General features: G+C 33.7%; 5 protein-coding genes across 8 annotated transcripts in view; 3 read left to right on the top strand and 2 right to left on the bottom strand.

Annotated features, from left to right (window-relative positions):
* LOC125676534 (uncharacterized) overlaps nt 1-6,383 on the top strand; it is a 15,124-nt gene extending 8,741 nt beyond the window's left edge. Inside the window, exons 4-7 of the mRNA XM_048914388.2 lie at nt 1-37; nt 1,085-1,160; nt 3,905-4,052; nt 5,655-6,383. The exon at nt 1-37 is cut by the window's left edge and continues 117 nt beyond it. Of these exons, the coding sequence (XP_048770345.2) occupies nt 1-37; nt 1,085-1,160; nt 3,905-4,052; nt 5,655-6,383 (990 nt within the window). The remainder of the gene's footprint in view (nt 38-1,084; nt 1,161-3,904; nt 4,053-5,654) is intronic.
* Nucleotides 6,384-26,327: 19,944 nt separating this feature from the next.
* On the top strand, nt 26,328-37,833 carry LOC125677429 (probable U3 small nucleolar RNA-associated protein 11). Its single transcript, XM_048915488.2, has 8 exons — nt 26,328-26,484; nt 27,764-27,825; nt 28,705-28,807; nt 29,281-29,397; nt 30,522-30,615; nt 33,581-33,711; nt 35,897-36,007; nt 37,230-37,833. The coding sequence occupies exons 1-8, from the start codon at nt 26,425-26,427 to the stop codon at nt 37,314-37,316; spliced, it is 765 nt and encodes a 254-aa protein (XP_048771445.2). The 5' UTR covers nt 26,328-26,424; the 3' UTR covers nt 37,317-37,833.
* Nucleotides 37,834-39,189: 1,356 nt separating this feature from the next.
* Nucleotides 39,190-51,945, bottom strand: LOC125677150 (28S ribosomal protein S9, mitochondrial-like). Of its 3 annotated transcripts, none has more exons than XM_048915118.2 (14): nt 51,812-51,945; nt 51,355-51,496; nt 49,199-49,302; nt 48,363-48,425; nt 48,105-48,135; nt 47,868-47,947; nt 47,424-47,515; nt 46,473-46,554; nt 45,166-45,297; nt 44,491-44,536; nt 43,354-43,459; nt 42,477-42,646; nt 40,466-40,544; nt 39,190-39,270 (listed from the first exon to the last, which is right to left on the bottom strand). In XM_048915118.2, the coding sequence occupies exons 1-14, from the start codon at nt 51,899-51,901 to the stop codon at nt 39,258-39,260; spliced, it is 1,230 nt and encodes a 409-aa protein (XP_048771075.2). In that variant the 5' UTR covers nt 51,902-51,945; the 3' UTR covers nt 39,190-39,257. The 3 variants fall into 3 exon arrangements, with proteins under 3 accessions (XP_048771075.2, XP_056016490.1, XP_048771076.2); XM_056160515.1 differs by having other exon boundaries at nt 51,355-51,484; nt 51,812-51,928; XM_048915119.2 differs by lacking the exon at nt 39,190-39,270 and having other exon boundaries at nt 40,462-40,544.
* A 3,143-nt stretch (nt 51,946-55,088) lies between these two features.
* LOC125676002 (uncharacterized) lies at nt 55,089-62,698 on the top strand. 2 transcript variants are annotated; one of them, XM_048913872.2, is made up of 4 exons: nt 55,089-55,366; nt 57,920-58,052; nt 60,532-60,665; nt 61,842-62,698. In XM_048913872.2, exons 1-4 carry the CDS (start codon nt 55,321-55,323, stop codon nt 62,105-62,107), a joined length of 579 nt encoding a protein of 192 aa, XP_048769829.2. In that variant the 5' UTR covers nt 55,089-55,320; the 3' UTR covers nt 62,108-62,698. The 2 variants fall into 2 exon arrangements, with proteins under 2 accessions (XP_048769829.2, XP_056016489.1); XM_056160514.1 differs by lacking the exon at nt 55,089-55,366 and adding an exon at nt 57,145-57,816.
* Nucleotides 62,660-66,793, bottom strand: LOC125676001 (uncharacterized). Its single transcript, XM_048913871.2, has 2 exons — nt 66,247-66,793; nt 62,660-63,715 (listed from the first exon to the last, which is right to left on the bottom strand). The coding sequence occupies exons 1-2, from the start codon at nt 66,608-66,610 to the stop codon at nt 63,321-63,323; spliced, it is 759 nt and encodes a 252-aa protein (XP_048769828.2). The 5' UTR covers nt 66,611-66,793; the 3' UTR covers nt 62,660-63,320.
* Between the last annotated feature and the right edge of the window lie 5,296 nt (nt 66,794-72,089).

Raw genomic sequence — 72,089 nt, 5'->3', positions numbered from 1 at the left:
AGAAAAGACAGAAAAAAGAAGGATAATCATAATATTAGTAAGAACCGAATACACTACAACATTACGCACGTAATAGAAGTTAGAAATGAATAAACATGATTATGTACATACTGTAAGTACTCAGTACAATGAAAATAATACGTACAAACCATAACACATGCAAAATTATGTACGTACCTTAAGGTATTCCATGTATAATGAAGGGATAATGAACAATTTTGAAGGATTTAGATCAACATAAAAGTTTATTGTTAAATAATGATGAAAGTGAAGCAGATGAAATTCACATGACTGGTAAATGATTAGAGTTGTCTGCCCTTTGTAAAAATAAGAAAAATCTAATTTTCTAAAAAATGTGTGTGGTCAATGTTTAATTTTATTTCATATTTTCATAAAAAGAAAGTGTATTTAACTTTCTACCAAGAGATTAGTATGAAAATATAATTTGTTTTTAAAATATTGTAATAAAACATGCTTTTTCCCATTTACTTCAATGTTTAAATTCTAGGTGAAATAAATCAAGCAGTAAATAAGATTTTGAAAATTCCTATGGTGGATTATTTTTATTTGATGAACCCTTCAAAATGATACCATGATTACAAATATTCCACCATCCATTTATTAGATATGAAATATGGTCATTATATATTGAATACCTTAAGCAAGAACTGAATATATTACAACATTATGCACATAAAAATGAAAATTTCAAAAGTGTTTTATCTTAAGATATTTGTGAATTGTCAAATTCGAACATAATGTGGACGTATAGTTACTGTAAGGTGTGATATGATTAAGAATGAAAACGATATGTTTTAATGTTTCTTTAGTAATTGTTTCTAATTATCTCCGTGGCCGAGTGGTTAGAGCATCGCGCTCAAAATCACTCTGTCGGCGCGAGTTCGAATCCCGCTCGCGCCGGTAAGTGAGAAAGTTTCCCAGTTACTTTCGGAAGGTCGGTGGTATCTTCCCAGGTACATTGTATCTGGGTTCTTTCTTCCACCAATAAAAACTGGGCGCCACCAGATAACTGAAAAATTGTTGAGTGTGGCGGAAAACATCAATCAATTATTTCATATTTTAGTTGAACGACGGCGACGGTACAACATTAACGATAGAATCAAAGAGTTGGCCAGCCTCCTTCCTTCCAGCGTCCCTACGTAAGGCATTTTCAAAATATTACAACATTTAACATATTAACATTGCTTTTGTAATGAATTTGGTGAAATTGGCGTTTGTTGTTATCTAGATATGGTGAAAAGTGTCTCTGAGACGATATAATTCAAAGGAAGGTATTACAAATGTTTTATTTCATTGACGAGCGATGTATGTTACTAGAAACAAGAGGCCCACAGGCCTTATCGGTCACCTGAATATTAGTGAAAAAGTATAACTTCTCCCAAGGGCTATGAAATCTAGAAAACATTTCCTGTTCTGAATACATGTATCTAAGCTAAATTTTAACATTCAGCAAAAGTAGAAAACAAGATGTGTTCTTACAACTTCAATGCCTCATAAGTTCATACACTGATGATAGGCTTCACATAATATAATACTAGGTGTATTAACATTAAAACATTCAAAGATATGACTAATTTGGACCCATCCTAGAGTCAAAACCCTGGGTTGTAAAATTCACCATTTTTTGTACATCTTTCTCTGCTATTCCTTAGTATGCGTTTAGATTTTATACAGTATCAGCAAACTTACACATAGACACTATATAGTAAGTTTGGCCCCGCCCTGGCGTCAGAATCCCTACCCTGGAGATCATGAAATTTGCAATTTTGGTAGAGGCCTTCCTGCTCTCCATCACCATGCATTTAGCTTTTCTTACACATTCCGGTTCTTGAGAAGATGTTTGAAAATATTTTTAATTTTGCCCCGCCCTTTAGGCCCCAGGGGTGCTGGAGTCCTAAAATTTACAGTTTATGTCCCCCTTGTCCCAAAGATGCTTCAAACCAAATTTGAAAAGAATTGGACTGGTAGTTATCAAGAAGTCAAAAATGTTCAATTGTTAACGGACGACGACGGACGACAACCAATTGCAATAGGTCACCCGAGTTTACTCAGGTGACCTAAAAACGAATTCAGAATGCTACAATTACCGTATTTTGCCGAATATAATGCACACATTTTTCAAGATTTTTTTTTTTTTATTTTTTTTTTTGTTGTCTAGAAGGAAAGGTAAATCTGGTACAGGACCAGTAAACTGGTTCTGAGGACCAGTGAGATAAAATGCTAAGCTGTAATTAAGCATCTAACATTGTACAGAAAGTGACTAAGAACTAAATATATTGCTCCTTAGTTTTGTAGAAGTTAGGTAGATTTAAGATCCTGGAAGTGCTTTAAAAAAAGTCCTGCGGATGAAATATCATTTCCTACATTTTATGTTCAAAAACACGATTTTGGCAAATGCACCGATTTTTTTTTTTTTATTATTATTTTACTTCATGTATTTATTTTTTCCATTTTGAATATACATGTACATGTAAGAATTTTCAAAACAAGGTTGATCCATACCAATTTTGATAGTTATATATCACATCATATATAAATGGTACATGCAAAGAAGTGAAAAAAGATTGTGTTTCCATCTTCAATTTAACATTAAAAAAATAGAAAATAAAGTAAAATCCCTACCTACCTATTTGGCCTAATTTGCAAGCATTCGAAGAGAAGTAGTTCATATAGTGCAGGCGCGGATCCAGAATTTTTTTCCAGGGGGGGGGGGTCGAACCTTTTCTGAATGGTTTTGCTGGTATATAAGGCATTCTTTTTTGCTTTTTGTTATATTGTAATTTTTTTATATTTACAAATTCCAGGGGGGAGGGGTCCGGACCCCCCCCCCCCGACCCCCCCCCCCCTCTAGATCCGCTCATGTAGTGGTCATATACCACGACTGTTTGCTGTCATATTGTTATTTTTTAATCGACTGGATTGTCATTGTGTAATTGTTTTGGTACATGTATTTACACCCACACAGTACATTGAAAAATGGCATTACCGATAAGCAATGGGTACGGACAAAGTGCTTCCGGTACGCTCTGTGTCCCTGGAGTCTCTTGATTAAGTTTTGCATTATTACGCTTATAAATTTTCAACTGAGTGTAAACAAAATTTCATTAACGTACAATGTATTTACTCATAATTAATCTGTTTAGCATAAAATCGATGTCCGTGTAAATTAAATTCTAACAATCCATAATAATTATCAATCGTACCCATTTCTAAGCATAACCTACTATATTCTATTATAACTGATGTAATTGTTTGCAAAATTTACTACTATTATTGTATGACTATCTCTACAAGAAAATTCCCTCTCCAGTTGGATTACGCGGTAAGCATCAAAAGATTGCGCGGGCGCCTCGATCGCCAGTTAAGGTATACACAAAGAACTAAATGTCCGTCAATTTCTAGCATCCAATCTGAAGCTTTATTTCTCCTGATTGACAAGGGTTCGCAGGCCAGGTAAATTTGAAGGCGATGCTTATATTCTAGGTCTTTAAAGGAAGTCTAGTAATGAACCACATATCCTTAGAATTACAAATATTAATTTTATATATTGTGTGTAAGCAATCTTGCTTTTGCAAGAATTGCGTCAAAACATGGTAATATCGCAGAATTGGGTGAACACATTTTGGTATGCATATGTTTTGATGTGTGACCTTTATGTTTGAATTCAGAGTTCATTCATTTATTCATCGCTTCGTCTTAACAGCAATACATGCACGATTAGAGTGTTTTTTTAACCACTCGTGCACGTTACTATACACTGTAGCAGTCACGTGTTGATCTTTGTGAGAGCTGAAGAATAATAATGTGGTTGAGAGTTCCTAATATGACAGAACTGGCTATCCTAAAAATAGAAATTTACAAATACATATTTATATTCCTACAGAGACCTAAAGCAGAACAAGGGATCCATTTTGAAGACGTCGGTGGAATATATGAAGGAGCTCATCAAGAGCAAACAAAAACTCCAAAAGCTAGAGGAACACCAAAAAATGATGGATAGCAAAGTTCAAAAACTGTTCATCAGAATTTTTGTAAGGATCCATTGTAATTTTACGATTGAATAACGAAAAAAAAAAATTCATCGATGTAATTTAACAAAACCCTGATGATAGTGCATACAGTTATTTGTTGACCTGTTTTGATTTGATTAGTTTATGAATACATTTGAATGCGCCACCACAGTAGTATGCAACAAATACAATAGAAAATATACTACTCTCGAATAATACCGGAGACTGGTGATTTCGATAAGGATGAGTCTCAGTTCTATCGAATGAGATCTCATAAACCGAGATCTCGCGTTGATTATGCTAAACGCCCGAACCTTTAGGCCAGCATAGTCTAAACCACCAATCGATCAATTCAAAGAAAATACTATATTAAACATTGCATCTACATATATTTTATGTCCTTTGTTTCTTTTAGCTCTCCTGAGCTGAAAGCTCAAGTGAGCTTTTCTGATCGCCTGTTGTCCTCCGTCTGTCTGTAAACTTTTTACATTTTAGACTTCTCCAGAACCACTGGGCCAATTATAACCAAACTTGGCCAAAAGCATCCTTGGGTAAAGGGCTTTCAAGTTTGTTCATGAAGGGCCATGCCCGCTTCAAAGGAGAGATGATCACAAAAATAGGGTGGGGTCATTTAAAATTTTTCTCAAATATATTGGGAAAATCTTTAAAAATATTTTCAAGAACCACTAAGCCAGAAAAGCTAATATTTATATGAAAGATTCCTGACATAATGCAGATTCAAGTTTGTTACAATCATGTCCCCCGGGGGTAGGATGGGGCCACAATGGGGGATCAAACTTTTACATACAAATATATAGGAAAAATCTTCTTCTCAAAAACTACTGGGGCAGGAAAGCGGAAATTTACATGAAAGCTGCCTGACATAGTGCAGATTCAAGTTTGTTAAACTCATGGCCCCCGGGGGTAAGTTGAGGCAACAATAGGGGATCAAAGTTTTACATACAAATATATAGGGAAAATCTTTAAAAATCTTCCCAAGAACCACAGAACCAAAAAACCTGAGTTTAACATGAAATCTTCCTGACATAGTGCAGATTCAAGTTAAACTCATGACTCTAGGGGCTAGGATGGGCCACAATAGGGGATCAAAGTTTTACATAACTAATAAATAGATAAAAAATATTTAACATTTTTCTCCTGAAGAACCATTGGGCTAAAGAAGTTTACATTTGCACGAAAGCTTCATGACATAGTGTAGATTCAAGGTTGTAAAAATCATGGCCCACAGATGATAAGATTTGGCCAAAGTAGGGGGTCAAAATTTTACATACAAATATATAGGGAAAGTCATTAAAAATCTGATGAAAAATCACTGGGAGAGAAAAGTTTATGTTTACATGAAAGCTTCCTGACATAGTGCAGATTCAAGTTTGTAAAAATCATGGTCCCCGGGAGTAGGTTGGGACCACAATAGGGATCAAAGTTTTACATGTGAATATATAGGGAAAATCTTTAGATATGAGCCAAGGTGACTCAAATGATCGATGTGGCCCATGGGCCTCTTATTTATTTATGTGCGTATTTGCGATGGAGGTAATTTAAAATTGTACTAAGTCTAGTAGTTTATTAAGTATTTGGTTTTATGTATATTTATTTTTACAGCAAATGGAATTAAAATTTAAACTGTATGGGTTGACAGAAGACTTGAAAAACAGTAGAGGCAAGAAAAAGAAGAGGTCCAAGAAAAGTATATCCGAAATAAACGCCATGGTGGAGGCGCTTGTGAAAGAAAGCATGCCAGAGTCTGCCCAACAAAGGAAGAGTAAACCAGTGCTTCCTTCCAAGATGAAAAATGTAGCACCCAACAACAAACAAAATATCAGTCCAGACGCCAAGTCTGGCTTACGACAACATCTTAATAAGAAGATGTCCACAGGGGGGCCTACTCGAAATGACACCTCTTCCATTAAAGGAGTAAATGATCAGAGTCAGCATAGAATTAGAGATCAAAGTCCACCGTTACTTGGTACCACAAGCGATGGCTATTTGGGGAAAAGTAACCCCCGTATGGCAAATTCCCAGCAGTATGTTCTGGACAAGGACGGCAATGTCCAGATTGGTTTAAAAGAGGGGGAGCAAATAATTGAGCTGTCACCAGAGCAGTGCAACATCTTGCTCGAGCTGTTCGAGAGCAATGGAAATGAACCACCGCTAAACACCGATTCTTCACCTCAGCCAGATGTTTCTGCGAAACAAGAGTGCTTGTCGCCAGTAACTTCAACCAGTAACATGTTGGAAAGATTGCTACGAAGGTCGGATACGTCGTCTGATGGGTGTTCGGATTGCAGTGGATTGGAGGAATCCACAGAGAGCGAGATGGAATTGCGTTAGTCCAACTCCAGTTGCGAGGACAACCCCTTAAAACAGAAAACTTGATTTTCGACTCCAATCACAACCATCACAGATAGTGTCGTCTGTGAAACGTCTGAAAAGGGACACCTAATCAATCATTTATGTGTCTACATTCTCTTTATATCTAGCTCTATTCAATGAATAATATATACATTTTGTTTTAATACTTTTTAGCTCACCTGAGCCGAAGGCTCAAGTGAGCTGTTCTGATCGAAATTTGTCCGTTGTTGTCGTAAACTTTTCACATTTTCATCTTCTTCTCCAGAACCACTGGGCCAATTTCAACCACAGTTGTCACAACACATCCTTGGGTGAAGGGGATTCAGGTTTGTTCAAATGAAGGTTCATGCCATTCTCCAAGGGGAGATAATAGCAACATAGTGAAAATACATTAACAACTTTTAAAAGTCTTCTTCTCCAGAACCACTGGGCCAATTTTAACCAAACTTGGCACAAAGTATTCTTGGGTGAAGGGGATTCAGGTTTGTGCAAATAAAGGGTCATGCCCCTTCAAAGGGGAGATAATCACAAAAAAGGGTGGAGTCATTCAAAAATTCAAGAACCACTGGACCAGAAGAGCCGAAATGCACATGAAAGCTTTCTGACATAGTGCAGACTTAAATTTGTAAAAACCGTGGCCCCGGGGGTAGGTTGGGGTCACAATAGGGATAAAAGTTTTACATGTGAATATATAAGGAAAATCTTTTAAGCATGGCCAAAGTAACTCAGGTGAGCAATGTGGCCCATGGGCCTCTTGTAATCCACCTACTACGGAGGTCAGACAAGCCGTTTTGTAGTTGTAGCGGCTACCTCGGATTGAAGAAAGCCACAGGGAGCAGGATTAAGTCATGAAATGTTGAGGGAAATTGTGATGAACAGAGATCATCTCTCGGAATACAAATCGTCAAATGAAATTATTCATATCGGTAAAGTGAACGATGTTGCATATCTATTTTGTTTCTTTTTTATATCACTTACATTAAACTCTAGTTTTATTCAAGAGAATGTACATCACTCAATATTTTGTTTCAATCCACTTTAATGGACAAATATATTCACTTGATAAACAACTGCCATATTTACTCTATGTAAACCACTGCCATATAGGTTAATATTACTCAATGTAAACCACTGCCATATAGCCTAATGAAAGGTGAAGATAAAGAACAGTGATCAATCTCATAACCCCTAATATCATTCAATTTTATTGTTTCTCTTTATATTCACAAGTAGTGTACTTTCAATTTAGGTGATAGCTTGATACAAGTATAATATTTTAAATAAATCTCTGATCTATTAATTACACATAAGCATATACATGTATCACATAATATCAACCTATCATTGGGTCAAATGCTGTCTGACGTGTTTCATATCGATTGATAGGCCGTTCTTGGCAAACTGATTTTAACTACGGATAACTCCTTTTACCTGATCAAGATATAGGGCTCACGGCGGGTGTGACCGGTCGACAGGGGATGCTTACTCCTCCTCCAGGGCACCTGATCCCTCCACTGGTATATCCAGGGGTCCGTGTTTGCCTAGCTCTCTATTTTATATTGCTTATAGGAGTTATGAGATTGATCACTGTTTGTTATCTTCACCTTTCTCTAACCAATATGTCTTAATTATCCCAGTACATGCTTAACGTCATAGGACACCCAAGACTTCGGACGAATCAAATGAAGTAGAATTTTGCTGTGTTTATGTGGGATTTTCTATTATTTGATCGAACAACAATGTGAATCGGTCATCAATACACGAAATACACCAATAAAAAGACGTTTTTCAAAGATTTTAAATTTTTAGTAATGTTTTCCATTGAATTTGCAAGTAAAGATGGGTATCCTTTGTCCTTAATAAGCAGAATACCTTTTCATGGTATTCATCATTCCCGGATTCCGGATTTTTATATTAGATCTTTCTTGAATTGGGGATACATATTTTTTATTCAGTCTTTATCGTACGGTAAAATGTTTCCTTTATTATACATGTAGCATGAGAGAGAGAGAGAGATATTCGCATTTATGTCTTTACATGTACCACTGCCATTAACCCTATTAAGAATCAAAACTCGACCATGTATACCGTAGTTCTCTAATTGTAAACTGTGTATTATTGTAGAACAATATTAGAACGTGTTATATTTTTTATATATATTTACATCTAACGATTGTCTTGAGATTGTTCCTTCGGCATTTCTTTAATAAAAGTGTATACCTTTTCCATGGATTTCATATTCTTATTAAGTGATGTGGATCAGGACAGCGTCCCGCGTGACAGTAACACAAGGCACTGAAACAGACTGAATATAACTGCTTAAGTAACCTGTCTGTCACCAAATGTTAATTGGGTTAAAAATATCGTATAGCGGGTTATTTCAATAGAACAGAACGATAACACGTATTGGCAGTCTTTGTCATGGCTTTACTTAATAAAAACATATTTCCAATTCAACGACAATGTTCATATCAATACAAATCATCAGTATGTATATCATATACACTCTGTAATGAAATGCATGCGCTACAACGACTTTTGGATAGTTATGTTGTAGCATCAATAGTCCATGCATGTTTGAGTCAATCAATCAATAATTCAATCAATATTTTCAATCAATCAATAGTTCAATCCACCAATGTGTCAATCAATATATCAATCAATCATTCAATGTCAATAAGCCCAATTATTGGCCACGGACCTGGACTGAAACAAAATATGTGGCAGGCTTAGCAAAATTCGGCGATTGTCTATTATTGACCACTGACATTTCGTAAATTCGTAGAGCCATGACGCTTCGTGAAGGCGGAGAGTCGAGTCACCTTGACAAAATGGATCTGAAAATACACAAAGAGAGACAGCAAAAACGCAACCAGGATGATATGCATATATGCTTTGAAAAAAGGGGGAGAGGAGGGAGGGTTTGGATTTTCGTTGACATGCAACTCAAAAAGGACTGGCAATTAGCGCTTGCGCACTATATATACCCAGGGATTGGAAAGAGGGAAAGTGTCATAATAGGTATTGGGGAGGGGGGGGGGGGTAGTGTCAAAACTGTGCAATTCAATTCATTGCAAGTGTTATGTTTCTTTGCCTGAACAACAAATACTTGTTCTGTTCATTTCAATAACAGGACTTAACTCATATTGAGTTAAGTTGGATTATTTCCGCGGGTGATAAATTTGGCTTATTTTAGCCGTTAGATAGCTTTCCGCCAAAATTTCACTCGCCAAATATACACCCAATTGAGACTTCAGTATTTGCAAAAGAGATAACTTCCTTGTCCACCAAAATTTATTCCGCTAAAATTATTAGAATAACTTTGAGCCAACAAATTGCCAAATTTTAGACCCGGGGAAAACCCCGCTGTATGGTTCATGGACTTTAAAGGGACTGATTCACGATTTTACCCAAAATTTTGTTTTTCACTTTTAATGATCAAAATCTACTGTCTAATGTGTTTTAACGATTTCACATGAAAATCAAGGTTATACATCTTCACAGAAGCTCATTTTAGAGAGTTTATTGCGGTATGCTATTGTTTACGAATTTTTCAAAAAAATGGATATCGATCTAAGTTTATTATATCTTTAACATTTCAAGCATTTTTGGGGTAAAATGTGTCATCTAAAAGTTAAAATTTGAGACTATGCAAAATTAAGATGCATTATATTACGAAATCAATATTTCACTTGTTTGTTTGTTTACATAAAAAGACTCGAGTCTTTGTTTACATAACACATATTTAGGCTAAAATATTGCTTTCATTCTTGCATTCAGAAGGTCAAAATTTTGGCTGTCAACATTAAATGAGTTATATTTCTAATGTGTAACATCAAAAATGAAAAATATTTTTATCAAAAATCGTGAACCAGTCCCTTGAAAATCATGTTATGAAAATATCTTCCACATGACTGATTACTTTCATATATTACCTTATCTGTAGCAAAAATGGTCAGGAGATACAGACTCTTAGAACAGGGGGCAGTGCATATATTGGTGTATAAACAATTTGTAATTAAAATAGTTTACAAAACGTTTAAGGCGTGACGTGCTTGAATGCTCTGGGAGGTGAGGATTGTCTGTTTTTGGTTGAGGTTGTACATCCCTTAATTTCTGACTTAAATATTTGATTTTTAATCCTGTCCTTTGATATTTACGCAATTTTCAATAACTCACAAAATGCTGTTTCGCCGAAACATGACATCGTGTCATAAAATTTAGAGGAGCTCACTTTTGGTCTCAGTTTCATTTTCATTCTGTATTTTATTATAAAAGTGAGACTTACAGATTAAACAAATCAACTCTGCTAAGTTTTCTATCCCTGCTGTTCATGTCATACCCCAAGCATCACCTTTATAAACGTACTCTTGAACAAACTACATGTACATCTATGACAAAGCCGGTAGAATTTTTTGTGAATGAAAAAACAAAATATTTCATAATATAAACAAGGGCTTATCAAAAATATCGCTTAAGGAATTAGATTCGGTCGAGTGTGTGTTTTATCTGCAGGCTGTACTACATAGAATCACAGCTTAGATTTCCTCCGATTTCCCACAAATGATCACTCTGGTGACTGACAAGATCTGATAACATTGTGTTTGCAGAGTTGCAACTAAAAGAAAAGGTTGTATATCTGAACATTGAAGCTCTTGTTTTTAAAGGTTTGCTTTGTTTCTTTGTTTTACCTTCAAAAAAGTTTCACTCATATTGAGACATCAACAGCTGCAATTGAAATACCATAAATTCAGATCTATACATGGCTCTCTTTGCCGTACTAGTACCAACCTCTGTCGCGACCTCCTTTTGTAAAGTCATATCACAAAAGAAACCTCGACCCTTACGTCTAAATGCCGCGTGTTCGGAATAGGAACAACCACTTACCTATTCTTACGTCTTATGTGTGGTGCGGCCATGGTACGAGCGAAGCTCGAACTCACAACATCCCTTTCACGAATCGAACGCTTTAACCACCGAGCTACCGCAAACGGTAAAATTAAATGTTTATAGGTATAAAGCAGATTTTAAAAGCGTTTGGCACATTATGATCCATAATGATAATATAATAAACAAAATCTTTATAGCGCCTTATATAAAACAAATTACTCTAAGGCGCTTTACAAGGGGAGCGGTGATGATTGCAACAATAAAATCAAAGTACTTAAAGTACTCGTGGGAGTTGAACATTGTGGAAATTCAGTTAGAGAAGATAGTACTGGAAGGGTAGGGGGATAAATGACTGAATATTATCATGATTTTAGATACAAATCAACTGTTGTTGTTTTTGAAAGCGTTACAACAGCAAACATGGATAATGGAAGGCCCATGGGCCACAACGCTCCTCGAGTAACTGAAGTCGTGTTGTTGTTTTCTAGAATTTCACCCCTTTATATTCTCATGAAAAATGTGACCACATATTATGGCCCAAACTTTCAAATCAATATGGTTATCAATGCCTTGCAGTTATGAAGAAGTTTTTCCCCATTATATATACATTCAAGTTTAATCCTAGTTATAGCTAATTCTAAGGATTCATTACTTGAAAAGGTAGTCCAATATGCTAAACTGTCACCTGAGTATACTACAGTCCTGTAGAGGATCAATGGAATGGTAAATAATTGTATAATAACTCAAAATAAATGAAATGCAAAAAAATTAAAAATTGTCGGACATCGGAAATGCACAAGCCAAGTTGCGCAAGGAATGGGCATAGAGGGAACCGGCAGAAACGTTTTCAAGAATTATCAAGCAGGGAGCAAAATTTTGCGTACATATATTTCAGCCGACTTAAATCCTTTGTGACCTTGACCTTTAACCCTTGATCAAAATCAATAGGCTTCTTTTTCTCATCAAGGGCGATAATCCATCTAAGTTTAATTGAGATCCTATAATTTGTTTAAAAAATATAGTGCAGAAAACAAAATTTTCTCCAAATTTGTCTATTTATAGCCACTGTGACTTTGACCTTGTGACCCCGGAATCGATAGGCTTCTTGTCTTACTTAATCGATGTAAGTTTGATTGAGATCCTATAATTCGTTCAAGAGCTATGGTGCGGAAAACAAAATTTTCTCCAAATTTCAGTCTATTTATAGCCAGTGACCTTGACCTTTGACCTAGTGACACCAGAATCGATAGGCTTCCTCATCTTACTGAGGGTGACAATCCATCTAAGTTTGAATGAGATCCTATAATTTGCTCAAGAGCTATGGTGCGGAAATGAAATGTTGATGCGTGCCCGCCTGCCCGCCCAAAGGTACTTCATCAGATCATAAGCCGAGCTCGACTTCATCGCAACTCCGCTAAAAATGAAACACTAGTCAAATAATGTTATTTGTTGCCAAGGTATTTGGGATATTATACTGTGGCTCAAACAGGGGGTGAATGAACCTGACAGTATGGAAAGCATATAGTGGAATCAGACTTGTGATGCTGGAAATCTATAGTGATTAATAAACTATACATGTACAAGATCCATAACTATTTTTTTTTTCAGTTTGTGAGGGAGAATCCTCATGTCTCTTTCATCTGTAGACAAATAAACAATGTGTTTTGACCAGAGCAATTTCCAATCCTTTTTGCAGCATAAATTCAACATTGTGGCAACTGGGTTAAACTTTGATAGTGAAGTAATACATGGCAGCGGTGGGCGGTAAATCTAGTACTGCCGACTCCCGACTCCCGACTGTCCCGGATTGCGATGTTTTATAGATTATATTAAAACCGGCTAACAGAATGACTTCATATTTCTTGGGAACAATCTTTATGTCCAAATTGATTCATACAATTGAAAAAACAACAATATTAATAGGTATAAATACTTAAACTGGAGATGCAGCATACTCAAAAGCGGTAAATCTAGTACTGTGTTTTAAATGCCAAAACCGAAAACGGACATTCTTCATTCTATGCATGATTTTACGAAGAGAATGGTGTTTTTTAAACGATATTAAACAAATCTTTGTATCTAACAAGAAGTATTGTTTTCTTTTTCACAGTTATTATACTTATATATACAGGTATTTATGATCAAAGCATGGCACAATCTAAAATGGCGATCACATGTTCAATTAATACTTTTGATATGTGCAATTATCACCTCATCTGCGTCAGTGATATCGACAAGAAAGATAAAACTTAATCAGGATTATTCTAGTGACTGTACATCTTAATGAAAGTGGACAACAAAAAAACAACAACTCTTCATCTGTGCAAGAACTGCTGTATTGTCAATAAAGTTCCATTAATTCGAGATACCATTAAAATGCAAAGTTTTTTTAATTAATAAAATTTCTCATTATTGGGCATTGTTTTGTCTCTCTAAATTATGGCAGAACTCTTAACCACATAAATTATGTGTTTCCAGGCTCTACGATGTGGACGTGGTTCTACCTCAGAGCCCTTTTTTTTTTTTTTTTCTTTATTATTTTTTTTAAATTTCTGAATTTAATTACACGTGTTACAGAATGTCTATGAAGAAATCCATTTAACATATTACCCGAATTGTTATATTTTTAAAGTCAAAATAAAGTTCTGTTTTTAATTTTCGCAAAAATAATTACAAAATAATTAGATTAACATAAAAGATACGGCAATCAATTTTTTCATCTTTTCTAGTGACTGAAATTCATCTACATGTATATTAAAGCTCTGAAATTGTTAAAAATCACAGATTTTTTTAATTTTCAAGATATCATATGACGTAATAAAAATCAAATATTTTATCATTTTTTAAATTCAGGTTCAAAGTTTCTTGCTTTCCCAACAAAACCATAATATTTTCTGTTATTGTCAAAAATTGATTGCCGTATCTTTTATGTTAATCTAATTATTTTGTAATTATTTTTGCGAAAATTAAAAACAGAACTTTATTTTGACTTTAAAAATATAACAATTCGGGTAATATGTTAAATGGATTTCTTCATAGACATTCTGTAACAAGTGTAATTAAATTCAGAAATTTAAAAAAAATAATAAAGAAAAACAAAAAAAATAAGGGCTCTGAGGTAGAACCACGTCCACATCGTAGAGCCTGGAAACACATAATTTATGTGGTTAAGAGTTCTGCCATAATTTAGAGAGACAAAACAATGCCCAATAATGAGAAATTTTATTAATTAAAAAAACTTTGCATTTTAATGGTATCTCGAATTAATGGAACTTTATTGACAATACAGCAGTTCTTGCACAGATGAAGAGTTGTTGTTTTTTTGTTGTCCACTTTCATTAAGATGTACAGTCACTAGAATAATCCTGATTAAGTTTTATCTTTCTTGTCGATATCACTGACGCAGATGAGGTGATAATTGCACATATCAAAAGTATTAATTGAACATGTGATCGCCATTTTAGATTGTGCCATGCTTTGATCATAAATACCTGTATATATAAGTATAATAACTGTGAAAAAGAAAACAATACTTCTTGTTAGATACAAAGATTTGTTTAATATCGTTTAAAAAACACCATTCTCTTCGTAAAATCATGCATAGAATGAAGAATGTCCGTTTTCGGTTTTGGCATTTAAAACACAGTACTAGATTTACCGCTTTTGAGTATGCTGCATCTCCAGTTTAAGTATTTATACCTATTAATATTGTTGTTTTTTCAATTGTATGAATCAATTTGGACATAAAGATTGTTCCCAAGAAATATGAAGTTATTCTGTTAGCCGGTTTTAATATAATCTATAAAACATCGCAATCCGGGACAGTCGGGAGTCGGCAGTACTAGATTTACCGCCCACCCATGGCAGCACCTTATCCCATGCTCTTGAAATTTCTGTTTGACACACACTCATGACATCCACTCAAAAATTACAGAGTGCAGCAAAATCCCATTGTAATAGGGGATTCAAAATGGATAACTGGTACAAAATATGGTACATACTATTCAAAAAGGATAATGAATTTGACATATTGATGTCTTGGAAAAGGAAATTCTGACATCGGGGCTCTCAGCGTTTTCAAACATTGTCATTTGATAAAAGTGTTCTACATTTTTAAAAATAGAGATTAATATGTCTTTACATACATAGGTGAGAAAGTTTCCATTATTCCTAGCCGAGACATACCATGTATGCGCAAAAAATTCATAAACAAATATCACACTACTCACGTAGAAAATGTGGACCTTACCGTCATCAAGCGCAGCGAAACACGCCATTTCGAGATTATAGTCGACGAAAGCTCGGTAACAGTAATGAATAAGGTACACTCATTTTGTATCTATTTTGTGACTTTCTCTATTAAAAGGAACAGTTCTCTAATGTGTAACGTGCAATTACTACGTAATTCAATAACTTGAAGTATGAAGCAGTTTCACTTTGCCACCGGATATAAGAAATTTTATTTCGTATTCCGATCCCAATCGAAAGTTGTTGACTGGGAATGACGTGTTTTAATTCAATCTACATGTAACATATAAGCATTTTTTATATCACATTAAAAAAAACCCAAATATATACACATACACAATGTTGTAGAGTTATTTCTTGTAAATTTTCTGAGGTTTCGCACCATATTCGATATTTCGCGCCACGGTGTCAATAGGGCTTGTGTGCAGTTGTCGTTCGTTTCCCTATCAATGTTTATAGGTGACGCTGCGCTACAAACGACAATTTTCAACCTTATCTTTTATTTTTCTATGTCTATCAGTATCAATTTGATCGAAATCTTGTATTCAAATTGATTTGAATACAATATCATTGCATTTATTTACATATCAATTATCAAAATTAGATTAATTCAGAAAAGTTACATGGATTATTTAATGGTGGATGTTTGTAAAAGTTTATGTTGATTTACCTAGGAGTAAATCAGCTGACACAGAACCCCCGCTGACGACCACTATACAAATCAATACAAATTACTGCGCAGAAAAGTGCGTGATGACCCAGGGAGATTGAACATAGTTCAACTCCCAAAAAGACACAATTAAATGAAATTAAATGACAGTATGACATAAAATCTTACATCTATAAAATTATCAAAATAAAACATTATTATCAAGATAGATAGCTAAAGTTTTTATTATTATTATTATTATTGGTAGAACACTATGCGAAGAAGTACTCTAAAATGGTAAGTCAAAACACTATTGACATAAATGTTCTAGGGAAAAAGTAATAGATACACATAAAAACAGAATCACAGATCACACATTAAAAGCAAGACGAAATAGGTGGATCAAATTAAATGAGTCTGTGATAAAATTCAGCACAAGATCCCCAGTATTTATTATTTAGGTACAGCAGCCATGACACAGCGCTCGCATGACCTTTAAACAAGCATCATATTTTTTCTCTCCTGATACTGAGCAAAGCTAAATGAACCATGATCGACCTCCAAAGCAATGTACATGTGTACAGACTATACTGAACAAGTCTTTAGCAAATGTAAACTACGTAAAATAAATGTAGTACACCGCTGATGTACAACATACAGTAAAACACACTTATAACGAACACATTTATAACGAATTCACACTTTTTGTGAAGTGACATTTATTCCTCCATCAGAGGAGAATCTAAAAAAATATATTGGGTATCAGAGGCGGATACAGGAATTGCGGTTACGGGGGGGGGGGGGGGCACTTTATGAGGCAGGGGGTCTGGGGGCCCAAGGAGCGAAGCCCCCGGAAGCTCCTTGATGTTACAGATTTTATAGGGCTTGAAATATGTCTCCTATTTAAGTCATTTGTACTATTTTCTATCATTTTTAATAAGTTGAAATTAGTAAATTGACGAAAATTTAAGGATTTTTGGAAAAAATAAAGTAATTCTAGAAATCAAAGGATTTTGTCATTTATTTCTCCGAGAATGGAAGAAATTATTGCTTCTTTTATCGTTTAAGTCATTTTTACCTTAAATTAGGGGGGCATCGCCCCCCTTTAAATCCGCCACTGGGTATAACGAAGTTTAGTTATAACATACTGATTTTCGCTGGCCCCGGAGGTTCGTTATGACCGTGTTTCACAGTACATGTAAATAGTGATACATGTGTACATTTGTACATGTGTACATTTGCATATATCTGTACATACGTATACACATTTGAATATAATATTCAATATGGTCATGCCATTAAGATTTCTACATTCATATGATACACTCATAACATTGTCATTGACATTAAATAAGATTCTTGTTATCAATTATGAATAATTCTCTCTCTCTCTCTCTCTCTCTCTCTCTCTCTCTCTCTCTCTCTCTCTCTCTCTCATACACAGGTACAATGTACATCAATGTCGATAAACTACACATCAACACTCTCAGTATTGTAGTCGCACTGCATCTATTCATCCTGTTAACAATTCCTCATCCAAAAATATATAGACAATTTTCCTATTGAGATAACAAGCTTCAATATATTATTTTATCAATTCATATGCTCCCCGAAAAATTTCGGGGGAGCATAAAGTCACTGTCGTGTCTGTCCGTCTTTCCGTCCGAGCTCATGTTTCCTAAACCTTTCATCAGGAACTGATTTGATTAATCATAAATGTTCCTTGAAACAAGGACTTGTGGACTAAGGTCTCTTAAAGTCATTTTGGAAAGGTCAAGGTCACTCAGAACATGTAAAATGTCCTTATTTCAACTGGGTTTTTTTTATATAAAAGTTTCCATCTCTTACCTTTTGATCAGAAATTAATTATCTTTTATCACAAATATTCCTTGGGACACAGGACTTTCGGACCAAGGTCATTTCGGAAAGTCTAGCTCACTCAGAATATATCCCTATATAAGAAAAATGTTCCTTATTTTAACAGTTTTTACCTTTTAAACATGCATTGATCACATATAGTATCACACAAATAAGCAACAGGCAAATAACTTTCAGTCAAAGGTCACTCAAGATCAATTTGGAAAGGTCAAGATCACCCAGAGCATATACCTTATTAAAGGAAATAATACTGAACAGGTATTGATCATATATCACACAAATAAATAGTAGATAAATGGCTTTTAGACAAAGGCCACTCAAGATCATTTTGTTAAGGTCAAGGTCGCTCAGAACATACACGTTTTATGTCTCGTCGAGAATGTTTCGCTTTTATTGAGACATCACCAGTTGTAGGTGAAGTATCACATTTAAACCTATGCTTAGCGCTTATGGCTTTTAGTTCAGCGATGGTTTCTAATGTACCAACGCCTGCCGCGACACGGGACCTCCATTTTTATGGTTATATCCGAAAGATCCGTTATTCTCACTTCTACATGTATATGCCGAGCGGTTGGAGAAGGAGCAATCACACCACCTACTTTTACCATGGTACGAGCGTGTCTCGAACTCACGACCTCCCGGTTACGAAGCGAAACCTCTACCACTGAGCTAGGTACCGCGACCGGTTGGTATTGTTTGAAACATTTCTTCCTATAATATTTATATCTACATTCAATTTTATTTTTTATCAACTCTGTTGTATAGTGTCGAGTTCATGTCTATGACACGTTAATCAGTTGGCATTACTTAGCGCACTGCCAAACCATGACCCTTTCCTGCCACGTATCGATTGTTAAAACATTGGAAACAAAAGGTGTCGACTTTTTTTTTAAAAAGAATATTAATTTGTTTGTCTCTTCAAAAGAAAACAAAATGTTTTAAGTTAGCAGATTTAGTTTAAATATTTTTCAGAAATCTATCACATGACAACCTGTCTGTAATTCTGTTTAGTGTTGAACATGGTTACAAGTACTGCGTACATGTATAATATAGACCAAACATGTGTGTCCACAGTCATGATGTTAATGGTTATCCATGTCCGGCTGGTTTTTCTTTGATCTTTAGGAAGTTGTATATCACATATCAGGGGCGGATCCAGGAATTGCGGTTAGGGGGCGCAACTTTGTGGGGCAGGGGGTCTCAAGGCGGGCCCCTAATAGTATATTTTGTCGATGTGAACATGTAAATTTAAATTTATGTAATATTTTTTGTTTACCTCAAATCGCAAGCGTCTACTACTTTACTTTTTTTTCTACTCGTTTTATAACTTACTAAAAATTAAATTGCTAGGATAGTATGTTGTACGTTTTGAAACGTACTAATGATTAAATTGCTAGCATATATGGAATTAACATAGCATTTTTTCTCACTTTCAATTTTTTTTTTTTTTTTTTTTTTTTGTAACTTGCTGATAATGAGTCCGAACGCATAGCTATTTCTCCGTATTGAAACTTTTTTGAAATTACCAATACCCCGTGTCGTAACTTTCATTACAAAATAATGAGACCACAAGCATATTTTTATTATTTCTCCGTGTTGTACCTTTCATTACTATTAATGAAACCGCAAGCATGCGTAGTTATTTCTCCGTTGGAAAACCTTAATTACTAATGTGAAAGAGACCGCGAGCATAGTTATTCATCCGATTCGGAACTTTAATCACTGCTAATGAGACCACAAGCGCACCTCGTTCTTCCTGAACATTAACGTACGTCGGGACTAATAGAAACGGTATCGTTTAGGAAAAAACATAATTGCTGTCATTTGCGGAATGGTCCCATCAACATGGACACATACTGGTAGTCCATGGAGTATATATATAGTTAGTCTCTCGGAACAAAGTATGTTTCCAAATTGCTCTACCGGGTCTCGTTCCTTCGTGAAAAGCATGCAATGTTGGTCAAAACAATAGCGTCAGATCCCTATCTATCTGTCTAGCCTGAGTACTTCATGTTCAATACCGACCTCTGTCTGACCCAGACTAATGGACATGAAAGATAATCGTTACAAGTCTCGATAATTTACTACCGCTTCAAATATTTATGTTTGATGTTTGTTTATCAAAAGCCACCTTGTAACAAACACAAATTTTTCTGTTTTGTTTTAGTATCAAATAGACAAGAAACGGATGAGGCAGAAAATAATTTAAGCGGTAAAAGGCGCAGGTGTGTATTCAGACCTTCGCATTCTGATGACAGGAGTGAGATTTCACCTCAAAAGAGTCACCAGTGCGCACAACACACCGACAAATTAAATTTTTTGCAGTTTTTCCACACTTGCTGTGTAGGTCATACCTATAAAAACAGTATGTTGCTCTCTGTAACCCAGAATCACTGCATACATGTAGAGCGAACCAAAACATCTTTTGTTTTTATAGCAGTGGGGGTTTTGTCACGAAACTTTGAAAATTGGAAAAAGCAGGCCAGTAGCAAATTTAAATTGTAAACGTTTTTCTTTTAAATCTAGAAATGAAACAGTATCATCAGCCTATTGTCGCACACAGGTTTTATTCCCCAATTCAGATACCTCTTAAATTTCTATTTTTGTTGTATTGTGTGTCTTATAATTTATGCTCATAAGTTTGATACGTGTGAATGTAGATGATGGATCATCCAGCAAGGAATTAAGAAAATATCTCATTCACGAAATTGAAACTAAACTAAGTTTGCAGACACTAACCAGCTGCCAATACGCCCGTAGAAGCTAGTAGCCAATAAGGAAATCCATCAAAGTACCGAGAGTGCGCAAAACGGAATGAATAAATGATCAAAATTAATCATCTTTAAATCATTTAATATTAGGATTGTTAATCAACACTGTTAAAAACTTATTGAACAATTTAGCTCGCCTGATGAGTTCAACTGGAACACTACAATTATACATTCTAAAGCGTACATAGAGGTTCTTTGAAGACTTCTCGAAACGTGTATGGAGACAAGGGTAGGGGACCCCATTTTCCGCCCTCGGTTGAGATTCGGTTCGGGCTGGATATTTGAACTGATCCTTTCACCGAATCTCAGAGCAGTGCTTCAAAATTTATGTCTGGAAATTCCCATTCAACTGCTACCAGTTCTAGTAATTAATCTGCACTTAAGTGACAACTTTAAAGTCATTCGCTTTCACTAAGTGATTTGACTGTTTAACTCTCTCTCTCTCTCTCTCTCTCTCTCTCTCTCTCTCTCTCTCAAATGACCAACGACACGAACAACCAGATTGTCAAATTTGGGACGACCTGTTCCTTTTTCAGGACAAACGAAAAAAAAAACATAATGTGGCCAATATTAACAGAGAATAATAACAAAACTATATGTAGTTTTTGTTGTTTTGCTACTAGACCTCTCGACCATTTAGGCAAGTCTTAAAACTTGATTTCAATGACAATGGCTTTATTCTTATAAACTAATTTACATCAGTGTAGAGAACATGTAAGATACATAGAGGCATATATACATTACAAATCAGCACATATGAGGGAATTCTCGCCACGCTGCCACACGCTACACGCTCATTGGAAATGGGACACAGTTAATCAACGTACATTTAACACGCCTGCTAATCGATCAATTGCATAACAAGAGGTTATGTATAGAAATCAAAAGAGATCGATTTCCGGTTATGCAATCGATACCCAAATTTCACATGCATAGATGGTAAATTGTCTCAATGCAAGCAATTGCTGAGATTTTAATTAAAATGTAAGAATGTGATTCGATGAGTAATTCTATTTTCTATTGTTTTACACTCTTATAAAAAGCAAGGGTCACCGAGTAGCAACGATTTTTGTTCTGAAGCGAGGGTAGGTGGAGCGAAAATCGTATTTACCGACAGGAATTTGTGTTTATTTCATTTTAAACATAATTGTCAATACTTACCATTAGTTCACAATATTTGCGACCTTTCCAGCAAATTTTGGACTTTGATTTGTGTATTATTTAGCAAATATACGATTAAAATGACGTTGCCTATGCAAGTGATCCAAATGTTGTGAAGGAGAATTTAGATTATGCATGAGAGTAAGAAAAAAAAGTTTTACGCCATATACATAATCATCTCTGAGACTATATAACTCTTGGTAATCACTTTTTTCTAGTATCTCTTCGACAAGGCTAACCTCAAGCCTCGACTCCGCTTCCCTTTAAAGACTCTCATGTCTTCTTTTTTTCTGTTCTGAAAAAAATTAAACTCGAAAATTCATTTTATTTTTTCGGCACGAGTATTTATGTGTTACTATATTAAATTTCCTAAAAAGCAGGTTTCTTTTGTAGCTGTAACACTAGTACTAAGAGGGGGGGGGGGGGGCTAAATCGTACTGCTAAAATTAAGAATTTTAAACTTTATAACAATCTATATTATTATAGAAAGTCTAGATTTCTTTAATTCTAAACTTTTCATGTAACAAAATTTAACAGTACAATTGTTTAGAGTTGATCTGCCCAGCCCAACATTAAGAAACCGCAAAAGGATTTTGTATTGCTTATAAAAAAAAAAATCTACTAGTTTATAAAAAAAAAAAAACAAAAAAAAAAAACAACCCCGATTATCATATAATCGAAGTTTTTTTCACCTTTTATGTGCATCGTAATCGCAATCTTTTTTTCTTTGACATGCTAATACTACCTGGGCCGTTAATGATGATCACAGAGGTTAAAGGCTAAGATTAACTGCATACCATGCCCGAGTCTCCAGAATACACATTAAATTTCATAGGGTTCTTTACCAAAAATACAGTTTATGAAGTAAAAAGTAAATGAATAAAGTATGTTGTTTTCGATGTACACAGTATACTTTGAACCAATGGACCGAACAGGTACACACAATAAAAGCAGAATTACTTCAATAATTGATGAATCTTCTTTTTCTTTCAATTTTTTACAAGTTCAACTCGCATATCAATTTCTTCTACTTTGATTCAAAAAATCTTGAAGGTTAGTTCATAAAAACATTAACAGTTACTTTTAAATAACTTAAATTATGACTTGTGAAACTTTTTTATTTACTCTCATGCATAACCTAAATTCTCCCTCATAACATTTGGATCGCTTGCATGGGCGACGTCATTTTAATCGTATATTTGCTAAATAATACACAAATCAAAGTCCAAATTTTGCTGCAAAGGTCGCAAATGTTATGAACTAATGGTGAAAATTGACAATTATGTTTAAAATGAAATAAATACAAATTCCTGTCGGTAAATACGATTTTCTGACAGCGTTTTCGCTCCACCGACCCTCGCTTCAGAACAAAAATCGTTGCTACTCGGTGACACTTGCATTTCATAAGAGTGTAAAGCAATAAAAATTAGAATTACTCATCGAATCACATTCTTACATTTTAATTAAAATCTCAACAATTGCTTGCATTGAGACAATTTACCATCTATGCATGTATATATATATATATATATATGAAAATCCAAAAACGTTATTTGTTAATTAGATATACGGCTAAAATCTTCTAATTTCGTGCCAATTAGAAACGTATTTTAAAAGGAAATTGAAATGAAATGGCCAAAATTCAGAAATATTGCGATTTTTCAGATTTGAACCAAGCCCGATCGGAATTGTGAAAAAGTAGACATAGAGAACATTGTAATAAGAAAACTACATTCCCTTGATGTAAAATGGTTTACAAATTAAATGAATTTATAAAGGAAACTTATTTCTTAATGATCATGAATATAATCATTTTAGTCATTTCTATCACTTTTGATTGTTCAAATCTAAAAAAAAAAAAAAAATGAAAAAATGAAAAAAAATAAAATAAAAAATACCGATATTTCTGAAATTTGGTCATTTCACATTAAATTCATTTGTTAAATATTTTTGTTCAATGTATATTATATTTCGAAATGACATGTATCTTGAGGATTTTAGTTGTGGATTTACATTTACATGAGTCTTCATCGCAGGTTTTATTGGATATTTATATCATGCATCAAAGCAAACTTAAGTTGGGATTTTAAAATCTCTTATATGCGAACAAAACACCCTTTTCATCATTCCGGAAAAAATAACAAAAAAATCCCCAGAAATAATTGAGCTTGTATCTCTCTTTCGATGGTGAAATCATGCTTCGTACGAGCCATTAAATGAAAGTGTAATTTTGATTAAAAAGAGTCATAAAACCCCTCCCCATCTCTTTATCCTTCGTTGTGGGGGATACCACGACAATTGTCTCTATCAATACTTGGAATTCGCTTGGATAAGCATTTCCAGTGCATTGAAAACATTAATTTTCTATTTCGCCACAATGGTCAATTTGGTAGAAAGTTCGCTTGAAGGTCGATAGTTTAAAAAGTATGTACATGTAGTTCTGTACACGGGAAATCTCGCAATAAATAAGGAACAGGAGTCCATGAACTTTGTCGAATACATTTCATTTAAACAACAACAACAAAGCCATCTAACACCTGCTGCATGTTCTCAGGGCTATGTATATGTTCAATTCTGCAGAAAGAATTATTTTTAGAAATGAACCAATTTTACGGATGTATTTGTTGCACGCGTTTTTGAATTCCTCGTTTGATAAAATGATCAGAATGTCGTTTAATTATATTTTCAACTCAGCATGGATTTATTACCCCCTTTTGAACACAAAATATTAAGAAATGAGAATTTATACTGCATGATTTTATTTCACCACAGGGGAATAGCTTCAAAAGGATCACTTAGTTACATGTACTGAGAATATGATAAATCTTCCACTCCTGGACTCAGTGTGTGTTGTCAGCCTAATGTGTAAAACATTGCAATGTTTATAAACTAAACTTGGTTTATATTCAATAACCTTGATATTTGTATGCGAAACGTTTTATGTATATTCGATAGTCTTGATATTTATATGTGAATTTTTTTTTTATATATTTGATAATCTTTGTATGCGAAACTGTTGATTTATATTCGATAAATTTTGATTTATATTCGACAATCTTGATATTTATGTGCAAAACGTTTTATGTATATTCGATAATCTTGATATCTTTATGTGAAAATTTTGATATATATTTGATAATCTTCATATTCATGTGCGAGAATTTTGATTTATATTCGATATAATTATGACATTGATATAAATACAAAAATTTTGATTTACATGCGACAAATCTTGATTAATATTTAATAATCTTGTAATCTATATTTGATAAATCTAGATTTATAATCTATCATCTTGTTACTTGTATTTATATTCGATAAATTGAACAAGATTATCGAATATAAATAAAAATGTTCGCACTCAAATACCAAGTTATCGAATATAAATCAAGATTTATTGACTATAATTCAAACTTTTCGCATATAGATATCAAAATTATTAAATATACATGAACATTTTCGCATATATAATAATAATTAAGATTATATATTTAAAAAAAGAAAGAATTTTATGTTTTAATGTATTATACCTGAGACATTATATGCGGTGTGAGCGTGTGTGTATTTCATTATCATTATTATTATTTTAATACGCCCTGCAATTGATGTTTATTCTTATATGTATCTAGCATATTTATGGTATCTTGTGTTTTCATGTTTTATATGTACAATCAGGATAGGTACAGCTACAGGTTGTTTACATGTGATTACGCCTTTTATATCATTGATTTTTAATGTTTTATTTATTTTCTATGTACTATGTGTATAATATTCTGTTGTAAGGTATATATGCATTGTAAAGCACCTTTGAGCGTACATAGTGTATGAAAAGGGTGCTATATAAATATGGTATTATTATCATTATCGAATATAAATCAAGATTTTCGCATATAGATATCACGATTATCGAATGTAAATCAAGATTTTGACATATAAATCAAGATGTATCTAATATTGCAACGTTTTACACGCCATACCAGCCTCAAAATTTGTATCGGGAATTACACATATTGTCTAAAATCGATGGTAATTTCACTTTCCTCTCTCAATAGCAATAATTGATTTGATGCGCACATCAATTCAATTATTGTTCTCATTAATTCAATGGATGTGCGTATCAATGTGGTAAAATTATTGCTCACAAAATTTGATAAAAAGTCGATTTTGAAAAGTTAAATACACTTATTAAAAATGCTGATTGGAATTCAATAATATGCCATTCTCAGAAGATAAACCAGGAGATGGACAACTTCTCTACGATGTTTTTAGATTATTCAAAACAATGCATTCCGGAAGGGCAACTGCAGTGATTATGATTCACGAAACAATTTTCGTACGACTGACTAATGCCTGAATCATATTCGAATTTCCTCGGGTAATCGAAACATTGTACACGTGAGATAGTTACAAATAGAAGATCAAGATGGCATCATTGCGGAAAGCGAGTAAAACCAATGCTCGCACTTACAGAGAAAGAAGTCAGGTAACTAATTTCTTAACAAACTTTAACGCCTCGGCCTGTTTAATACAAATTTCATCCGTTATCATGTTAATAAGTTGTGCAATATTGTTAATTTAACAAAATGACTGCGACTACAGTCACTGAGTCAGGTTACAGAACACTTCCATTAATTAATACAACATTGGCATTCTTTATGAATTTCCAATCTAAATTCCACAAGAGGCAACATAAACAAATCCAATACAAAATGGATATTGTTGTGATTGATAAATACAATAGGTTAGATACAAATTTGATTGAGTGAACTCTGTGTGAGGAGTCCAGGGCGTCTAGTTTTAAAATGTTTTGTGTGGTTTGAATAAAATGATAATAGAAAATAAAAACACGCCTTTAAGGGGTCTCTACAAGACGGTGTTTAATTTATAAGAGTAGATCCTGTAAGAATAACATTTGTATTGAAACATATAACATAGCATCCTGCATGTATACTGCTTTACAATTAATATTCATTGTCCTCAAGCTAGGTACATCTTACATTTAGTACATTAAATTTACATGATATATATAGATCTCCAAACTATTTACCTCAAATAGGCCTACATTAATTATATGCTAAAAACTTTATAGTAGTAACTTGATCCTATACCCAAAGACATATAGACCTATACATCTACAGGTATCTATATTGAACCCTGTTAATATGATGAGCTTCTAAAACAGTCATGTCCTTATATATTAAGATTTCTTTAACGAATGCTAATTTTTTAAGTAATTTAAGTATTTGTTTTTAGAATTTTTATTTACTTCTACCTTTTCATTTCCAATCTTCAGCAAAATATCAGACTCCAGTCTCAAATTACTGAAAGAAATCCCTGATGGCAATAAGTTTACTAAAATATCAAACTCCAGTCTCAAATTACTGAAAAAAAGTTTACTAAAACGTACATACTATTTATAAAGATTAGGGAGATAGCATTACAAGTCTCTGAATAAGATACAGGCCAGTGTGTAATTCATCCAAAACTTCATGAGAGTCATTGTCAGAGCAATGAGGAATCACTGCCTTACATCAGCAATAAATGATTTGCTAATAAAGCAATATACATGTATATAAGATTTCCTGATAAACACATTAGAACATGTGTGTAAAACATGCACTCAGCAATGAGTTGTCTTGTTGATCAGCCAAAATTTAAACATTTAACAGAACTGCATCTTGCATATGATTAAAACAAATTGTTTCCATATCATTCATTATTTTGCATTTCAAATTGACCTGTAAACACTGTTAACATTACAGCCGTCCAGCAGATCACACCTGGGCTTCCTCGAGAAGAAGAAGGACTACAAAGAAAGAGCAGAGTATGTATATATTATATTTTTCCAGTGCTTTAGATAACACAAAGCATGTACATCTATATAATGTGTGATATAGGCATAATACAACAACCAATGAGTTGAATATTACTAATACAACATATCAATGACTTGAATAATACTAATACAACAACCAATGAGTTGAATAATACTAATACAAACATATCAATGACTTGAATATTACTAATACAACATATCAATAAGTTGAATGATGCTAATACAACATATCAATGAGTTGAAAATGCTAGATTCGCCACATCAGTGAGTTAAATATTACTAATATATTACATAGATGAGTAGAATAACACTAGTATGCGGGCATGGAGGTTAGAAAACTTTTACTGTACTCATACTTAAACTCAGCCATGTTGGTTTTGAGTACAACTCTTAGCAAGCTTCAAAACATACTCGAAAAATCTTGAGCATGTGAGCATTTTAGTGTGAAAATGATTTTATAAACGTTTAATTACCTCCACTTTTGAGTATGAGTACGATTTAGAGCACGGAGTTTGAGTTTGAAAACGTGCTCAAAAAAGTTTTGTAACCTCCAGGCCAGATCTGTGAGTTAAATAAACATTTATGAATACATGATTTAAGTGATCTGAGTAAAGCAAATACAAAAACACACAGATATGTTCTGTTCAGTTTCTTTTGTTTTGTTAATTATGTCAAGTTTTCAAAATGAGTTCATTTGTGCATTATATTTTTCTATAGCTCTCTCTGATCTCAAAAAAAATGTATTCAAGTTTCTCTGTCAGATCTTGTACACATATTCAATAACTTTCTGATCTCATACACATATTCAAGTAACTCTCTGATCTTGTACACATATTCAAAGAATTTTTTTTAAATATATAATTTTAGGGATTTCCAGAAAAAGCAGAATACTCTGAAAAGACTTAAGAGAAAGGCACTGAGTCGCAATCCAGATGAATTTTATTTCAACATGGTTAAAACACAAAAAGTTGTAAGTGCCACAGTGTGATACAGCAATAACTTGAGCTTATGATAATTTAATTCCTCTTGAAATCAAATTGATTGACTCATTTCGCTTTATCAACATTCTTTGTATCCTATAAACTAAGTTTATTTGAAGTCGTGCCATATGACTTTGTACGAAATATTTCACAATACTCTTGGTTCTTCTGTTGTCATTTTGTTGCTATGGCAATATTGCTCTGTGTCGTATAAAATTAAAATTTTCCTTATCATTACTTGTTAAATTACATTGAATTTGTCTTAAAACTTGAATTACATGTATAAGCTTTTTTATGGTATGAGGTTTATCGAGTGTTAACTGCCCCAATTTACTTTCTTTACATTGTATGAAATGAGTAGAAATTACTTTCCTTCCTTACATAAAACAGTGTGTATCAAATTATATACCGTGTAGAACTAGTATATAAAGCAGGGCTTTAAAGTAGATACTTTTGTTTTAAGGATGGAGTGCATCAGGAAAGGGAGGAGACCGAGCCATCTCACACGGAGGCGGAATTAAAACTCATGTTCTCACAGGATCAGAAATATGTCACAATGAAAAGAACCTCGGAACTGAATGTAAGTATAACACAGGATCAGAAATATGTCACAATGAAAAGAACCTCGGAACTGAATGTAAGTATAACACAGGGTCAGAAATATGTCACAATGAAAAGAACCTCGGAACTGAATGTAAGTATAACATAGGATCAGAAATATGTCACAATGAAAAGAACCTCGGAACTGAATGTAAGTATATATATGTGTGTAATTACCTTGGTTACTGTAGAGTCTATCAACATACTGATTATTACAAATACTATGTGACAGTTAGGTACATACAATGATGCAGAATGTCCAAATATTGGTTTTTGAGTCCAAGGCTTATTTGTGATCAGCAAATTTAGAAGACTATTAACTATGTTATGTGCATGCATCACTTGGTAGAGTACCACTGGGTTGTATTTTTACACAGTCACTGTAGATGTGTAATGCAAACTTGTAGCATGTAAGTTCCAAGACAATTTTCACATCACATTGGTATACATTAAAATTCGTGGTGGCTCAATTTTCGTGGAATTAGTGGGTACCTCTCACCCACGAATTTACATCCTCAACGAATAAAGAATCATAATTACATTCCAGAGTTATCGTTCTTACAAATATATAAATCCACGAAATTATGTCCTTACAAACCCGTAAAAAATCCAGCAATCCATGAAGGAAAAACAGACCTAATGAGGCTTGGATCATCAAACTTGGTGTTGGTGCCAAGTACATTTGTATGTTTTGAGAAGGGATGATATTGCTTCTCAATTGATACTTTATTAGAGTGAAATTCTTTTTAAATTTGATATCTAACAAAACCACCTTAGAACTCAGTTTATTAACAATCTTTGATATTTGAAAAAGTGTAAAAAAAAAAAAAAAAAAAAAACCACTGTCAGAGCCATTTTTTAGCCAAGGAATTTTATACTGTATTTGAATGTAATCCTTGCTTTGATTAGTACTGAATATTGGGACAGGCTTATTTTGTAGTTTTAGTGTTGTTCTTGGTGAATCATCAATCTGACTTGAACCCATGCGGTGTAATGTGTTAAAGGTTTTCAGTGATGAGTGTCAAAAGTGATTGATGTAGAAAGATACAATCATGTATTATATGAATTCCTGGTGTTGTTGGCAGGTTTATTTTATACTTTCAGAAAATTGAACGACTGAAGTCTAATCTGCATTTGGTGGACAACGACACGGTTCCCAAAAACAAACACATTGTATTTGTAGACTCAGCGAGGGAAGGTAATGTAGCACATAAGCATGGAAAAATCACTGTCACCATAGCTGCAGTAATGTAGCCTATACCATTTTTACACCTGATATTCCCACCCCCACCCAACCCCGTTTAAATCTAGCAGGGGATCATTTCAAAGTACAATGTTATCTATAAATTTTTTGATGATGCTTTATATTTACATGATTGATGTCAGTTTAATATACTATGTTACAATAACTTGATTTCATACTAAATTAGCATAAAAGTAGGACATTTAGAGAGAATTCTATTTTTGTAATTAATAATCTCAAAATGATGTGAAAATATATACTAGATTTAGCGGTGCACTATCTGTATTTTCCATGCAAATTACAGTCTCAGTTTGATGTCTCGATGTGTTGCTCAAGTTTAGGTCTCAGATTCATATCACTGTTAAAAGAATATACAATTATTTCATGCCTATTTGGGAAACAGTCCAAACTATTGTCCCAAGGAAGTGGCAAGGACCTGGAAAACTGTTGTCAGAGGCCGTAGGCCAAGGACAACAGTTTCCTGGGTCTTTGTGATTACCAAGGGGCAATAGTTTTGACCGTTTCCCTAGCAGGCATGAAATAATGGTTTTATTACCTAATCTGCTAATCAGGCAATAGTTCATCACGTGACTGGGAAACAGTTTGTTACATGATCAGGTAATATTAAGTTGCGTGATGAACAGTTTCAGCGCTGCTCATTTTGTGTACTTTTATCTGCTCATGAAAGTTGGAAAACAGATAAAAATACATAATATCAATTTATAAAGTAGATTAGGTAATAAAAAGGAATACTGCAGTATAACAGTATAAACAGAAGCTTCAGACAGGCAGTTAATCACTGATGTGTTAACTTATAACAGTATAAACAAAAGCTTCAGACAGGCAGTTAATCACCGATGTGTTAACTTATAACAGTATAAACAAAAGCTTCAGACAGGCAGTTAATCACCGATGTGTTAACTTATAACAGTATAAACAAAAGCTTCAGACAGGCAGTTAATCACCGATGTGTTAACTTATAAAGTATAAACAAAAGCTTCAGACAGGCAGTTAATCACCGATGTGTTAACTTATAACAGTATAAACAAAAGCTTCAGACAGGCAGTTAATCACCGATGTGTTAACTTATAACAGTATAAACAAAAGCTTCAGACAGGCAGTTAATCACCGATGTGTTAACTTATAAAGTATAAACAAAAGCTTCAGACAGGCAGTTAATCACCGATGTGTTAACTTATAACAGTATAAACAAAAGCTTCAGACAGGCAGTTAATCACCGATGTATTAACTTATAATACATGTAGTATAAACAAAAGCTTCAGATAGGCAGTTCACCAATATGTTAACTTATAACAGTATAAACAAAAGCTTCAGACAGGCAGTTAATCACTGATGTGTTAACTTATAATACATGTAGTATAAACAAAAGCTTCAGATAGGCAGTTCACCAATATGTTAACTTATAACAGTATAAACAAAAGCTTCAGACAGGCAGTTAATCACTGATGTGTTAACTTATAATACATGTAGTATAAACAAAAGCTTCAGACAGGCAGTTAATCACTGATGTGTTAACTTATAACAGTATAAACAAAAGCTTCAGACAGGCAGTTAATCACTGATGTGTTAACTTATAACAGTATAAACAAAAGCTTCAGACAGGCAGTTAATCACCGATGTGTTAACTTATAACAGTATAAACAAAAGCTTCAGACAGGCAGTTAATCACTGATGTGTTAACTTATAACAGTATAAACAAAAGCTTCAGACAGGCAGTTAATCACTGATGTGTTAACTTATAATACATGTAGTATAAACAAAAGCTTCAGACAGGCAGTTAATCACTGATGTGTTAACTTATAACAGTATAAACAAAAGCTTCAGACAGGCAGTTAATCACTGATGTGTTAACTTATAATACATGTAGTATAAACAAAAGCTTCAGACAGGCAGTTAATCACTGATGTGTTAACTTATAACAGTATAAACAAAAGCTTCAGACAGGCAGTTAATCACCGATGTGTTAACTTATAACAGTATAAACAAAAGCTTCAGACAGGCAGTTAATCACCGATGTATTAACTTATAATACATGTAGTATAAACAAAAGCTTCAGATAGGCAGTTCACCAATATGTTAACTTATAACAGTATAAACAAAAGCTTCAGACAGGCAGTTAATCACTGATGTGTTAACTTATAATACATGTAGTATAAACAAAAGCTTCAGACAGGCAGTTAATCACTGATGTGTTAACTTATAACAGTATAAACAAAAGCTTCAGACAGGCAGTTAATCACCGATGTGTTAACTTATAACAGTATAAACAAAAGCTTCAGACAGGCAGTTAATCACCGATGTGTTAACTTATAATACATGTAGTATAAACAAATGCTTCAGACAGGCAGTTAATCACCGATGTATTAACTTATAATACATGTAGTATAAACAAAAGCTTCAGATAGACAGTTCACCAATATGTTAACTTATAACAGTATAAACAAAAGCTTCAGACAGGCAGTTAATCACCGATGTGTTAACTTATAACAGTATAAACAAAAGCTTCAGACAGGCAGTTAATCACCGATGTATTAACTTATAATACATGTAGTATAAACAAAAGCTTCAGATAGGCAGTTCACCAATATGTTAACTTATAACAGTATAAACAAAAGCTTCAGACAGGCAGTTAATCACTGATGTGTTAACTTATAACAGTATAAACAAAAGCTTCAGACAGGCAGTTAATCACTGATGTGTTAACTTATAACAGTATAAACAAAAGCTTCAGATAGGCAGTTCACTGATATGTTTTATATAGTAGATGTGTTAACTTTTAATTCAAACATGTGTGTCACTTTGATTCACTTGCTTTGTCAACATTTCTTCAGATCAAATCTAATATCATACAATGGAGATTCTGGCTTTTAACTTTTTTTTTATATCTATAAATAAATAGTGAAAGAGTTTGATGCAGCAAAACACTTTGGAACCCATCCGTCCCTAGTAAACAGGAGATATAACAGACCAACATTAGAGAGCCTGAAGAAAATGGAGATCCGAGGGAACTTAAATAAGGGAGATCTGGAGGTCAGTGTGGAAAGGCATCGCCATACAGTCATACAATCTATATAGAGACACAGTGCACCACAGTTACTAAAGTCACAGTACACCACAGTTATTACATAGTCACACTACACTACAGTCATTACAGTCACACTACACTACAGTTATTACAGTCACACTATACTACAGTTATTACAGTCATAATACACTACAGTTATTACATAGTCACAATACACTACAGTTCTTACAGTCACAATACACTACAGTTTTTGCAGTCACAGTACACTACAGTTATTACAGTCACACTACACTACAGTTATTACAGTCACAATGCACTACAGTTATTACAGTCACAGTACACTACAGTTATTACAGTCACACTACACTACAGTTATTAAACAGTCACACTACACTACAGTTATTACAGTCACAATGCACTACAGTTATTACAGTCACAGTACACTACAGTTATTACAGTCACACTACAGTACAGTTATTACAGTCACATTACACTACAGTTTTTACATTCACAATACACTACAGTTATTACAGTCACAATACACTACAGTTATTAGTCACACTACACTACAGTTATTACACAGTTACAGTATACTACAGTTATTACAGTCACAGTACACTACAGTTATTACAGTCACACTACACTACAGTTATTACAGTCACACTACACTACAGTTATTACAGTCACACTACACTACAGTTATTACAGTCACAATACACTACAGTTATTACATAGTCACAATACACTACAGTTATTAGTCACACTACACTACAGTTATTACACAGTCACAGTATACTACAGTTATTACAGTCACAGTACACTACAGTTATTACACAGTCACACTACACTACAGTTATTACAGTCACAATACACTACAGTTATTACAGTCACAATACACTACAGTTTTTACATAGTCACAATACACTACAGTTATTACAGTCATAGTACACTACAGTTATTACAGTCACAATACACTACAGTTATTACAGTCACAGTACACTACAGTTATTACAGTCACAATACACTACATTTATTACAGTCACAGTACACTACAGTTATTACAGTCACACTACACTACAGTTATTACATAGTCACAATACACTACAGTTAATAAAGTCACAATACACTACAGTTTCTACAGTCACAGTACACTACAGTTATTACAGTCACACTACACTACACTTATTACATAGTCACAATACACTACAGTTAATAAAGTCACACTACACTACAGTTATTACATAGTCACAATACACTACAGTTATTACAGTCACAATACACTACAGTTATTACAGTCACAATACACTACAGTTATTACATAGTCACAATACACTACAGTTATTAGTCACACTACACTACAGTTATTACAGTCACACTACGCGACATTTATTACATATTCACAATACACTACAGTTAATAAAGTCACAATACACTACAGTTATTACATAGTCACAATACACTAGTTATTACAGTGACAGTACACTACAGTTATTACAGTCACACTACACTACAGTTATTAGCCATCTACACTACACTTATTACATAGTCACAATACACTACAGTTATTACATAGTCACAATACACTACAGTTATTACAGTCACAATACACTACAGTTATTACATAGTCACAATACACTACAGTTATTACAGTCACAGTACACTACAGTTATTACAGTCACAATACACTACAGTTATTACAGTCACAGTACACTACAGTTATTACATAGTCACAATACACTACAGTTATTACAGTCACAATACACTACAGTTATTACATAGTCACAATACACTAGTTATTACAGTGACAGTACACTACAGTTATTACAGTCACAATACACTTCAATTAATAGTCACATTACACTACACTTATTACAGTCACAGTACACTACAGTTCTCTCAAAGTCGCAATATCTTTAGTCACATGCACTAAGGAGTCACAATACAATGGATATACATTTATTGTATAATTAATCTGACACATGAAATTCCATGTGTATTTTCAAACACGAGTATTACAGAATATTGCAAAATAAAATATGTTTTATGAGTGTTCAGTTGTAGAGAACTTTGTAATAAGAATTTTTTATGCATCACCTTGCATCTAATGAAGACAGCAATCCAAAATATGTGCTGGACTATGGAGGAAAGATAAGAAATTACATGCTTCTACAATTGTTGTTTTTCAAATAGGCAGTATCAAAGGAGAAACAGCAGAGATACAGAGAGCTGGTCAAACGAATCCAGAGGGAAAAAGACCTCCATGTTATACAGCAGAAAATGGAGATGAAGAAACATTTAATGGTGAGAATGGTGTTTAGAGAATTAATAAAAAACCACTCTATATGCTTTAAATGACACAATCAGAACATGAGTACGCTAAAGATGCCTCGTAGTTTTCATGTGGTATTTACTGTCATTATTCATATTCTATTGTAATGTCTGTTTTATTCTTACCACTTACATCTTGCTGTGGAAAAGAATCACATCTCGTATTGATTTGACAACGAACATTTTTTTTTTTAGACAAAATATAAGTAATTCAGTCAGTAATATGAGTTTTTGCTGACTATGCAGTAGTCTGGAATGATTGTATGGTGGTGTTCAGAACTTTTGTTCTACACTGTACCTACATTTCCTTAGACTGGAGTCTGAGTTTGGAAAGAAAGCGCTAGATTAAGGGACAAATATTTCAATCTACTGCACTGTTTGTTACTACAAACTTAATGCATGTTGAATGTCGCAGTACTCATTAAGGTAGCTCCATCCTTATTTAACTTATAAATATTAACGGTTAAAAGTGGAAAAGCTGTATTAATTTCCAGTCAATGTAGTTTAATTTAATTGATAATCAAAGAAAATGTATATGTTGCCACATTTTTAGATGCCAGACATAGAAAAAGAAGTATAAATATCAACACAAAAAAATCACACATTTTCTTTAAACAGAATAATGAAAATAAATAATGTAAAAAAAATTGTTGAAATGACAATATTTCAATGTCAACAGTTAGAAATATTAACCTTCTAATTCATAAATATGTATCAAGCAATTATGGATATTAGGGAAACCATTTTATGATAGACATGCAGTAGAGGAAATTCCAGCATTGGAGTTGTTGCCCTTGACAACATTTTTTTTTAATATCATAATTGATTATCCATGGAAAATATAAACCTTTTCAGTATAAATAGTTTTAAAACCAATTTTTTAAAAAAAAAAAATTATCCAGTGAATAAAATTTCTTAGAAAGATATATTTCTAACATGCGCAAAGTTTAATTTATAAAGATTTTTGCAAAAGCCTACGACATCACATGATCAATCTACTTAAAATATTTACTGTGTAAATACTAAGATTAAGAATTTTTAAATTAGTTTTTTAATCAGTTTATGTTCTACCTTTAATAGGTAGATATACTTTTTTCACAGACTACTGGTGTGTTTTTGATGTTAGTTTTCATTTGCTTCTTTGTTGTTTTGTGACATATTCAAGAATTTTGTTAGAACATTTTGTTTATTTCAGGAAAAGAAAGAAAAGCGAACAAAATTAGAAGAAGAAACTAAAACTTCAGCTCCTGTCTACAGGTGGCGCCACAAAAGGAAACGATGATGAAGCAATACCTCTACAGAACTGCATTACCCTGCTGATATACCCTTAGTGGAATATTAACGGTGCATGGAAACTTATCCTGGAATGTCTCAAGGAAGATAATACTAAATGTACTTGTAATATTTTGCTAAGATGCAGTGTTAAAAAGAGACTCTCCGATTTCACTATTTGTAATTTAGAAGTACAGTTGTATATGCTGCATATATGTATTTAATATTTACATTTACTTTGAACATCATACACTGTGTCAGTTTGTTACATTTTTTGATAAAAGCACCAACTTTTCATTTTGACATTAACGAGTTAAAATAATAATACAAGCAATACTACATGTCACTGTGTGGATAGTCTGTAATGTAGGGGTATAAAACAAAAGAAGCAAGTTCTGCAGGATAAGTTTGGCTGATTATGTGCATTACCTCAATCTTCCATTGTTTTTATACCTCATAATACAAACAATCTTACACAACAAAATGAAAAATTCAATGTCGGATAAATAAAGGTGATTAAAAAGTTACTATTTATGCTGTGTTGTCTTTGAGGATCGTTGTATGCTTAAAAAATGAATATGATTAAAAACATATTTATTTATAAGTGGAAGCCTTAAGCTTGTTCTTCAGATGGAGAGAAAAGATAATTAAAATCATCTACATTAATGCTATTTTCAGTCTTGCATGTTTGCAAATGTTCATTTTCGTGAGAATGGCCTTTAGGTAGTCTTGTTAGTAGAACATCACTCCATGTTTAAGAGTTTGTGGGCCCCAGCTGGATCAGACCTAGACTTTCAAGTACATGTACGGATGTAGGGGGGGGGGGGGGGTGCTGTATCCCGGGAACAATAAACTGGCAACAAATGTTGGAGTATTATAGACAGGAAACGGGGTTTATATGTTGTGCATCACTACGTCATTGTCCTATCCAAGGTGAAATTTTCTGTATACACTCTCGATCTATTTAGAAAAGCTTTTTCTGTAAACAGTGGATTTATTCATCATATTTGTCGCTAACATGAAATTACCGGGCCATAGAGTGTTATTCTTTTCCAGCCTTCTGTCGTAACGTCATTCAGTTTCCATTCACTACCTCTGCTACAGATGCACATATTCAACTGAAATTTGGTATTTAGAATCATGATAATATCCAGACCAAGTTCTTGTTTTAGCCATTCCGAGCAAAAAGGATTCTTGAGTAATTTTATGCTATTAAAAGTATGAACACTAGAAATTATTTAAATATAATTAGTGATTGGTATTCATGACAATCTTTCTTTACAAGTATACAAAAAAATAAAATAATGCCATTTTCCCCCCCTTTTCATTGTGATGTTTTAAAACATGTTGGATAAGACAAGGGTCTTTTTTCGTTAGGAACAGCTCATTTGGTGGAATAATCTGTTACAGAGTTGTGCCCCTTCAACTTAATTCATACAATGTGTAGTTTCTGCTCATTGTTTCAGTCATACATAGATATTTTGAATTCAAATTTAAGATATAGATATATCGTGAAAATATTTAGTTCAAATTACTGTTACATTACCGTCAGATGATTTTTGGCAGAGTTATGTCCCTTGGAGGTAGAAGTTTCTACTCATTATCGGAGTCATGCATTTGTACATGTATATGAACATTATGAATTTAAAATTTGGGATAAAGATAAATCATGAAAATATAAGTACTTCTATGGGTCCGGTCAGATAAATTTTCACATAGTTATAGCCCTTGAGCAGGGGCATTTCAATGCATCTACATGTAGTTCCTCAATACTTCACTACTGGATCACATTGATATACACTTATATAGAGGTAAGGTTAATTTTAAGAAATAATGAAATCATGCTACACTTTTTTCAACAATAACAAATAAAAAAGAATTGATAAAATGTGCTAATATTTAATTTATGATGGGGAAAAAAAGTAACATCTTCCTCTTCGATCCTTGACCATTATCGAGCATTCCTGTAAATAAATGAGAAAGATTAGTCAAACTTTAAATAGTTTCAGAACTTACTGTGTAAAATAAATCCTATCTGTAGTGTAACCATAATCATTAAGTCTAGAATTGATATGAAATGGAAATATATTTTCATTCTACATACTACAATAGATTTCCTGCAAAGATATGCATACACTGTACTTTGCATATTTTACAGTAAATACAGAACATAATAAAAATTATAAACCAGATTTTCATTAACATCAAAATCATAATTTCATATTGAAAAATTAATAAAGCTGCATGTTCTCCAACTACCATTGGAATTGTTTCCTAGCCTTGCCATGCATCAAAGAATTAATAGAGTATATTCTCCTTACAACTAGAATATTGTTTCCTCATCTTATTGACATCAATAACAGATTTAACAGTCTATGAGCAGATTCTCCCTACAACTAGAATATTGTCTCCTCATCTTATTGACATTAATAACAGATTTAACAGTCTATGAGCAGATTCTCCCTACAACTAGAATATAGTTTCCTAATCTTATTGACATTAATAACAGATTTAAAGTAATTCCACCCTCCTGTGATGTCATCAGATTTTGCGAAATCAATGACTTATTTAGATTTATGCATGATAGGAACATGAATTTTGTTAGAGTCTTTTCCAATAGGTATTGTAAAAAATCTTGTTAATAATAAACTATTTCAAAAGTCTAAGTTATAGATGAATAATCAATGATACGTTTTAAAATATTGAATTCAAGGGCAATAACTCTGTTATTATTGATTTCTTTGAGTCTATTATGCAATACATTTGCTTTATTTTCTACAGACATTTTGTATATTTTTGTGAAGATACATGTCATGAAATTGTTATGAATGCTATTATATCGTCATAACCAGTTTGTATGAAATTTTAAAACGCTGTTTAAGGAAAATTGCAATTTTCTGACTGTGATATAAGATTCTGTTTATGTGTGTCTCGCATCTTAAAAAGTGTGATGACCTATGTATTTTATTTGATAATTTGTTAGTTTTAACTCTAATGAATGGAAATAAACAAACTTTTTAAACTTCTATCAGATAAAACTGCGAGTATGGAGTTACCTTAACAGTCTATGAGCAGATTCTCCCTACAACTAGAATATTGTTTCCTAATCTTATTGACATTAATAACAGATTTAACAGTCTATGAGCAGATTCTCCCTACCATTGGAATTGTTTCCTAGCCTTCTTCTGGCCTGGTTTCTTCCTCTCCTTAATACGACTGTCTCTATCCAGGAGACCAGCTAAAAACATAACCTTCAATTACTGACCAAAGCATTCAATAGAAACTACATGTAAATACTAAACATGGGGAAATTTACTCGTGAATTCACTGGATCCCTTATGCTTGGGTAATACAGTTTGTAATTCTTTGATGTCGGTGTATTTTCTTTACAAATACAATACCATGCACCTGCTGTGAGACAGTATGATATGGTTTCTCTCTCATTTTTAGGTAAATAAATGGTGTACAATGTACACTGCACTTCTGCATGGACTGGACAGCTACTATTCATCTCACATTCACAACTCAAACACTGCAGCAGCAGCAGTATGCTGAGAGTTTACAATATCATTAATTCCATGCACTGGTACCCCCCCCCCCCCCTTTCTATGGGAAGGGGAAGATATGTGTCATTAATACCTGTTCAATGTAATCATTATTAAATTACAAATCAAAATTCTAGACTTTTTAAATATAGGTATCAATACAGGATTTATGTAAATGAAATTTGTAGCATCTTCATCAATCCATGAAAACTCTGACAAAACTGTAATATGCAGCACCTTCAAGTTTGTTTTAACTTTTAATAGTCATCAGACATACGAATTATTTCAGTGTATGTTACTGAGTGTATTTCTGTTTTAAATACATTTACATACCTAATGAGAGTTTGTACATTTACATACCTAATGAGAGTTTGTACATTTACATACCAAATGAAAGTTTGTACATTTACATACCTAATGAGAGTTTGTACATTTACATACATAATGAGAGTTTGTACATTTACATACCAAATGAGAGTTTGTACATTTACATACCTAATGAGAGTTTGTACATTTACATACCTAATGAGAGTTTGTACATTTACATATTTAATGAGAGTTTGTATATTTACATACCTAATGAGAGTTTGTACATTTACATACCTAATGAGAGTTTGTACATTTACATACCTAATGAGATTTTGTACATTTACATACTTAATGAGAGTTTGTACATTTACATACTTAATGAGAGTTTGTACATTTACATACCTAATGAGAGTTTGTACATTTACATACCTAATGAGAGTTTGTACATTTACATACCTAATGAGAGTTAGTACATTTACATACCTAATGAGAGTTTGTACATTTACACACCTAATGAGAGTTTGTACATTTACATACCTAATGAGAGTTTGTACATTTACATACCTAATGAGAGTTTGTACATTTACATACCTAATGAGAGTTTGTACATTTACATACTTAATGAGAGTTTGTACATTTACATACCTAATGAGAGTTTGTACATTTACATACCTAATGAGAGTTAGTACATTTACATACCTAATGAGAGTTTGTACATTTACACACCTAATGAGAGTTTGTACATTTACATACTTAATGAGAGTTTGTACATTTACATACATAATGAGAGTTTGTACATTTACATACCTAATGAGAGTTTGTACATTTACATACTTAATGAGAGTTTGTACATTTACATACCTAATGAGAGTTTGTATATTTACATACCAAATGAGAGTTTGTACATTTACATACCTAATGAGAGTTAGTACATTTACATACCTAATGAGAGTTTGTACATTTACACACCTAATGAGAGTTTGTACATTTACATACTTAATGAGAGTTTGTACATTTACATACATAATGAAAGTTTGTACATTTACATACCTAATGAGAGTTTGTACATTTACATACCTAATGAGAGTTTGTACATTTACATACTTAATGAGAGTTTGTACATTTACATACCTAATGAGAGTTTGTACATTTAGATACCAAATGAGAGTTTGTACATTTACATACCTAATGAGAGTTTGTACATTTACATACCTAATGAGAGTTTGTATATTTATATACCTAGTGAGAGTACATTTACATACCTAATGAGAGTTTGTATATTTACATACCTAATGAGAGTTTATACATTTACATACCTAATGAGAGTTTGTTGCACATTTGTTGTGAGACGAAGGGGAGCAGAGCTTTTGAAAGACCGTGTCTGATGGCTCCTGACTGTCCCATCTCTCCACCCCCCTCCACTGTCACACGGACATCCACTCCATCTAACGTCTCAGTCAGCAAAAGGGGAAATAAAATCTGCTCCCTAAAAATAAAGTGAAATACTACTTTCATAGAAAATAACATTGTAATAATCATGAATGTGATTATTCGACTGTGGGCCAATTCACGACACATTGAAACTGAACTAATTTTCCCCACTTCCATAGTGGTTAGGTTTAATTAACCCACTTCGGACATGAAATGAGTTAACTTAACCTGGAACAAGTACAGTGTGAACACATTAACCTGGAACAAGTACAGTGTGAACACATTAACCTGAAACAAGTACAGTGTGAACACATTAACCTGAAACAAGTACAGTGTGAACACATTAACCTAGAACAATATACAGTGTGAACACATTAACCTGGAACAATATACAGTGTGAACACATTAACCTAGATCAAATATAGTGTGAACACATTAACCTAAAACAATATACAATGTGAACACATTAACCTAGAACAAGTATATGTGAATGAGACAGAGGTAGATATTGCGGGTTAACCAATATCAATTTAATCCAGGTTAACTTAAACCAGAGTGAACTGGCCCTAACTATGCATACATCCAACTAGATTGTTCCAACATTCCAATAATTACGTCTCATCTACAAGGACATCTGCAATCAAGCAAATTATTCAAAACCTATACATACTTGAACCAGTACATTAACTACATGTCAATTTTCTATGTTACTCAAACTTTCAAACCACTTCATTCATGCACCATGACAAAATACATTTTTACCTTGCATATTCATTGTTGAAATAATCCAAGCCCCTCCCATTAATCTCTATGGAACCCTTCCCTTCTCCATAAACGGTTACTCGGGCCTTCGCAGTTTTTCTGAACCCTGAAGAAAAAAGATGTGCCATTATGTGTGAATCACAAGACTCCCCTCATGAAAACACAAAAAAATAATGCAGGGTAAAAGACAGATACTTTTTAAAAATTGATCGATCACCAAAAATTATGACACTTCTACCTCTCTCTTTCCAGAAATAAATGAATTGGTATCTGGTGCATAATAGTTCAGTTTTATACATTTTGATGTTAGAATGACAGTGGTAAATTGATTGTAAAATTATAGTTTTTTTCACTTATAATGGCCGACTTCCTTTTGAAACTTGATTGAAAATGTAAATATCAGCAACACTTGTATATTCTTTTTAAATCTGATCACCTAGTTGGGTAGGTCAGTAGGTTAACAACTGTTGATCTGTAGTGAGTGTGTTCGAGTCTAGCAGGGGTTTTAATTTTTTTTCCAGATCACTTTCTACGAAAACTGCATTCTTAAAAAACTAAAAAAAAAAAAAAAAAGGAAAATTTGATACTTTACAATTTCAAAATATCATTGTACATATCTTCCACTTTCCATCCATATCAAATTTCTGTGGGGTGTCAATCATCCTTAACCAAGGCTCTCACTTGTAGGAGTACTATATTTCAATGTGTCATTCCTCCTTAACCAAGGCTCTCACTTGTAGGAATACTATATTTCAATATATGTAATTCAACTTTTCTGGTGTAACTACATTGGATACTGTAAAAGTCGTTATTTACGCTGGGGGTTAAGTACATGTTTTTCCACGTCCAACATTACGCGAGGGGGAAAATATGCGGTAACTGAATATAATATATCAAATATTTATAACTATACGTGCAGATGAATTTACGCGCATATTTTGTGACCCCATGATTAGTGTAAATTTCCCCTCACAAGTAAATAACCACTTTTACAGTACTCAAAGGGATAATTCTGTGGGTACATATACTTCAACAGTTTTCAACAGGAATCAAGGACTTCTATTTCTTAAATTCATAAAGTTTTGATTCGAATAAAAGCAAAGTTATTTATCATCAATGAACTACACTGAACTTTACCATTCACAGTTTTGTAATTCCGTCCAGTTTCATCAGTTAGGAACTTCTGAAATACATAAGAGCAAATCAAAAAACACTTCAGAAAAAGTGAAATGCTATTAAAGAATTTAATCTGCCCCTGCAAATTCTGTATTGTCAAGAGCAAATTACAAAAACAACCATAAAGCGATACATAATCAATGAATATGAAATTGGCCTAATCAAAGTAAACACATCAATATTTCAAATCTACGTTTTTCAAAGTTCATTTTTTTTTTTATGATGAAACCATGATAAAATTTTATTGTTTGCCACCATCTAGTAATTTAGTGTCGGAAATGACACACTTAATCATTCCCGCTAACAACCAAATACACAGCCACCTAAACAAATAAAAAATACCTTATGTTTTTAAACCATAATTAACTTAATCTCTTCTAATGTGTGACAGGCAGACAGATGGAAGGACAGTCATATCTAACTGTTACAATTCTTTTAATATGTTTTTTGCAATCAGCACAGCAGTACTCAGTATACATGTGTACTACAGATCTTCGGGTACATAGTACATTACTCTAGATACATTTGTAACAACATTACCATACATATGCAACATCTTTTTTTATTATTATGATTAACTTGCTTTCTGTTTTAAATATCTCAACTCTAAATACTTCAGTTATAAATTATTCTTACCCTGTCATCTCCAGAGTCTGCTGATTTAGTTTCTAATGACTTTTGAGAACCATACTGCCTCAAGAATTCAACATCCTGCTCTCTCAGCCTCATTTTGGATAGTTTTGTCATCACTTCAACAAATCTTTTGTGCTACACCCAATCAGAATGATTAAAATAAAAATTTCATGTGAAATATTTGAAATTTCTTTTTCATTTTACTTATTTCTGAAATTCACTTTAACATTTCAATATAATTATATAAAACTTTAACACACTGTATTCATTCATTTAGGCACTAAAGCAATAGTTAATAGAGAAATTATACATGTAACAGGAAGGGAGAAAATGCAACGGACCAGACCGGGATTTGAACCCGGGCCCCCTGAATTCTCTAGTCAGGTGTTCTACCATCTGAGCTATCTGGCCACCGCTGATCGAACCCGGCTGAACGCTACATTCCTCCCTCCTTAAATATCTTCACACCCTGAAGACATCAACCCAGGATCTTTATCCCCTGGCAGGCATTTTCACCTGTCAGTTCAAGGGGCTGGTCTACGGCACCAAATGTAACAGGAAGGGAGAAAATGCAACGGACCAGACCAGGATTCGAACCCGGGCCCCTTGAATTCTCTAGTCAGGTGCTCTACCAACTGAGCTATCTGGCCACAGGCGATCGAACCTGGCTGACCGCTACATACATATCAACTAAAACATTGACAGGGCTAGTTTCAGTGAATTAAATCATGTCTACCCTTCATCATGAAAGATGAAGAGAATCAAGAAGTACACAACATGTGTTTGTGAATCACTACAATCCTCTGGATCCGAAAGTGACCTTGTCAATCATATTGTGATAAATCTTGCCTTTGAATGACATGAGGATCTCAGATAGTTTATATTGTAAACAAAGCTGCATTCATGAATCGATGATGGAAATGTGTGGGAGTGTCTATGAATGCAGCTTTATGTATAAGTGCCTCATGTGTATCAGCTGGATGATTGCAGTGCTTTGTGATGTCATACACAAGTCATGTATTTGATAAAAAGAAACCCTAAATTGTAAATTTGGTACACATTTCTGACAGTAATTCAAAACTTACGGCCATTACACTTCTTGCTGATAGGATGCGATAGCCATCATATATCATAAGCTACTACTGTCAGAATGTGAACCATTTTCAAAGCAACATGTTTCCAATCTGCAAAATGGCAAGATGCTGATGGACTTTGTAGCTTAAACTGTTTAAGGTCATGGAATCATTACCTGTGTCTGGAGAGACTTGCAGTAGGTCATGAAATCATTACCTGTGTCTGGCAATACTTACATCTTTCTCTGTGACAGTTTCTGAGTACGTTGATTTGAATGTATGAATCAAGGTCTTTGTATCCATCCAATCGAATTCTTCACTACAACAAATATTGAATCTCCTTATTTCAAATACATGTAGTCCTAGTGAACATATGCAGGTACATGGATATACATGTACCATATATACAATGTATCACTGCTGAATATTCTTATTTCCTATGTAGCTTGTAAGACAAGTTCTGATTGGTTAACAAGTTGGTGTAAATGTCCATACACTCTGCTGAAGCCGGGGGTAGATAAGGTGGTGTCACAATGCAATGTGTATTTACATGCAAAGAAGCAAAATATAATGTTTCTTCCTGTATTTGTCAAAATTCAATGTATTGTGACATCATGTTATTCATCAATTTAAAGTCATCAACTATCACAAGCAATATATACACTATATATGCAAATCATGAACCTAAACTAATACAAGGCATTGCAAAGAAATGAGCTAGGTTAAAGATTTAATGACAGACTGGCAGACGGACGAAATCAAACATGGAAGAGAAAACACTGGGGTTTACAGTCAAGTTTTTTAAAAACAATTAATAAAGAATTTCTAATTCCTGACAATTGTTTATCAATGTTACAGTTTGTGTTGGGACTGCCTCTGTGTCAAGTCTTGATAATTTGACATCGTCGTTCTCTTCCAGTGACAAAATTATGGAAAGTAAATGTAACTTGAGCTGCCCCCATTTGACAGATTTGAACTTAGTCTTCCAGTGAACAGTGATAAGACTTGTTCAAGGTCATTGAACACCATCTGGTCCAAAGCAATCGCTGTGGAAGGACAGACAGATTAATGATGATTTCTATATACTCCAAAACTTTGTTTGTTAGGGCAAAGAGTGAGAGAGGGATAAAGCTTTCAGGATTTTGTCTCAATCTATTTACTGAAAATTCCTGAAAATCTGTCACTTACGTCAAATGAGTCATGGATTCCTTTGGTGCTTGGCCTGTGAGTCCAATTCTTATTTCTTCCTCTTTCAAAGACTCTGTTCTCCAGGCTGCTTCCTGATTTTGAGATGAAAAAAAAGCATCATTCTTTGAACAGAAAAAAATCCCATATAATTTACTTCACTTTAAAAGTTCAAGATACCATAATATACTTTTAAGTACATATTTCCACAGAACTTTATATTCTTACATGTTAATCTCGTTTAATGCATAAAACTTTTTATGCAAAGAATTCCATCTGTCACAGTTTGCATAGAATTAAGAATTGTACATACAATGCATTCCTCTGGTATACTGTACAGATTTCTTTCTTCAAAAAATTGAATCCACAAAACTGTGGTTTAATGCAATTCTTTAAAATTGAAATTCGATTGCAACTTTTACTTCGTCGCTCTATACTTTCACTCACAGACATCATTTGATAGTAATATGGCTTCATTGTGTAGTACTGGTAATGGTGTGGGCGCCCTGATACATCAAACGGAAATTCTGAAAGCAAGAAAATTTTCTTGAATGTGACATATGGTTCTAAGGGATATGTCAATAATTAATCTGACCTGGAACTTAAAATTAACCAAGGTCCTGTCATATACAGTGTAATTACTAATACAATCATTTTAAGAACTCTTCCCAGGCTTACACTCACCTAAATTCACTGGAAGGAAATCTTTTGGATGCTGTTTTAAAAGTAAATGTTTATAAGTATAGCTTTACAAATATAACAGTTCCAGTTTATAAAGTTTGTAAAATAACAAGTTCTGTATATCATCTATTTTTATAATCAATACATAAATTAATTACATTTTATTGGCTCTTCTATCTAAAAGAAAATTAAAAGACAATTACAGTATGCAATTCAAGTACATAGTCTGGTCTTTAAATAACCTTGAACTCTTAGACTGACCTTGAACTGTGGCCTGGATCCTTTATCAAACAATCCTGATGGAAGTAAATACTGAATGGCCTCCTGTTGAAAAATAAAAAAGTAATTCCATATTCACCATTTTTTATCACAAAATGATTTCATAAAATTCAGAAAGCATGATTCATAACAAGAGATTCTAAATGCTAATCAAATATCATTCAATGGTTTAATCTCATCACATGTATGTATGTTTTGTAACAGTCTGTGCTACAATATAAAACCTTGTCTTTGCTGTGTTTTGTTTTTGCAAATTTTAAGGTCAAAACTGTGTACAGTAAAACACAGTTTCAGCAAACCCGCTTATAATGAATTCATGCTTATAGTGACCTTATTTAAATTCCCCATAGTTTTAACACATATCATGAACTTATTGGATAAAATGAATTATGTTTACAATTGAATCAAAATTGTCTATCCCCAGCACTTCATTAAAAGTGTATTTTACTGTACATGTATACATATATACATTACATGTATAACCTTACACTAACACTGAATACCAGAATATACTGTACCATCTGCTACACAAAGAAATCATAACAATTTGTATTCTATATTTTGTTTTCCAAACCCTTAAAAAATATCGAAGTACAGAGTGTAGTGCACTGCTAAATACCCAATTTATAGTTTATAAAGATGGGTATTTCATTATCAGTAAGACTATTTTTCCAAATATATTAATCTTGTATTCTGTTTATTTCAAATTTTTTAAATACAAAATTGAATACATGTGAAATTTAAAAAGAAGACTCATCATTTTGAGAATGGTAAGATTTCCACTTCAAATATGTCAAACAAACAAACACGACACTTACATTTATGTGATCTTTTGTCATTTCATCGGGATGAATTCCCATCATATTGGCCAAGTGTTTACGTCCAAGTTCATATTCCTCTGTGTGTATGTTAACCTTGATCTCTATGAAAATAAATGAAAGCTACATGCACACACAAGTATCTTAGTCCATGTAACACAGATTTTTAGAATTCCTAGTGCATACAGATACACAATGTATACCTGATTATCATGGATTCAACTTCATGCAAAACAATGTCCATCAATGATTCTAAGCATTTTACAATGCAGTCGAACAAGATATGCAATAAAAATATTTCATCATGAAAAGCTTTTTAATTTCATCTGCAGTATGCCTATTGTACCTTAAATCATTCTTACTAAAACTTTCTTTCCATACATGTATATTGCCCTTTCAGATTATTTCTCAGTGAGACATATTTTTACAAGCAGTTAAAATTTGCTCACCACTCCATCAATACACATAATTATCCACAAGAACCTTATATTTCCACATAAAGATATTCCTGCTAGTTAGTTCCAAAATAGAAAATATTACCTACCCATTACTATCTTGTATTTTATCATAATTGATATTAATATAACATAAAGTCTATAAGGATATGTACATGCGTGCTTTTCAGTCATCTCAGTGAGATTTAGCTTGGCTGTGATATTTTAACAGATTTCTACATTCATTTGATATTTGTAAATATACTAATTACGTTGTCATGTAATAAGCACATAAATTTCCCCCACGCATATAATTATAAATTTTAGATCATATTCAGTTACAGTGTATTTTCCCCCCAAGCGTGACGTTGGACATGGAAAATGCTTACTTAATCCCCAGCGTAAATAACCACTTTTACAGTAGTCAAAATATCACAACCAAGCTGAACCTCGCCCAGATTAACTTACAAGACTTGAAATCTCTTGCATGAGAGTCTAGTATATGGACCCATTTCCAGTTTAAAATTGACTGGTTCTTTCCAAAAATGTGAATGAAAATTTCCCAAAATATCAAGTATACAAAGAATGGTATCTGCAGAGCTCCAGATAAGGTGCGTATCAGCGTAAATACTCATTAAATTTTACCAAATACGCATTTAAGTTGAAAATCATGCATTTAAATACTCATTAGCGAATGTAAATACGCTTTACACTCCCAAAGTAATGCTTATTAGTCTGCGTATTTGTGATACATGTAGTATGATATAAATATGAATTATCTATTCATATGAATTGAGGTTAGCCTAGGGCTTGATCATACATGATATTTAGCGCTATGAAATACATTTGGATGACAATCACAATTTTGAAAAATTGGAAGAGTTAACTCAAAACACTATTATATAGGCCTACTTGTTATACTTTCTTTCTTGAAGAGTTAGTGTGTGGTCGAAAGCACAGGGAAAAAACCCTTGTATTATCGATCGTGGACGAATGATATACAAAATTAGATCATAATCATGTGACTTGAGTGTCTGACATATTCAAATTTAATGCATCAATGATAAATATCAAATTCCAAATGACAATGAATAGTTTTAATAAAAAGAACTACAAAGGATTTTCCCTGTAAATAGCTGGAGCGGCCTTTTAGTATAAACTTTAAGTTCAAGTTTAACGGAAGAAGTATCGTTTATCTGGTTACATCTTCTGTGCAAAAGAGCAACGATAATCAGTGAATTAACAAAATACACTTTTGAATTTTTCTGAAAAGCAAAATACTCATTGATTTGAAAATCAGGGGGTAAATACTCTTTGTGATAAAAATTAACTGGAGCTCTGTATCTGTGTTGTTACTTTTAAAAATCTTAAGGACGAATTATCTAGATACTTTATATAATGGTCCCAATCACTTTGGCACTTACCTAAATGAGATATAAATACATACATGTATGCCAAGCCCCTTATTGAAGAAGAAACATTTATTAACAATATCGCACAATGGAAAATATTATGTATTGTTGATATGTAATCAAGTCAATGAATGGCTATACATGTATAAGTGCTGCTTCATTTTGTTTTGCATTTACCTATAATGCATTATTTTTGTCCAAATACTTTTCACAATTTAACAGTTATTGATATAAAATTTCCAATTGAAACGATACAGAACCATGTATCAATACTACACACAAAATACGGGTCACTTAAGCCCTGGCTTACCGTGTTCCCTTGCCTTTTTAAGAAAGGCTTTCATTGCTGCACTTATTTTCTCAGATCGCCTCTGTATCTTCTTATCTGTGTGATCGGAACTGACGAGATCTTTCGTACTTAATGTTCTTGTAAAATATCTCTGCAAGATGGGCTGGAATTAAAAAAATAACAACCAGTTAAATTATATTGTGTAACAGGGCCAGCCAGGTCTACCAGATTATCCTTGTCTATGTAATGATTATTTCGCCGACAGTCGTGAATAATCTTAGGATATTGATAAAAGTACGTCTCTACTGTATATCACATTAACAGAAAGTATCTTAGTCATAATTCTAACTGCTAATGCTAGCAAAAAATCGCAGTCTGAGAAAATTCGAAATAAGGTCATAAAGATTATCTCCTATAACGTGGGCTAACCACATCGAGTGTTCACTCGAAACAAAAAATATCCAAACCATGTACTTACAGCTGACACACCATGACCATTTAGATGTCTTAATTTTCTCCCTGCACCCCTTACAATTGTAACGGCAGCAATCGGTATGGACGCAGCCATTTTGTTCTGATTGTTGATAGCTCGTACGTAAGCACATGTACATAGAATATATTCAGTGAGTTGTTCGTATATTGATTTTTACAGCTACTTTATAACACCTAAAATAAATGTATATCTTTTAGTAAAACATCACACATAAAAAGTCCTGTAATATTTTTTTCAAAACAATTCTATTCAGAATAATTAATCAGTGTAATGATTATATACCTCCACCTAAGCAGATAATTATTATGTGTTGAATTATATTTTTGCAATAAAATCTAAGTAGCACTGACACGGAGGCTAAGTGCGTATTGTTAAACACTGGCACAACTACATGGAAACAGGTCACACATGATCATCATTAAAACAATTCAGCAAAAGTCACATCGGTATATTCTATCAGAGCTTCCTGTATTCTGTATTTACCCATACACATGATATTTTCTATTAAGCAATCTAAATGTAAACGAGCCTTGTTTAAGAATTACACGAACTCTCTATCTCTCTTGTAACTCAACAAATGGCATTTAAATTTTTGCTGATGATAAGAAATTCCTTAGTTTTAGCATTCTAAACAATGAAAAAGGAAAAATAAAATTTTGAAAAACTTCAGTTCAAATCGTCTCCATGCCCAGTACCTCCCGACAGTTCAATAATACCCGAACCAGCTAATTTACATACAGACACCTATATCCAAAATATGTGATTCCCCACTAATCACCTTCATAGGTCTCTTTTTTTTTGTTCTTTTTTTTTTGGTCGGTTTCTACTTTTTGCAAGCTTTTGAGTTGATCACTTGTTAATCCGAGATTCCTCTGACTCTTACCCCCGCTTTTATATTTGACATGTGCGGGGGAGAGTCAGAGCGGACTCCATATTGAAAAGTGGGAATTCAGCGACACTAGCTGGTGTCGCTGCTTTACCTACCTCTTACAACTTTATTTCGCGGATCTATCTTCCAAGATGCGAGGATTCAGTTATCGGAAGATTATTCTACAAATACATCATGATTAATACGATGCTATCGCCGTTTAAACGATGAAATTTTGTGTTTATGTGTGCTGACGTCATGCGCAAAGAAATCAAATGGCGAGGCGGCGACCGAATTCAAGTGATGCTCCATTTGTCGGTGTTAGGGCCGTTTAAACGGCGATAGCATCGTATTAATCATGATCTATTTACAGATTTATCTTCCGATAACTGAATTCTCGCGTCTTGGAAGATAGATCCGCGAAATAAAGTTGTAAGAGGTAGGTAAAGCAGCGACACCAGCTGGTGTCGCTGAATTCCCACTTTTCAATATGGAGTCCGCTCTGACTCTCCCCCGCACATGTCAAATATAAAAGCGGGGGTAAGAGTCAGAGGAATCTCGGATTAATCACTTGTGAGATTTTAACATATGTACACAAAGGGGTCGCCATCCCAATAATTTTACCCCCCCCCCACCTCCCAATTAAAAACAAAGTTAGAAATTAAATTTCGGCAGTCGCCAACGACTTTGTGATCAGTCCGGGATGGAAGGAGATTCATTTTGAACACTTTTAGATGTATCTGATTTTAAAAAAAACTTTGGGTTTTTAATCAGACGATGTGTTTAAGACCTTGACATAATGGGGAGAAAATACTGAGTAACTGGTGGAAATCTGAATTTAAGTCAAAACACGTTAATTAGACCCCCCCCCCCCTTTTCAAGCCAGTTGCCTCCCCGATGTCATATATACAATCAGATACCTGCCGACGCCCCTGACTCTACATGCACATACATGTATATTAGTATATCACAAGCTTACAGAAAGTAGAAACTGACTATTTAAAACGACTCAGGAAGTGGTCGGCGGGGAAATCACATACATATAATCCATTGGTTTTATATTTTAAAATCCTTTTCATTGGGCATGGAGGGGTGGGGGTTGTACAAAAAATATATACACACTATCCACACTCCAGGTGTCTGTGCACTACAATGTTTACGCTTTCTCTCGGCTAATTTTGAATTGACAGCATTTTCCTCATTTTGCGGTGACTGATCATGACTGTGTAAATCTCAGGAAAGTCCACCAAAGGTATGAATTTACATGTATCTATGTCTCTGCTCCATGCTATCACTTGACAACTGACAATGCACATTTTGAAAATAAAAATTCTGAGACAAAACCAGGTCCTAATCAGTACATGAAGATGGTGGTCAGTACATATAGATAATGGTCAGTATATATAGATAATGATCAGTACATATATATAATGGTCAGTGCATATAGACAATGGTCAGTACATATAGATAATGGTCAGTACATATAGATAATGGTCAGTAAATATAGATAATGGTCAGTATATATAGATAATGGTCAGTACATATAGATAATGGTCAGTACATATAGATAATGGTCAGTATATATAGATAATGATCAGTACATATAGACAATGGTCAGTATATATAGATAATGGTCAGTATATATAGATAATGATCAGTACATATAGATAATGGTCAGTACATATAGATAATATAATGGTCAGTGCATATAGACAATGGTCAGTACATATAGATAATGGTCAGTACAATCATATATATAATGGTTAGTATATATAGATAATGGTCAGTACATATAGATAATGGTCAGTAGATATAAATATATGTAATGGTCAGTATATATCGATGCTGGTCAGTATGTAGTTAATGGTCTTTTAGTTAGCATTTTCGACTTTCTGTTGCTCTATATGGGGAAATGTTATTACTGAAATCTTCAGATATATATACGATAGTAACTACATGTACATTTTGTAATTATCAAACCAAGGTAGTTCAGTATATCAAATTGTGCGATGCGAAACTTCAGATACAGGACTGGAAATGGCTGTGGTTGGTATATTCGATCGTACAACTGAAAACTTTTTAATAAAAAACCTGTATATTCGAAAATAAAGTGAAGATTTGAATCTAAAATTTGAGGATTCTAGAACACCATTTATTTCACTGTATTCCAAGTATGGCCTGTAAATTTACCCTCCTAAAACATCGATAAAATTTTATGTTTTTTAATCTAAAGTTCAGTATATATTGCGCAGCCATGCGACGTCAAAGTTGGTATACTTGAGGGGGCGGGTGTCACCTGAAAAGAATTCATCTTTGAAAAATTAATTTTTCTTCGCCACCTTGGACACTCGGATTAATTAACAGTATAATCAGATCGATGTTAACTACAGTGTATCACATCTAACGATTCTATGCGCAGCCCTATACTACATACTTGGGTTGCGTTGGAGAAGACAATCCTGACACGTTTTAGAGTACAGGGTATGTCAATAATTGGTTATTCATGTCACGTGTTTTCACTGATATGGGTCAAAAACCTCAGGAACTTTAAATTCGTTTGAACAATAACAACAACTAAGCTGAGGTTAAACCAGATTTGAACACTCAGGTGGAATGAGGAAAAACGATGTGGAATCACGGATTTCTAATTATCAATTGGCTTTTTCTCTCTGGTAAGTTTAACATCATCTTAGGTTCAATTATTTTACAAATCATATATGTATATGATATTGTGCATTATAACAGTCTAGAACGCCCGATAGCAGACTTATCATACTACAGAGTTCTGTTTTGTATCTTCTCCGTGGCTGATGTTTTGCTTCCTCGTCGATACCTTTGGCTGTTAAATAGTGATTGATTTTTTTTCCTCTTAAACCTTGTACCTATGTAAATAACATATATATGTGTTATATTCATGTAGTGTATATATACATATTGTATTGAGTTACTAGCCCTGAACGTGTGTCGATATCTGAGTCTCCAGATTCTCCGTTTTAAAAAACGAAAATAGAGCTATTTATAAACAATATACATGTATAGTTATTTCGAAATTAAAAGATTAATATATGATGTAATATAAATGAATCGCCTTAACTTTTTGAGAATGTAGGAAGAAACTAGGAATAGTCGTCATATAAATTACATAACGTACTGTGTGTTTATGTGTAGTTTATCAATATTAACATTGTTGAATGGTTTTTACCCCACCTTTGTTCATTTGTGTTGTAATCCTTTCTTCGAATTCCCAATGGAAAGTGTAAGAGTAATATTGCATAATTTATTGTGTGTCTAGAAGGACTTCGTTTAATGTTGGTGACCTTTCATGGCAGCTGTCATTATGATGAGGGGACATGGTGACATTTAACATATTATGCAGTATCACGCAGAATTTAAGGTCGAATACATTGTAATATTTTAATAAGTAGATTCCTAAGAAATGATAGGACATCGTATCTGATCATGCACATCTTATTTATTGTTTACTAGAAATCCAGCAATATGTTGAATACCCAAATAAAACACTCTTTTTAATAAATAAATAAAAAAAACTCGGGTAAGAAATAGTACTTGTTCTTGTTTTCCAAGACAACGGATATACATTGCCAAAGACGATAAAACAATTCGCTCATTTTGCCTATGATACTCCTCAATATACCGCATCACCCCCACCCCCACCCCCGAACTCGAAATCGCCGGATTTAAAAAGTTTCGGCAAAGGTTTTGATGTCATTCTCACAATGCTGGCAACGACAATTGCTGCAAACAATTTTTTCCCCAAAGATGACGAAAATGAATACAATTCTCCTGCAGAATGTAATTTATTCCCACGATTTCTATATCTCAATTAAGTTAAGAAACAGTGTGGACAATTTAGGGGGGTGGGTAATATATTTCAACTTTTAAATATCATACACAATTTACATTTCCCTTATTATTTAGAATTTTTATAGTTGTGTTTATTACAACCAAAAATTTATATATCACCGCATGCATCCCTTTTTATTTATTTATTGTATCAAGTGTTCTTAGACAACTTTTAAAATGTCATCTTGGTTATTGATTCGTCACCTCTCACCAACATCCTCTTCACATGTCAAGAACTGAAGATGTGAAAGTGAAGTACCACATGAAGCACTGTATGTGTTACCAATTTTTGATTAGCTTTCATGAAAAATCAACTGGAAATCGATTTCAGAAACAGAATTTTAAAAATAATTGTTTTGATTGCTTTATATATACAGTAGTTATAGAAATAAGTACACCCTTCACTGAGTTACCTGTGTGAGCTAGCAAATAAATCGACATTACTCATATGCTTTGGTACTCTATTTTCATATTCGATGGGAACACTAAACAACTGTGTCAACACAAAAACAAGGAAGTTTGTTCCCAACGAAACTCTCTCTCTCTCTCTCTCTCTCTCTCTCTCTCTCTCTCTCTCTCTCTCTCTCTGTTTTGGAACTGTCACTTATCGCATTCAAATACAATTAGACTCTTCTTATATTACTGTATAAGCCTAACAGTCACTCCTACTTGTACTTTGTCGATTTTATGGCTATAGCAGATGGGGTGTACTTTTATTGCCTTTGAACAAATAAACAACAACTTCAATAATTTCAATTTTACAACGGTGTATCTTGAGATCTGCGTCGAGACAGTAGCCAAAATGACAAAAGTACACATTGGTACCTGTGATTTTAACAATATAAATATTGACGAATATTTGCCAAGTTATTAAGAGTTTTCGTTGTCAAATATACTGTATAAACATAAGTCGCTTATGTACCAGTGTATGTCTTAACTCCGAAAAAAAATGTTGTTTGTGAACAACCTTCTTCGGAGAAAAAAAAAGTTGCATAATTTGCTTCATATCAATGTTCTTCTAAGCACCCGTTTACCCCCATGCCACCTCTTTAATCATCTCTGGGATAACTTGGTCATGAGAAAATGACATTCTTTTACTTTTTACGGAGAGAAGCAGTGCTGAATAAAATCAAACCAATTGATAGGAGAACTGGGACTGTACGAATTTCTATATCAGCTGACACCCTTTACCAATCCGGCAGTTCAGTGGTCTTGTGAGGTGTCACTCTCATCATGCAATGTTTCACTTTCATTCAAGGCAAGAAAAACAGAAGGAAATAAAAAATAAAAAAGGAAAGAATTTAAATTGAATGAGAGAATATCACCATTGCCTTCCTATTTTCATTTATTGTCTATTTCAGTAACGGTGGGCGATCCTGATTTATTTCCCACTCGGAATGACTGCTCCAACATTAACTGCAGTGTAGCAAATAACACTGGTCACATGTGCTGTTCAGACTATACCCGGGAAAACGGTGGAAATGAAGATGAGTCGTGAGTATAGTGGTTTAAGAGTATTCTTCTTAGGTTAAATTTTTTCGTTTGTTCTGAGAAGGGGACAGGTCGTCCCTAGGATTTATGTACATGTATCGTTGGTCATTTTAGTGTTTCTCTCTCTCTCTCTCTCTCTCTCTCTCTCTCTCTCTCTCTCTCTCTCTCTCTCTCTCTCTCTCTCTCTCTCTCTCTCTCCATTTCCGATGTTTTTGCCTTCGACATCTTTACCAAATGAACAATTGAAATGATAGCCATTTCCTCATATTGAAGGTAAAAATATTGGATATTATTATATTTCTATATGAATAAAATCTAATGCGCATCTCTAGTTTATTTTGAGTTTACATTTTCGTTCTGTGTGCGACCTATTTCGGCCCGATATATATATATATATATATATATATATATATATATATGCAAAGCACTAAAATGACCAACGACACAAACAACCAGATTGTCAAATTTTCGGGACGACCCGTCCCTTCTTCAGGACAAACGAAAATAATTACATAATGTGGCCAATATCAACAGAGAATAATAACAAAAACTACATATAAATACATCTAGCACTATAACTACACTAATCTACAAACGTATTTACAACGCAGACTACATGTTTTTGGTATATATATATATATATATATATATATATATATATATATATATATATATATATATATATATTATCGTAAACGTCGTCTAGAGTGTATCAAATCATATCTAGTCAACTCTTTGTTTACAGCTAGCGTGCAAGACTAGTGAATAGAGACACAAAATTTCATTGGACTACCAATATATAATAAGCAATCGTATCAATTTTGGAATTCCTCATTTATCGTTGGTCCGATGTTGAAGAAATCAAATGTTATATTTGAGAAGTAATGATCGCGTTTCCATTTATGTTGCAGGATAACCTTCGAGGCCGAGAAATGTTGTTTTGAAATATAAATCGTTAGCCGAGGCTTTTATATTTCAAACAACATTTCGAGACTAATGATTGATTGATTGTATCTTGCTTAACGTCTCGCTCGAGAATTTTTCACTCATATGGAGACTAATGAGGTTATCCTGCAACATGCATGAAAACAAGAAATTTATCTCTATTCTACTACAGCTCAGAAAAGTTACGAATTAGGTCACTGTGACATCATGGCAGTTTAAAAAAAAGGCCTACATTTTTTTTTCCTTTTTGCTGACGAAAAAGGTGAGATGGTAGGGGTAATCAAAATCTCTTTTGGAAAATAATTCATGTATTTATTTTGAATTTAACGAATTATGTAATTTGCTTTGAATACATGTTGTAATGTGAGTGATATGGCATTCCTACTAGCTCTGGCTAGTGGGTTAACCCTTCAGCTCGATTGGTAGAGTGCTGGACTTGAGTGCCAGAGACCCGGGTTTAAATCCCATCAGAGGCATAAAAATGTCTCTGTTACATTTGGCGCCCACGTTGGGACCTAGGTTATCTCTGGCGGGTGAGAGAGATTGTATGTGCATCGCCATGTTTATATGTGTATCGCTCTCGGAATGCAGACGATTGGTTTATATATTCTTCAATCATTAATGAATTTGTTTTAAAATATATATTGATTGATATTTATGTTTATAAAATTGAATTATCTGTCATCGACTTTATTGTTGCATTAGCAAAACTCGAAGCGCATGCGAGATGTGTATCAATTTTCTCGTAATCTGTTAATACTTACATGTATGATAGTTTATCGTAGAATAATGACCGCGGCATTCCTGTACATGCTATTCTCATAAACTTCAATGTAAAATTCTAGGTGAAATAGATCAAGCAGTAAACAAATCTTTAAATATTACTATGATAGATCTTTTTTTTTAATTTGATGAACCCTTCAATATGATACCATGATTACAAAACTCCCACTATCCATTTACTAATATATGAAATATGGGCGTTATACATTGAATACCTTAAAACAATTAATCCATCCATAATGAAGGCTATTCCAGCAAATGTCAGGGTCAAGAAATAAATCATACTGTATATGCTTCAGTTGATTATTAAGGTTAACTACCAGTCTGTATAATATTTTCATTAACCTATTTTTACGAGTCAAATTTTGACCTATTTTGATGCAGTGACCTAACATTTTTTTTTTAAATATCTACATGTATTGTGATAAAGTTACATCAGATGATGTGAGGACAAATCTTGAACTTCAGTTAGTTGCTGTTATTTGCACAACAAATATTCTACACTTATATTTTGAAAGTATTTCTAAGAACCCGAACTTTCCATTGTTGTCAGTAATGTTTCAACCATGGAAAATTAACAAATAGCATTCCGTGGATAATCTTATCAAAGATCATGAATTCGGTTTTTTGACTGTTGAAAATACATGCATCACCATGTTAAGAAGCACTCGCCAGAGAGACTGTTTTTGCATAAAGTGTCATTTGGACATGAAACACGAGCAAAAATCAACTTCATTTGCAATTTTTATTCCAGAAGTACCACCTCAGCCATAATATTTTTTGTTGCTGTTATCGGATCGCTCATTACAGTGATAGCCCTGATGCTCCTGTGTATAAACTGTAAAAATATGTGCAGTCGTCTCTATCACAAAGAGACCTCGGATTTAGGTAGGTATATTACGATATATACAAGTATCACTGTGTGATTTATAAGAAAACCTCGATGTTTAGTTGTTCTTTAAAAAATGCTAGTATTTGCAATTTATCTTACATGTCTCTTACCATAAACTAATTGTAAAAAAACCCTAAATTGCATGTCCACTGTCAGTGTCAAGGCCGTTTACATTAGACGTACAGTGCACAACTGCAGCGCATACATGAAGAAATGGCTATCATTACAAATTGTGAAGATATCAAAGGCCAAAAAAATGGAAATGTAAATAAAATGGTATGAATACTGACCCTAGGAAGTTTAGTTTGTCTTTAATGTCCATAATTGGTGACAAAACACTTCCTTATTCGTAGCTGTATTTAATAAATACAGGGACCTTTATGCTTATTAAGTCTTTGTAGATGAATAAGACTATCTCACATTACCTTGAACTTTCTACGGCGACGCACTGTTGAGAATTACATGTCACTCAGAAAGATACGCGATGCATGTCGTCTGTTCTTCATGATGCATCAATCAAATTCGATTACATTTACATCTAATCCGGGTTAGAATAGGTCCTCAGTACCCCCAATCTAATTATTATCATTTTATTCATTTATAAAGCGCAAAATTACATATAGTTTCTATGCGCTGTACAATATTTGTGCTATGATCCACTTACATGTATCTACTATCGCTACACTTCAGTACTTGTAGCGATAGTAGATGAGCGGATCATAGGATCTAATTTTAATTGGATTGTCAGTACCCCTTGCTTGTCGTAAGAGGCGACTAAATGGGGCGGTTCTTCGGATGAGACTGCAAACACTTAGGCCCCGTGTCACTGCAGGTGTGGCACGATAAAGACCCCTCCCTGCTCAGAGGCTGTAAGCACCGAGCATAGGCCTAAATTTTACAACCCTTAACCGGCAATGGTGATGTCTCCATATGAGTGAAAAATTCTCGAGAGGGACGTTAAACAATGTACAACCAATCATTCAATAGATTACCTTTATACGATCACGTGGTTGCGACGTTTAATTACGTCACTGATTGACGTCGTTACGACACGAGTCTCAGCAGGGAACCTCTATATATACAAACTCCAAGGTGAATGTGTAGCGGTCATAATATTATTCTCCGAGGAAACCAACCCTTTTTAAATGATTAGATATAAATTTAATTTGTAGGGCGCAGCTCATCGGTCAACACTGTATCTGCCGCAGTGCAGACGAATTCAACAGACTTGCCGCCTCCTTACGCTTTTCAGGATCTGTATCATAGCAGTAATGAATGTGGCGACATAGCGGAACTGCACATTCCAAGGTGTCCGTCCTACGTGATGCATCCTCCGAAATACCAAGAAGTCATTTCTGAAGATGAACTGGGGAATGTTGAAAATATCACTGATGACACTGCAATTGAATTTTCCATTAATTCTGGTGTTGTCGCTTAATTTTATTAGTGATTTATCTCCATGAAATGCATTTATGATTTGATATTTTTTGTGATATTATGATTTTGATACAAGATGCATTTTGAAATGTGTTCAATTTTTTAAATCGGACTTTTGTATATAATTTTGGCAATAGTTGCGAAATGATATTTGTCTCAATCCAGGGTATGCTATATAGTATGCCAAGAATTGTTACGTATAATATTCAAGCAAGATCGAATCGTAAGAAGTGAAAGTGAAAGTAACACTATTAAAGTGGAGGTGAGTGTGTGAAGAAGTGTTATTTGTGTATTTATTCACAGAATGTCTCATGGTGTGTTTCTATCTATGGGTGCGAGTCCAGTCCACATTTCTATTCTGTAATATTAGCGAGTGTTCGAATCTTTTTCGATTGTGCCATGTACATAATGTATATATATATATGACTTATGATGTCATTGTACATCTGTATACATGTATTTAACTATATCATAATGAATCTTTGTTATTTTTGTTGTTGATTTATCTTGGAATGTAAATCATGATACATGTACATATAACATTACAAAGGCATTTCTTATATGTATTTTTTAATAAAATCACATTGCAGTATTTCACATGTCACATATTTGTACACTAGTTTTCTACATGTATGGTAAACTGTTACATAATAAAATATTATTTATTTTAAACTGTTCTCTGTCTCATTAATATCAGAGTTAGCTAATAGTTTTATTGAGATCCTTTGTAATTATGATGTTTTTGTATTGATGTTACGTTCCATTTCAAAATGTTTCACTCATATAGAAACTTGACCGGTGAGAGAACAAACGTATTTATTTCAATCCATTTCATTATACTGTAAACCGACTTTATTTCGCGAGTTACTAGTGATGAACTGGTTCGCGGCTACTAATTTTCGCGACGAAGATAATCTTGAACGTACATGTACAAGAAAAAATCAAATGGCTGGTTCACGGCGAGAAATATTCGCAATGAGGTGGTTCTCGCGAAACTCGCGAAGATTTCTCACACGCGAATATAAGTTGGTTTACAGTAAGTTGGTGATAGCAAGTAATTCCTTTGTCATTGTCTCTTTACTTTGACTAGTACTACTAATACTGCAATATACTATCAAGCTTAATACACTGAACATCTGTATGGCAAAAACTGTGTGGCCCATCCTATACTTTGTTTTCTATTTATAATCACACCACGCTAAGATCCTAAACCTTCAGATTTTGACACCACTGAAAGAGGAATAATATGCATTGGTATGATAATCTCCACCACCAGTGTAGGCTATCCACGCCGTATCTCCCGTCGCCAGATTCACCACCGCCATTTTGCTGCAAGGTTGGTGGCCATCGGTGCCTTTCGTGTGACAATAGTTAGCTGAGATTTCTTTATCGTTCACAATCAACGCAGTGTGCGTTACCATTTTGTACACGGCTAAAATATGCCACCCAAAAACATACAAGCCATCCATTGGAGCAGTGAATTTGCCGGTTACGTTGCTATAGCCGTTGCCATGATTGAGGATCACGTGATCGAATATCAACGTCGAACGTTTACTTCCTTGAGAACTAAATGTCATCCGTGCCTCAAAGGCTATTGGTTTTGCATATTCTGAAAAAAAGGGATACTCTTTGGAAAATTCATACACTTAATCCAGAAAAATAATGCAACGCCTAAATACAAATAACAGCGTGCCTATTATACTTCCCAGATTTTTTATATTTATAGAGGATATTAATGTTTCGTTCTTGGATGAAAAGGTGAAGATAACGAACAGTGATCAATCTTATAATACAAAATTAAGATTTGGGCAAACATGGACCCCCGGATATACTAGAGGTGGGATCAGGTGCCTAGGAGGAGTAAGCATCACACCCGTCGTGAGCCCTATATCTTGATCAGGTAAACGTGGTAATCCGTAGTCAGAATCAGTATATAAAGAACGGTCTAACAATAGGTATGAAAAACGTCAGACAGCATTTCACCCAATGAGTCAATGACATTTATACCTTTATAAATTACTTTCTATATAAATCAATACAATAAAAAGTCCAATAATTCAAATGTTCTCACAGTACATTGTTGACCGGTCCTTTTTTGGTTGATGTTTGACTGCTCAGTCAACATCAAGCGAACTTTTGACATATGACATCACGCCTTATTTGCGGCTATACGACCAATACGCAACGTTACAGAAACGTCAATATGGCCTGGTTTTCTCGAAAAGAACTTAAGTCGAAACTTCGACTTAGATTTTACTCAAATTTAGACTGCTCAAATAGAAGAAAACTCAATTTTAAGTTTGAGATTTCTTCGAGAAATCCAAGCCTGGCTTTACGTCGGGTTGGGCTGTGCAGCTTGTACATATATATAATTATACAAAGCATCTTTGCTAATAACACTGATTTTTTGTTGGTATATCTACATTATCATAGTCTCAAACAAAATAACATTTCACACCATTGCTATAGAATGGAGCGCCAAATTAACATAAACTCAAACAATTACAGATATATTTGATTATTTGAAGATATCAATAATTCATTTGGTGCGCGTAACAATTCAATTAAAGACCTCTTTATATAGTTATTGATATCTTCAATTCTGAATTGTTGAACGCTATACTTGAATTGTTGTTCTCTTTAAAGGGGCATGGACACGATTTGAGCTGAAAATTTTCAAATCCCCCCCCCCCCCCCATTTTTATTGCTTATAATGCTTAACTAAACTATTTTTAATGGTCAACCCAACTTTGAACATTAGTTGTTGAGTTAAAAATGAGATACAGGACTCGCAATTCTTTGTTATGTAAACAAGGCTCGTGCCATGTTTTTGTTTACATTAAACTGTTTAATAGAAAATAGCGTGTTTAAAACAAAATGAGATGTGCCAAACATTACGAAATATTTGATTGTGCTAAGAATTAACTTATATATTGAAAAAATCTGCTTTAAACGAAGCTTTTACTAGTTTAATTAACCTATGTAAACAAAAAAAATTCGGCTCACATCGTGTCCATGTCCCTTTAAGTGGATTGATAATCAAATCAAACAAATGAATTAATGCGCGCTACAATCAAATGAAGAGAGTAATAATTCAATTAAAGCACGTATCAATTCAAATAATGCTCGCAATAATTGAATTATTGCTCTCTTCAATTGAATTAACGAAATCATTACTTCAATTGATGCTCACAATAATTCTTTTAAAGAGAGCAACCATATAATTAGACTTATATTCAATTCAACATATCCACAATTAAATTAATGATATCTTTAATTGAATTGTTGCTCTCTTTAAAATAATTGATGCGCGCTTAATTTCTTATACAGAAGCATTGTAATTAATTAGAAATATTTTCAATTGAATTGAAGAGATGATCACATAATTTATACCGAGCTTCAAATTAAATTTTGTGAGCAATTTTTCCACCACATTGATGCACGTATCGATTCATTTAATTGATGAGAGCAATAATTGAATTGATGAGCGCATCCATTCAATTACTGTTCTTTTGAATTGAATTAAAATCAATTATAATTGCTCTCATAAAATAAATTAATGCGTGCATCAAATTAATTATTGCTATCATCAAATAAATTGATGCGTGCATTAATTCAACTGATGAGAGCAATAATTGAATTGATGAGAGCAACAATTTATTTGATGCGTGCATCAGTTCAATTATTGCGCGCAACAATTGGATTGATGATATCTTCAAATAATTAAAGATATGTTATTTTTTTTGTTGAATTTATGTTAATTTGGCGCTCAATGTTATAGCCGTTACTATAAAGAGAAAAACAGCGCGCGTCCACGAACCTTCAGGACAATCCTCGTGTTTTAACAAAGTTCAAAACAAAATGGAAGCTGTTCAACATCTGAGACTGAATGATTGTACCTCCAAGGTTTGTTTATGCTTTCGTCACGGTGTAAAGGTAAATCGGATTGCATGCAGTGACATATAATATAGCTACATGTACATACACATATCATCATGTAACATTTTAGCTGAATTTCCATCTGAGTTACTTTTCTACCCAGACAAGCGATGGATCTGCTTTGCAAGTAAAAATTCATTTGCATTTCAAAAGTGGTTTTGATATTGAAGAAAATTCAGAAAAGACACGCATATCTCATACCTGTTAGATTCTTGCTTATCCGTGTATATTTCATGTCCAAGTCCTCCACAGATCCACGTAACGCGATAGTCTCGTTCAACTGAGATTTCATGTCCGTCAGCTCCTTTTCCTGAACCAGCAGTTTGCTCAGGAAGCCCTGTTTTATACCTTCATTCTCCTTCTTTAAGTTCGCTACGTCATTTTCTAAGCTTTTGACTTTCTTTTCCAACTCCAGTCTGATCAAGGTTTCCTGGTTTACGAGAATTTGTTGGATTGAGGATTTTTCGACTTTTAGCGAGGTATTTTCCTTTGTCACAATGCTCGTCCGGTTTGAAGAAACGAACATCACAGAGAAAATCAGCACAGCAACATTTAGAAAGAACATCGTGCCTAATAAATGAGAGGAAGCTCTTCAGATGAATGATATAAGGTGTATTCAAACTTTCAAGGCTAAAACTTCAATATTATTGAAGTAAATATAAACAAAATAGTTTCTCTCGCCCAGTGATTCGGATAGACAGCTGTCTTCTTAAACGCGAATGAAAATATCCAGATCACTGCAATGCACTTGTTTATAAAGAATAAAGACCTGATTTTAAGCATGTGTACTATAGTCAATGGATTGATTATAAACTTTTTCAAAATGTTTAATAAATATTTGGAGACTGTTGAGAAGTGGGAAACATATGTTAATTTCTTAGTCACCAGCAGTTACTTTTCTTGGCATGTAGTGTGGGTTGATATACTTCAAGTGTGTCTGATTGATGTTTGTCATATATATGAATTGCATGTACGAGATAAAGAAGACTAATGGGGACCTGATGTGATTCAACGAGTACTGTGTAATCATCATTGTTCATAGGGGGTTGATGTTCGTGGATTTTGTGGGTCACTCTAACCCACGAATTTACGTGTCCTCGAACATTTTTTAAACTAAGTAGAGTTATCTCTCCTAGTACATCGTATCGCTTACCCACGAAATTACGTCCGCACGAAACAGCAAAATTTTGCTTACCCACGAACATTGGCTCCCATGAATTAAAATTATTCCACAGCACTAGCGTTAACGATAGTCACATGGTCTCAAACAGGTTCCATGGGCTTGATATCTATTTCTCTCTTTGCTTCCATGTTTTCAAAACATAACTCTCAAAAGCAAACATTACAAGTTTGGTACATCCTTTCCAGGAGCGCGTTTTACAAAAGAACTTACGACTTAAGGCCAACTTTACATACTGCAATTTTCCAGTTTATTGTAAGATCATTCACTCCAAATGCAAAATATGTTTTTTAGAATGTTGAAAATTAAGCCTCAGAAAAGTTTTCCTTCACTCACTCAAAGTAATAACAGTGTAATACAATTTAAGACTTGCGACTTTGTCGTAAGTTGTTTTGTAAAACGCGTCCCAGAATCCTTTCCTCTGGTCCCTGGTGCCATGAAAATTATGATTTTGGTAAAGGGCAACCTACTCTTTCTAAAAATTCATTTAGTTTCAAGTACGTAACAATAGCTTTAAAAAAGATTTCTCCTCCTATATGACTTATCCGATAGACTTGAAACTTTGTACAATGCTTCACCGCCATTTGTAGATGTGCATATTGTCGGAGCGTGAGGATCCAATTATTTCCTAAAATTTATAGTGGATCTAAGAGGGGTGGAAGATGTTAACTAACTTGTGAATACTTCTACTTCTACATTTATATGGCTTATTTGATAGACTAGAAACTTTGAACATTATCATTTGCAGATGTGCATGTTGTCGGGACAGGAGGATCCAACTGTTATCATTAAATCTATAATGGATCTAAGAGGGGTGGGTGGTGTAAAACAGCTAGAGAACACACCTCCTATATGGCTTATCGGATAGCCTTGAAGTTTTGTACAATACTTTATTATCAATTAATGTTGTTCACATTGTTCTGACCCAGGGATCTAATATTTTACTACCATTTACAGCGGATCTATAGCTTTTTTCATGTACAAGGGTATGTTCACTTTCCCTCGGATACTTCAGCAGTCATTATTTTGTATCATACGCAACAATGACATTGGTCACATCGATGATGAATCTTTTTTCTATCTTTTTCCTCAATGCACAAAGTACAGTTCATAATGTCTATGTCCCTGCTCATGATTTCTCCTCAATACCATGCACCACATTAAAGGGAGAGGTTGTAATGTGGAACACTTTCAATTTCGGGAGCAGGGGATACTTGCTTTTAAGATGTTTTAAAATATTTTATTCAATATTCTTGTCTTATGATATAAAGAATGGAGTCACATATTGCATGTGATTGTCAATTGGATATTTACAAGAGGTAATGAAAATTTGTGTTTAATTGCATCATCTGAAAGTAAATGAATTGACACTAAGTTATGGATTAATGATACTTCAAATATGTTGTTTATAAGTTTAATTTTATTAATCTTTTATTAGAAATTTTGAGAGAAAAAGGATATGTACATTTGTATTTAGTACATCATAACATTCATGCAATTAGGGTTTGAACAAAAGGTAAGTTGATCTCGGTTGAGATTCGGCTCGGCTGAATATTTTGACTGACGCCTTCACCGAATCTAGGAGCAGTTCTTCATAATTCATGTCTGGAAATTTACTTTCAGCTTCGGTCACTTCTAGCAATTAAAATGCACTTAGGTGACACTGCTGTTCGCTTCAAATAAGTGATTTGACTGTTAAACTAACTCTCTATCACCATTAATGCTGTATTACTTACCATGTAGGTATAAAAATCCCAAAATGAAAACAGACACTACCTTTTTCCGTTCAAATGAAGATTTCCATGGCACAATATTTGATCTCCTGGAATTGAAGAGTTCCTATAGTCTGCTTTATCTAGTTACTGATACATCGTATCTTTACATACCTACCTGCATTTCGCTAATTTAAAAAAAACAAACTATAGGAACTCTTCAACTTTGGGAGATAAAATATTGCGCCATAGAAGTCTTCATTTGAACGGAAAAATTAGTGATGGTTTATTTTATGGAATTTACATATTTAGCCGGTAAGTAATACAGCATTAATAGTTATAGAGGGTTAGTTTAACAGTCAAAACACTTAATTGAAGCGAACAGCAGTGTCACCTAAGTGCACATTAATTGCTAGAACTGGCTGAAGCTGAAAGTAAATTTCCAGACATGAATTATGAAGGACTGCTCCGAGATTCGGTGAAGGCGTCAGTCCAAATATTCAGCCAAGCCGAATCTCAGCTGAGATTAAAGGTAAGTCAATGGTTAACAATTCTACATATAATGTCCGTATTTAGTTGTAAATAATTATTTGAATAACATTTGTACCGATTTCTAATTTCATTATTTCAGCGGCGGTTTCTGTAACCGAATGTGCTTTTTTGATTCAAATTGACTGCCATTTTACCGGAAACTGTTATCGGAACACTCTGCTGTTTTCCAAAACGAATGCTCAGTGAAGAACCACCCGCTACCATATATGTATATGGAAAACAGTGAAACGTACCTTTTGCAAAGAGCTTGAAGATATAAAAAAAAAAAAAAAAAAAAGTACGATGTGCAGTGGACACAGAATTACCGTGTAGAATTGAAAGACGAACAGGCAGAAATAATCTCTGCAGTGCTAGAGGGAAAAGATATGTGTTTAACAGAGCAATCTGGTTATTTTTCTTCATCCAGGCGTAATGAAAGCAATTTTCATTAAAAGAAGAATATTAAACCTTCACATTAATTTAATTTGACGCTGCAATGTTGACTTCACTTATATTTCTTAATTTACAACGTTTATTGGAAACTATAAGTCAGTTTTCCTGGTAAATAACGGCGTAATAAAGATCGTAACTACATTTTCCGTAAAAGGCCATATCTCCATATTTGGGAGCTGTTCGCTTTTAAAATGCAATAGGTTCCGGTAAAATGGAAGCTATAAACACAGCGAAATTCAAACTCTTAGGTTTTAGTTCTTTTTCTACGCTTATTAAAATGGAATTGATGGCGAGTCGGTTGTGAAGGTAACTGTTTTGGTTGTATATTAATGATATGTGACATGATTTTACCGAAACATGTACCGAGTGCAATTTTTATTTTGCTACATTGCGGGTATATGGGACGCATTATGTTGTTAAACCGGGTCCGTAGGACATCATCATTTTAACAATCGAACATTCTATCTATTTAAAAACTTGAGAATCTTCGGCCTAGGTCTAACATTTCGTTGTAATGTCTACTTATTTTGCCAGTGAAATGAAATGGTTTGAAAGCATATCTAGGCATGACCATAAATTATAAAAGTCACCCCTCTCATTTACGCAGGATAAAACGGTGACACTTTTAAAGTAATCTTACGAAATTTCAATCTGATTAAAGTACATACTGTCGTACTTCAGTCAGATCGAAATTTTGACCGGGATTAGCTATCACTGCCTTTGTTTACTTTTTTGCCTGAGTCTCCGTTTTTGCTATGACGTAGCTATAGTGGGCGGAGTTTATGCTGCGGCTGTGAATCGGTGTAATGCGATCTGTACCAAAATATACAGAATAAGTATTTTTCGTGTTTAGATTTTAGAAATTAAGGGTACTTAAAGATAATATTACCTAGATTTTCAATACAAGCAAATACACATGTAGTTGATTGATTCTATATTATCCAATCAGTGGCATTTATTTCCAACTTAGTCATAAAAGTGTCGCCTAATCAGAGTGATGAAACGTTTTACGAAGACTCACGGTATAAATTTTATTACTTCATACAGTAAGCTTTTATGCTTCCCACGATGAAAATAAACAGAATTAGATAAAGTCACAGGATAGAGTTACTGGATTTCTCAGAGAGCATGGGAAAACAGAGCTATTTATATAGTTATTGTTTGATGTTGTGAAATGCTTTGAAGTCACATAGGCCTATACAAAAACATTCACAGTGACGAGGTCTTTTCGATCTATAAATGATATTTTTTCCTGACATTTTGATTTTTGATCTTGCGGAAGTTAAAAACAGAGCACCATAACACCAACTTGAAGGATGGTGGATAATACATACATGATATATAAGAAGCGAATTATAAAAAAGCGTAAATTGACCCAAACCAGGTTATATCACATATGCCCCCGGATGAGATTCATTCCTTTGAATTTAATGCAAAAAGACAAATTAAAAATACAATTTTCCCATGTACATATAACACTTATAAATACATATCACCTGCGCCACGCAACTTAGCAACTCCGATGAAGGATCGGGCAGTGAAATTACGTACCACGAACCATCGCCTCCCAGCAGAGACTGGCCGATGGTTTAGTATATACCATATAACGAAATATTATGTGTTTTATGTAATGAAACAAAAATTGTAAATGAATATCATTTGTATTAGAGTGCAGTGCTTTATCTGGTATAAGAAAAAATATATACACAGGAAATATTGCACGACACCAAATGTAATGAAATTTTATGAAATCGTGTCAACGAGTAATGTTAAAAACCTTAAAAACCTGTGCATGTTTATTTTAAAGATATACGAATTAGTCTGTTCTCCTTAACACACAACTTAAAATTTTTGCACATACATATGTATTTATGTATATATTTCCCTACGTTCATTTGCATACCTATATACATTCCTCTGACGTTACTTGTATTGATACATGACATTTCTGTATTGTACCTCATGTTCCATTTCCATTGTGGTTTGAGCGAATAAAATAAATGAATGAATAAATGAATGAAGGCAGCCATCTTAGTTCTACAAAGCAGTTATTTATCAAAAGTAGTTATTGAAGGTAAAGTTTACAACGAATCTTCAAAACGGAAAATAAGTGTAGGCTTTCAATGTTATGTCATTACGTGTACTACACTTGTTTTGTTATTCAGCAT

The sequence above is a fragment of the Ostrea edulis genome, chromosome 3 (genome assembly GCF_947568905.1).
Source record: "Ostrea edulis chromosome 3, xbOstEdul1.1, whole genome shotgun sequence".
Taxonomy (NCBI): domain Eukaryota; kingdom Metazoa; phylum Mollusca; class Bivalvia; order Ostreida; family Ostreidae; genus Ostrea; species Ostrea edulis.
The sequence above is the reverse complement of the archived record's forward strand: the minus strand, read 5'-3'. Positions and strand labels throughout refer to the sequence as shown.

Bases quoted from the DNA above. Each gene is read 5' to 3' on its own strand.
- LOC125677429 (XM_048915488.2), top strand. From the start codon at position 26,425: ATGGCATCATTGCGGAAAGCGAGTAAAACCAATGCTCGCACTTACAGA. The intron at 28,808-29,280 runs GTAAGTGCCACA...TTTTGTTTTAAG, and splicing joins TGGTTAAAACACAAAAAGTT to GATGGAGTGCATCAGGAAAG. The intron at 30,616-33,580 runs GTAATGTAGCAC...ATAAATAAATAG, and splicing joins TGTAGACTCAGCGAGGGAAG to TGAAAGAGTTTGATGCAGCA.
- LOC125676001 (XM_048913871.2), bottom strand. From the start codon at position 66,610: ATGTTCTTTCTAAATGTTGCTGTGCTGATTTTCTCTGTGATGTTCGTT. The intron at 63,716-66,246 runs GTATGAGATATG...CCTTTTTTTCAG, and splicing joins GATAAGCAAGAATCTAACAG to AATATGCAAAACCAATAGCC.
- LOC125677150 (XM_048915118.2), bottom strand. From the start codon at position 51,901: ATGGCTGCGTCCATACCGATTGCTGCCGTTACAATTGTAAGGGGTGCA. The intron at 48,426-49,198 runs GTAAGTGTCGTG...ATTTTTCAACAG, and splicing joins TGACAAAAGATCACATAAAT to GAGGCCATTCAGTATTTACT. The intron at 47,948-48,104 runs GTGAGTGTAAGC...TCTTGCTTTCAG, and splicing joins TTTCCTTCCAGTGAATTTAG to AATTTCCGTTTGATGTATCA.
- LOC125676002 (XM_048913872.2), top strand. From the start codon at position 55,321: ATGTGGAATCACGGATTTCTAATTATCAATTGGCTTTTTCTCTCTG. The intron at 55,367-57,919 runs GTAAGTTTAACA...TGTCTATTTCAG, and splicing joins CAATTGGCTTTTTCTCTCTG to TAACGGTGGGCGATCCTGAT. The intron at 58,053-60,531 runs GTGAGTATAGTG...TTTTTATTCCAG, and splicing joins GGTGGAAATGAAGATGAGTC to AAGTACCACCTCAGCCATAA.